The sequence below is a fragment of the Camellia sinensis genome, chromosome 12, assembly GCF_055761805.1.
Source record: "Camellia sinensis isolate YWXY chromosome 12, ASM5576180v1, whole genome shotgun sequence".
In the NCBI taxonomy this organism is placed as follows: Eukaryota; Viridiplantae; Streptophyta; class Magnoliopsida; order Ericales; family Theaceae; genus Camellia; species Camellia sinensis.
The window spans coordinates 159,206,545-159,278,633 of NC_138972.1; the positions used below are offsets into that span (position 1 = coordinate 159,206,545).

The window sequence follows — 72,089 nt, forward strand, 5'->3', positions numbered from 1 at the left end:
TGAATGTCATTTTCTCTTTCTAAAATCAAACTTCAAAACGATGCATGGCTTACAAATCATATTCGATCATGCAATGCAACAACATGAATATAGAGAACATCGTGAGAAGATCAAGAATCTAACCTTAGAACACGGATCCAACGGTTCAATTTCTAGGAATCAAGCTTGAAGATCTACTTCCTCACTCTAAAACTCTTTCTTCCTCCTACAGCTTCTCTCTCTACAAGGCAAGTTTATGATACTAAATGATAGTTTTCTATACCCGGTTCTGGGGTTAACCCTCTGCTGAGACACGTGGCGGCGACTGGTTGGGTTCATCCTGAAAAGGTGGCTGACAGGCCAGACAAAGCATGGTGGAAAGGTGTTCAACAAGCAAAGCGGTATGGGCTCTCTGACAGGCTATGACATCGGCTAACAACAAGGCGTATCTAATAAGCAACACGGAGTGGCACTCCGGCAAGGGGTGACATCGGCTAACGAAGGACCTCGGCAACTAAGGTGACAATGACCTCGGCTAGGAAGGACAACATTTGACTAAGCTGTGCCACATCTTGGCCTAGATGCGCCACACCTCGGCCTAGGTCGTACCGCTCCAGGACGAGATCACTTGGGTGCAAGGTAACATCTCGGCTAATGTGGTCAAGGCAAGGACGGAGGTCAACAAGGGGTTCCAAGATACTACTACTAGACTAAGGATGACCTCGGCTCGGAATAACGTCGGCTAGTATAACTCAGGCAAGGCGTGACCTAAGTTTCACATCAAGGGAGGAACAAGACAAGCATACTACACTTAGACAAATCACAAGGCTTCAAATCAAGACATGGATCACATAAGCTCAAACGAAACAAATCACAACATACACATGCAAGCTAAACAAGTCATAATCATACCGATGCTCGTGAACATGATGAGGACATAAAATGTGGGTTCCTACATATTCCATTTTCAAAATTGACTTCTTCCACTACTTATTCCAAAAAACACTTTTCCCATTTCACTGAACCAATATCATTCCTCTCATTTCACAAAACCAATTTCATTCTTTCATAACTTTCCAAATTAATTACGCAAATTAATTCATAACAGTAAATTAGGGCTTTCTACACTCTTTCTCAATATTGACCAAAAAGGTTCAAATACCAACAACAAATGACAATAACCTCATTTGAGACCCAAAATACAAATGTATTGGCCCAAAGTACAAAACCCCTCTTTTAATTTATCAAATCAAATATCAATTAGGGCTTTTTCTTCTTTCAACAATGATATACTAATTTACACCCCAACTAGTCCAAACCACAATCAATGATAACAAACCCATTTTTAAACAACCAACCCTCGGTTCAACCCCATGATTTTCAAACAAACCCAACATGGATATAATTTTCATGCAATACAAAACTACCACATGTCTATCTATAGACGAAGCATTGTAAAAGAACAAGGAAATCCCCACCTCAAATTCGGAGCTCAAATGGAGAAGATGAAGAATTTCAAGATGCTCCAAATCCCAAGATTTTCGGATCAAAATGTAGCCCACAACGAGATCAACACTTTTTACAAAGGCCAAAGGGTAGAAGGTCACTCCTACTAGATCAAACCCTAGAGAGAAGGTAAAGTTTTAGAGTGAGGTGCTCTCCAATGGTGGTTTTCGAAAAGTAAGAGAGAGAAAGGAAATCAAAAGTGATCCAAAAAGGCGAAACTCAGACTGATATAAAGTCGCCCCGCTCGAGCGTGGGAACCCCCGCTCGAGCGTCCGACATAGACTCACACTCGAGCGTCAAAAGCGCCGCTCGAGCGTCGATTACACACTTCCAGGAGTTTTGTAGACCAAGGTCCCCGCTCGAGCGTCAACTCCCTGCTCGAGCAGAGGAACAAAATCAAAGGGTCACGTTCGAGCGTCAAAACTCCCGCTCGAGCGTACGAAGACCTATAGAGAAAATTACTGGGAGATGGAAATTCAAGCTCGAGCGTCAAAACTCCCGCTTGAGCGGAGAAACAACAACAAAGGGCCCGCTCGAGCGTCAAAGTCCCCGCTCGTGCGTGAAGGCCAAAATCTGGGCATCAACTTTTGATTTCTAACACAACCAACCTGTTCCAAACTTGCCCAACACAACCCAAGACTCAAATACAAAGAGTAAAGGATGGAAATGAGAATGAGACAACAACGCATCCACGGAACCAAATTCGGAATACAATAAATAAAGAAAGGGAAAACCGGGATCGCTATAGTTGACGGTTCTTTTGTCTCAACGGAAAAGACTATTGTTAAGTATAGCGAAAAATGAATAGAAAAAAAAGAAGAGAAAGAAATAAAGAAAAATGATTGAGTAAACAATCAAAATAATCTGTGGTGGGCCCCCGCGGGGCCCAACAATACACTTCAATCTGATCCCGGACTGGAGAGAAGCCTAACCATTAAAAAAAATAAAAAGCATAGCAAACTCTTCACACTTTTATAATAGTAGTAGATAGATAAATTAGGTGAGAAATTATGAGAAATAAATTACTTTTATTTTGAAACTTTGATTTCTCATTTAAAAGTGATGAGATTTAATGAAAATAACCTCATTTTATATATATATATATATATATATTATTTTTAGAACATGAGAAACAATATATTAATAAAACAACAAGAGTATATAAATAAGACCCCAAAGGGTCATTCCAACCAAACAACAAAAGTAAAATTTGTTATCCACGTAAATTATGTGTCCATCTTTTGTGGTTGCCTTATTAAATATGAAAGTTGGTGAATCTACTAATAATTAATGTATAGACCCTGAATATTAGAAGAAAATCTGTTATCCTAGGTAAATTATTTGTCCATCTTAGAAAATTAAACTCTTTGTAGGAACATTATTAAATATGTTCACATTATTAGTCAATTGAATGGGCCATATATCAAATTTAAAAAATAAAAATAAAAAAAATGAAAAACTATTCGACCACCCGCACCATTGTGAGCAGGAGTCATAAATATGGGCATTTTCAACACTGCCCTATGTTGATATGGAACTTGGAATTTGAATTAGTTTATGATTTTATTATCAGTTGATAAGGTTAAAGTTGTTTTATCTATTTTTAATTTTTATAGATAGTTTTCAAAAATAAAACAACTACTATGGTGTTTGGCTTTTTTTTTCTGCCAAAAAAAAAAAGGGTTAATTACCAATAAGTCATGTCTACATATTTGGTGGTAGCATAGGTCCTGTCAAAAAGTTTTTGAACCAATAAGTCTCATTTATAGGTAAAAAGACGTTTTACCCTTTAATCCAAAAACTGAGAATGTTCTCAATTTCAAAACTGAGAATGTTCTCAATTTTCAAAATAGAGAATGATTTCAGTATATAATTATCAAAACTAAGAAATTTCTTAATTTTTTTCCTAGTATGAACTGGGAATATTATCAGTTTTGAGAAATCTCTCAAATTTTTTGGTGCTTTTGGTGCAGTGCTTCTAGTATTAATTGGGAATATTATCAGTTTTGAGAAATTTCTCAATTTCTTTCATGATTAATTGGAAGCTGAAAAATTGGAATTAAAATGAAGAAGTTTACATATATTTATAATATTATCAAGTATCAATGGACCAGATCATCCTCCAAATTTTAAAAAATAAATGAAAGTTCATGAGTGTGTTTCATTCGGTAAACAATAATGAAACGTAGTGAAATGGATGAAGATTTGTATAGTCCGATTCGTCGGAGGAAGCAACAGAGAGACTCTGACGGCTCCGAGAAAAGAGATCCAAGTTCTCGTCACCGGTGAGGCTGAGACCACATCGATGCTGCGTTCTCGTCAGAATATTCCTTTTGGCGGCCTGAGATTCCTTCAAGGTCTGATTCATTTCTAGGAATGAAGGACCAAAACCATCTCCAAAGAAAAATATGTGGAGAAGAGTATGAGAAAGAATCAATAATTAGAGCAAGAGAGAGATGCAGTAGATGCAAAGGCACACACGGAGCTTGTTGGTGTGGGCGTTCGGGTATGGGCATTGAATGGCATCAGGTCAGTTAGTGTGACACACACTTTCCAGATCTGGATATCTCCTAATCTAGTTCTAGATCTGGTTCGAGATGTTCTCGGCTAAGAGAGAGAGAGAGAGAGAGAGAGAGAGAGAGAGAGAGAGAGAGAGGGAACAAACTACAGCAATGGATGTTTGGCAGCTATGGAGGAGGTCTTGGAAGGGTAAATTAGTTTATTAAAAACTAATGAGACTTGACGGAGCAAATAATTTTATCTTGGACTTAATGGATTATAAGTTCACAAAATGGGACTTGTATGTAAATGCCCAAAAAAAAAAAAAACCAGAAAATATTATTGTACAAGTAAGGATTGAAAAATTGTTACAAATTAAATTTCAAACAAATAGTCATGCGAATGTGTTGACGCTTCTTTTGTCTCAACAGAAAAAGACTATTATTAAGTATAGCGAAAAATGAATAGAAAAAGAAGAAGAGAAAGAAATAAAGAAAAATGATTGAGTAAACAATCAAAATGATCCGTGGTGGGCCCCCACGGGGCCAACAACACGCTTCAATCTGATCTCGAACTGGAGAGAAGCCTAGCCATTAAAAAAAAAAAAAACATAGAAAACTCTTCACTGGGAGAGATTTCAGATTAATCTGGTTATGAGAAATGTTTTAATTTAAGTAATTTGGGGGCGTTACAACCCAAGTCTTAGGATCGGTCAAAATGGGGTGTCTACAAAAAGGAGCACAACTTTGCTATGAATAAAATTGAAGAAGTGTCCAAACTAGCATACAAGTGGTTGAAGGACTTCACATCTCAACTTTGGGCTAGGTATGCCTTTGACGCCATAGCGAAAAGTGACCATGTCACTAGTAACATGGTTGAATCTTTTAACAGTTGGATTGAGAATGTAAGGGGAAAGCCTGTTTTGACAATACTAGAAGACATTAGGACCAAGTTAATGGGAATGTTTCAAAAAAAAATAAAAAAATTAGAAAGGTTCTACATGGGAAAATTTGTAGTGTCCTTTCATTATAAAGAAGTTGGATGAGGCTATCTACACACTACAACAAAAGTATATTTAATAGCATTAATTTATAGAATTTTCTAAAAAATGTTATAAATAAGAGACATTAATAGCATTTTCCAATGAAATTCTATAAAAAACGTTTCAGACCATAACATTTTATTTTTCATAGCCATTTTTTCAATGTTTAATAGCAATTTTAAAATGTGTTAATAAGTCATTATTCAGAAGAATAGTCATAGTTATTATTTCATTAGAGGAATGCTATATACGCCTAAAAAAATTTCCCTCCCAATATCTCACTCAATTTTTTTGGAGTCAGTATCTTGTTTTCCCACGATTTGATAACCTCTCCATCCATTTTCTTTCTATCTCCTATTTCTGCTGTAGTTTTCAAGATTACTGAGGGCATAAGCAGATTTGTGTGGGATAGTTCATCTATCAAGGTATTTCTCTTCTCTCAATTTCTTTTGTGCTGGACAGATTTGTAGCAGCTAAGTTCTAACCTTGTTATTGTGAATTTCGATCTTACTAGGAAATTCTTGTTGGAAACTTGTATAGGGAAATCAGGATTTGTGTTATGTAAACCAAACCAAGCCTTAAGTCCCATCAAATGGGGTCGGCTGCATGAATCCTTCTTCTCCACGCGGCCCTATCAAAGGGCATTTCGTTAGTCAAATTAAGTAGATCCATATCTCTATTTACAATGCTAGCCAACATTAATCTAGGCCTATCTTGTCCCCTAACACTCCCATCTATCGTTATGACATCGCATCTCTTCACTACTGTCTCTATTGGTCTCCGCTGAATGTGATCAAACTATCTCAATCGATTCTCCCTCAATTTATCTTCTATCGGTGCTACTCCTACCCATTCCTGAATACACTCATTCCTAATTTTGTCTTGTCTAGTCTTGCCACACATCCACCTTGGCATCCTTATCTTAGCCACACTCATTTTATATACATGTTGTTTCTTGGTTGCCCAACACTCCGTCCCATATAACATCGCTGGTCCAATAGTCGTTCTATAGAACTTACCTCTTAGTCTAGTGGGTATTCATATATCGCATAGTACCCCAGACGCATTTCTCCACTTACACCATCCCGCCTTAATCCTATAGGCCACATCTGCATCAATCTCCCCTATTGTTGTGATAATCGATCCTAAATAACGAAAATGTTCATTCTTAGGTAGTTCTTGGTTCTCAATCTTCACTTCTCCTTGCTTTCATTGTTACTATTACTAAATTACACTCCATGTACTCTGTCTTAGTTCTACTTATCCATAATCCTTTAGATTCAAGAGCTTTTTTCAAAATCTCTAACTTTGTGTTAACTCCTTCTCTAGTCTCATCCACTAGCACCATATCGTCTATAAAAAGCATTCACCATGGCACGTCATCCTGAATATTTCTCGGCAACTCATCCATAACTAAAGCAAAAAGATAAGGACTTAAGGTAGATCCTTGGTATAACCTTACAGTGATAGGAAATTCATTTGTCTCTCCAGCAAGCGATCTAATAGTGGTCACCACCCCTTCATATATGTCCCTAATCACATCAATGTAACCTTTTGCCACCCTTTTCTCCTCTAACACCCACCATATTATATCCCGAGACACTCTATCATATGCTTTCTAAAGGTCGATAAACACCATATGAATGTCTCTTTTCTTTTCTCTATACTTTTCTATTACTTTCCTCAAAAGATAAATCGCCTCCGTTGTTTACCTGCCAGGCATAAACCCAAATTGATTCTCTGACACCTCTATTATATCTCGCAATCGGCGTTCCATCACCCTCTCATACATTTTCATTATATGACACATTAGCTTGATTCCTCTATAGTTATTGCAATTCTGAACATCTCCTTTATTCTTATAGATTGGCACTAAAATACTCTTCCTCTACTCATGTTGCATGTTCCTAGTCAACAAAATTTTGCTAAACAACTTAGTCAACCAAGCAACCCCCTGTTTACCCAAACACTTCCAAGCTTCAATAGGGATATTATCAGGTCCTAAAGCCTTATTTGATTTTATCTTCTTAAGTGCAATCTCCACTTCAAAGTTCCTAATCCTATGATAGAACCTATAGTCTTGGTTTATCGTATTACTGACTATTTCTTCCCCTATTGTCGTAGTTCCATGTTCCTCATTTAATAGTTTCTCAAAATAGTTCTTCCATCCTTCCTTAATCTCTTCATCCTTCACCAATACCTTAGAATCCTCACTCTTGATGCATTTAACTTGATTAAAATCTCTTGTTTTCCTCTCCCGTATCTTAGCAAGTTTGTATACCCTCTTCTCTCCCTCCTTACTATCTAGTCTAGTGTATAGGTCATCATAAGCTTTCAACTTAGCCTCTTTCACTACTTTTTTCACCTCCTTATTAGCCAATCTATAGCTCTTAAGGTTTTCCTCAGTTCTATCTTTCTGCCACTTTTTAAAGCACTCTTTTTTTTTCCTTAAAAATTAGAAACATTAGAGAATATATTTGTCATGACCCGAACCCGCCTCTATAGGTTTAGCGTCGTAATCGGCCAACAATCCTCGGATTACCAAAGGCCTCTAACTTGAATATCATAAAGTGTAAGGGGCTACAAAAGCAAATATAGAAAATATATAGTCCATTGAGCTGTGTAGACATACATGAGACAGTAATTCCAAAAAAAAACTTAATATACGTAGCCATGATGCCATATATACAATATATATGCTACATTCATTACAGATATACACATAAACATAAAACTTGTTCAGCTTCCAAAAGGAAACAAAGTCTCAAACAAGTGTGAGCTACAAAAAGGAACCTCCTTGGGAGGCACAACAATTGGTTAACACGACAGAGACTCTAGATCCTCAACTCTGAGCCTGATCACGCGCCTGGTCACCTATATACATATATAAAATAGTGAACTGGAGCCCAGTGAATAATAACAAAGTAAAGGGATTTAATGAATGATGTCCATCACAGATATAACTTTCAAATTTCTTATTAAACAGAAGCACAAGCACATTCGTGTCAAAACAGAGTCATAAGCATATTCATATCATACGTGGTGTATCCGTTAGCATTAAACATGTCTCTTTGGTTAAGCATATTAAGTTTCATATTGGAACCTCTGGTACCGGGTAACATATCTCATACATGGGCCACGGTATTGTTTCCCCCGGGCGAGGGCCTGGGCCATTGTATTGTTTCTTTCTGGCGAGGGCCTTATGACCATAAGCCACAATATTATTTCCCCTAGGCAAGGGCCTCTGCTATGGATACCACATAAACATTTCAAAGAAGTGGTTCATCATTCATGTAATCATAACACATTCTTTTCAATTATTCAAAAACAATTCATATGATATCATAATGTTCCAAAAGTACTTCATATCGAACATAACTTTACTAAGTTATTACTCACAAATAGCTTCACAGATAGCTTGATAGCAAACCAATGGATCAACAACTCACGGTGTGTGACCTATACAAACATAACAGATACATATATTGAAACACATGCTTGGATCATACATAACATATTTCATTCATTCTTAGTGTGTTTCTAGCCTTTCTCCTTATTCTTATGTCTTAATCTTGGCCTAGGAATGCCTAGGATGCAATGAGCCATCACCAATGCACGGCCGGGTCTCGATGGCCTCCCCTATTTTTTGGTTCAAACTCAGCTCAGGGTGAGAAATGGCCTAGAAATGAAACCCAAGGGTTCTAACAAGGTAAATGTTGAAGATGTGAGGTTATTTCGGAAGCCTGATTGATTTCGATTCGCTGCGAATTCATAATTCAACTTTCATCATTGAGTGCATTGAATCAGGCATCCGAGTCTCGCGGCCAGTCAAAAGTGGGATGTCTACAACAAGTCTTCTTGTACAGTCTCCTTTAAGAAGTTGATCTATTGTTCTAAATTGAAGCAGTTACTCTGAGAAAATAAAATAAAATAGGTCATAGATTAAAAAGGAGTGGAAAGAAGAAAAAAAAATACATATATTTGTTTTTCATTCACCTTGGGGGGTTTGGTGGTGGTAAGGATACCACATCCAGAAGACCCATAATTGATCCCAGCCATGGCGATGGTAGTTCTTTTTCTGTCACTCTCTGTCAAGTTGTGGTAAGCAGGATGCGGTGGCACATCTATAAGAGAGAAAGCTGCAAAGAAACCATAATAATAAGATCAACAAATGTATGAGGGAGAATAAAGAAAAAACTATAATCAAAGAATATAGTACTAGAACTAATAATAAGTTACCTTTTTTTTCGGTTCAACAAAAGGAAATTTTATTAACTCAAAATGAAAATATAGCCAGATAATGAAGAGGGAGAGAAAGAACCACCCCCCCCCCCCCCCCACCAAAAAAATAAAAATAAAAACCCTCAATAGAAAGACACCAATATTTGGCAAGGTTCCAATAGAAACAAACACTTATGAAAAATCACACCTAAAACACCAATACACAATAACCTTCACAACAAAAACAAAACTCAAGGAAACTTGAAAATAATGTTAGGTAAGTAAGTAAGGTACCATGAAATCAGCGGCAGTTAATCCATTTATAAAGTGGCCGATGGATTGATTATTGTAGTAGTAAGTAAGTAAGGTACCCATGAAATCAGAGGCGGTTAATCCATTTGTAAAGCGGCCAGTGGATTGATTGTTGTAGTCGACACCATAAGGGTAAAAGTTTTTCGTGATACCATTTTCAATCTTGTCGTTGTTTCCTGCATCAACAGTTGAATCTCCGAACACAAACAACACAGGAAACGATGCGGATGCTTGAGTCATGAACGGAAGAGAAGAAGAAGAAGAAGAAGAAGAAGAAGAAGAAGAAGAAGAAGAAGAAGAAAGCAAAAGGAAAACAAGAATTAGTGTACCCGTGATGAATACGGGTGGTTTTTTGCCAGAAGAGATGGTCTATATGTATGTATGTATGTATTTATAGATAAATTCTAACATTCTATACCAGCTCGATGACTGACTATTAAAAGAGATTTTAAAAGAAAAAAAATTAATGAGATGACATACGAGAGTAGAGCTGATAGAAGAAGTCTAGTATGTAATATACACCACAACACCGTATGTAACTATACAAAAAATTACGTAAATTTTCATGAACTTATATAAGTGATCTTACAAATCACAAATTTGTGAAATTTCTCTATGACAAACTGAAATTTCTCTAATAATATTTTTGAGGAACCTTAACTATAATAAGAAAAATCATATTGGATCCCTCTTATTACCTGAAATTAGAGAGTGATGTTTCACTAATTTTTCCATATAGTAAATATTGATTTTTACTACTTTAAAATAATTTTTAAAAAAAAACAAATAGTAAAAGGTTCCACTGATTGATCTTATGCCATGTAAAGTGCCTTGGAAAGTGTTGACTAGTTTTGCCTTCCATAATAAATTTAATTCGATATGTAATCTTAGTTTTTAAAAATATTTCCAACTATTTTTATGTTGATTTTAACCCTGTATATCTCATTTACAACTATTGACATATTCCAACAGATTTTACAACTGATTGGGTAATCTTTTTATTTTTTTATAGGAAAAAATGAAATTATTATTGGTAAAACAAAAAGTGAATATTTGTACTATATATTAACCAAAAGTGATCATTTGGGAACTCCAATATTTTTAACTAAAAATCTAAAATTTTGAATTAAAAATTATTTATTTTTTTTTATAAAAAGCTACTAACTAACCCATTAAACCAATAATTATAATAAAAAAAATATTAATTATCTCATTAGTTTTGATTTTTAAAATAAAAAATAAAAAATTCCTTTCTTGATTTTCCTAAATCTATTCTCTGTAAAAAAAATTTAAAAGGAAAATTTGAGATATCTCCAAAATATTAATTTAAAAATTTTAATTTTATGATTTTTGAAAATTGAGAAATATATATAGAAAAAAACATTATAGCTATAGATAATGGTTTCCATATATTCTTACAGATTTTACAATCGATTTGGTCAGCGTAATCTTTTTTTTTTCAATTTTTTTATATGGAAAATGAAATATTTATTGGCATTAAGTCCAATTTAAAAAGAGTATGGCCAGATAATGAAGAGGGAGAGAAAGAACCACCCAAAAAAGAACCACCCAAAAAAAAAAAAGAAAAAAAAAAGACCCCAATATTTGGCAAGGTTGCAACAAAAACAAACACTTATGAAAAATCACACCTAAAACACCAATACACAATAACCTTCACAACAAAAACAAAACTCAAGGGAACTTGAAAATAATGTTAGGTAAGTAAATAAGTAAGTAAGGTACCCATGAAATCAACGGCAGTTAATCCATTTGTAAAGCGGCCAGTGTATTGATTGTTGTAGTCGACACTGTAGGGAAGTGGTTTGGAAATACTCTTTTGATCCACTGGGACGCTCGAGATCCTCAGTTGAAGACCTAGACGACCTGAAAAGAAACAAACACTCCGGTCGGGGGTGCCGAAATTAGCACTCCGACGGTCAAGTCAGTGTATACTCTCTTGGTTACTTGTATTTTAAGTTAAGCGTACTAATTCTCACATGCCTCTTTCTGGCTGATGTTCTTCAATTTATATCTTTTCTTTCTTGGGCCTCAGGGCTGGGCCCACTTTCGATTCGCCGTATAACTGTTTATTCAGCTTCTTTAACTGCAAACCGCTTTCCACTCGGCCCCTTACTCAACCGGCTATTTGGCCAAATAGGGCCGAATGCGATGTATATATTTTGACTCTCCTGGTCCAATTATTTGGCCTATTTAAGTCTCCTAATATTCGGCCCCCACAATTGCCCCCCAAGCACTTCGCTAACGACAGTTAGCTGGAGTGTTTGGTTTCGACCTCGAAAAGTCAGAGCCGAAATTCGGCGGCTAACTTCATTCCAACGCAGATGTCAGAGCACACGCCTCTCGGTTATCATTTCAACTTCCCGCCCCTTCGTACGCTTCCATTTATTATGATTTAAAATCTTGTCATCTTTTCGAACACACATTTTTGGATGCTTAAGAGTTTTTGGATGGCCTTCCGACTCACCTCTACAACTTCCATTCATCCTTCATTGTCCTCTCCGTCTCTCGCAAGTTTTCTTCCTCTCTGCTTCCTCCTCGCTTTGAATCCCTTTTCCTGGTTTGCCTTTAGTTTAGTACGCTCCTATAGGCTGACCGAAATGGCAAAGCATCTGAAAGACCTTCTCTCCGCGGATCGAATCTCAGGCTTTTGACGCCATTTTTTTTTATCCCTAATGATGTTCGTCTATCGCTTGTGACAGACAACACTCTCGACATGGAGAGGGATGATGAAAGCACAATCGTCCTCCCTCTCTTATCAATTGCAGAGGGCGGAATCCGTTTCCCGCTTCATCCATTCCATAGGGCTGTCCTTCGCCATTGGGGTCTAATCCCATCCCAACCCAATGTCAACTTTTTTAGAATCGTAATGGGGACAATAGAGCTAAACCGTCGCCTTAGGATCAATCTCGGCATACCTGCTATTTGGCATTGTTACGCCTTGGCCAAGTCTTCTGGTCAGCATGGACGCTATTTCCTTAGGGCTAAGGACACCAACCATCAACTAGTGACTATGCTTTCCAGCTCTGGCAAGCGAGTCGATGATGTTGTGGTTGTTGTCTAAGGTAACTGGGAATTCGGCGAATGCAAGGATCGCCTTGATCCTATTCCTAGACGGAGGGGCGAACCAGGTGGCCGTATAGTTTTTTGCGTTTATTTTTCTTACATCTATAAAGCTTTATTTCTGAGATCTCATGGTTCGGTTTGTGCAGGAAACGATTTGAAGAAAGTCTTGACCTCGACCAATGACGCCGTTCTTTCAGAGATCAAAGTCACGCTGAAATACTTCAGCCGTCCAAGCCTTCAGAAACAAGGGAGAGCGGCCCACATTTTTCTTCGGTACGAGACGACGTACACGACTTTCTCGGCAGTAGAAAACATGCCGATTTCGAGGGGTGAAGAGTTTCTTACAACTCTTATTTTAACCAACTTCAGAAATTTGTGCCAAATTGGTTTCGAAGGATCCGACTAGGAGCGTGCAGAAGTCGCTGAGGTCGCTGAAGAATTAGGCTAGTCCGAGGCCGAAGTAGATGAGGCTTTAAGGGTAGCCTTTGAGGAAGCAGACCTCAGTTTAGCCAACCCTCCATCCACCTCGGTTTGAGGGGAAGTTTACGACGACGTCTTTATTGGATTAGAAGACCTTCTCGACGCGTACGCTGAAGATATGGCCGGGTTGTCACTCACACAACTCACCAAAGAGAAAAAAGCTGAACGAATGGCCGCGTGGCGGAGAGCAGAGGCCATTCGATCCGAAGTGCCACCCGTCGCCGATGTTGAGCCCTCCCTGCCTGTTATTGAGGAGGAGACGGCTCAAACCCGAGATGTCGAGTCGGAGCTGATTGTGCTGGCAAATCAAGAGGCTGAACGAAGGGAGAAGAAACGTCCTACCGAGGTTGAGGCCGGCTCTAGGAAAGACCCTGCTGACAAACGGCCACGTTTAGAGGAGTCGGATACGGCTGTGCCTTTTGTGGTTCAACCAAAAATAAAAAATATGCCGATCTCCTCTGACGCGTCGGCTATGAAAGATTCAGCCGTGGCGTTGAGCATGGCTTCATCGGTTTCATTGCCGTCAGACAAGACGACTTTCTGCTCGGAGCCAAACCTTTTGGCAATAGCGTTAGCCGCTCAATCGGCTCTTCTGGTAAATATCTTGATCTTGCCTTTCCCTTTTGTGCATATATTTTGGTTTTAATCTCCAGTTTTGCAGACGGTCGGAAAGATAGCCGAGATAGGCCATTGCCAGCACGACACCATTGAACGAATTGGCCGTTTACAATCCGAAGTTGAGGGCCAAAGGAGTCGGGCTGAGTTCGAAATGGCGAGGGCGGAAATGGAAGCTGCAAAGGCCGAGGCCGAGGCCGAGATGGAGAGGGCCAGAAATGCAGACCAGCTCAGATTGGCTACCGAGCAGAGGGCGAATGCGAGCGAAGCTGGGCTCAAGTTAGCCCAAGAGGTGATCGCCAAACTTGAGGCGGACTTGGCAGAATCGAAGGCGGCGAAGGAAGTAACCGATTCTGAGGCTTCGAATGCGTATGAGGCTAGGCAAAGCGTTGCCCTCGCCAATTATGTAGAAGAAGTCCCCAAATTCGAGAATCGGGGATTCAAACACGGTTGGCTCAAAGCCCTTGCTACTGCTAATGTGACATTGGCTATGCCGATTCCATACGAGCAAGTGGATGTTGAGCCGCTGGAGTCTGACTCCGAGGATTTATTAGGGCGACATTAGTTATTTTTGTTTAAAGATTTTGAATGTAATGTTACAGCTTTTTATTTAGTAGTTTTTATGTATGGCTATAGTTTTTAAGTTTTTGCTAGGCATTTGCCTGCAAACTTGTAGCTTTTTATCTAGTAGTTTTCACATGTAAAATGGCTACAGTCTGTGCCCAATTTACTAATGAAAATTTCCCTCGTACTTTTCTATTACTTATGCTTAATTTTTCTATTCATGGATAGTATTGCTTTTTGCTTCTTTGGATAAAACATTCATGTACACTTGACGATTAGATAATTAGGCAATTTAGTAATTTACCATCGTAGAATAGCCGATCAGATTAATAAACCTGCCCTTGCCCCAGCCAGTATGAACTCCAAAGGCTGAATACCATGAGTTCATGGAGTGGCTGCGGCATCGATCGATCAACACTTCGCCCAAGCGACTAATTTACCATCGTACAATAGCAGATCAGATTAATAAATCTGCCCTTGCCCCAGCCAATTTATGAACTCCAAAGGTCGAGTACCATGAGTTCATGGAGTGGCTGCGGCACAGATCGATCGGCATTACGCCCAGGCGACTAATTTACCATCGTCGAATAGCCGATCAGATTAATAAATCTGCCCTTAACCTAGCCAATTTATGAACTCCAAAGGCCGAATACCATGAGTTCATGGAGTTACTGCAGCACCGATCAATCAACACTTCGCCCAGGCGACTAATTTACCATCGTAGAATAGCCGATCAGATTAATAAATCTGCCTTGTCCCAGCAAATTTATGAACTTCAAAGGCCGAATACCATGAGTTCATGGAGTGGCTACGGCACCGATCGATCAATACTTCGCCCAGGCGACTAATTTACCATCCTACAATAGCCGATCAGATTAATAAACTGCCCTTGCCCTAGCCAATTTATGAACTCCAAAGGCCGAGTGCCATGAGTTCGTGGAGTGGCTGTGGCACAGATCGATCGGCACTACGCCCAGGCGACTAATTTACCATCATCGAATAGCCGATCAGATTAATAAATCTGTCCTTGCCCAGCCAATTTATGAACTCCAAAGGCAGAATACCATGAGTTCATGGAGTGGTTGCGGCCAGATCGATTGGCTCTATGTCCAGCCGTCAATAATTAATGAAACTGCCTCGGGGGTGCTGCATGTGTTAAGGAAAAATGGGGTGGGTTCTTCACGCTCATAATTCCACTTATTGTGTTTATACTTGATTGAAACCAGTTTGTTGCAGAAGGTCAGATTAACGTGGATATCAAGTAGACTGTTCTTCAACAACAGAAGATAAGGGCGAACATTGGTTGAGCTAGACATTGAAATGACTCACAGCAGCGAGCCCATACAAACGAGAGGTAGGACGTCCAAGGAACGTGAAAAACGTCAATCCCCAAGTCGTCGAAGCAGATCACCCCAAAAAGAAAAACAGCAACGGGGAAGCTCCCAGCGACCGCGATCGAGAAATGAGCCCGATGCGACGCCGTGATCGTTGAGTTTTGCGGTTTTTGTGGAGAATAAACCAATGATGGAGGCAGACTCCATTGTTAACGACGTAGGTGTAGCAGTCGAGTTCGCTCAATAGATTTTTCCACCGGAAGTCCAGCAGTCGCTGGTTGGTCGACAGGATTTCAAAGTATTTCGAGAGGGCATCCATGGGGCGGTGAAAGGGTTGTATACCGCTTATGAAGTCGGCATGCGCTTGCGCGCCGCCCGATGAGAAATAGAGAAGAAAGATGAACGAATTCAAAGTTTGGAGGCTTGCGCAGAGAAGGCCGAGCGTGAGCTCAGGGAGCTCAAGAAGGCTCAGACCACCGAGCCGTGTGCGGTAGGTCAATCTAACCCGGTCGTGGAGGAGAGAGTGACCCAACGGCTGCTAAGTCACGCGATTTCCGATCGAGATACGGCAAGCATGTTTGCCGTAGGAAATGCAAGGACCATAGGTTATGAAAAAGGCTTCCACGACGGTCGGAAAGTCGGGATAGACAAGACCAAAGAAAAACTCTTAGAGGACGTCTGCCGATACGAGAACCGGGGCTTTAGGCATGGGTGGATCAAGGCTCTTCAAGCCGCAGAGGCTCTCCAAGAAACGGGAGTTGAATTGGCGTTGCCATTATACCAACGTAAACATTTTCCTTATGGCGCTTTCGAAATTGAGAGGAGCGATGATGAGGGTGACGCCGAATAGAACTGAACATATTGTAAACGCTTCAATGTACTAAACTGAATGTATTCATTGGTTATATTTGTTAATTTAATAAAATATTTCGTTTTAAATGTTTGTGTTGCATTTTGAATGTTTTCATGCTTAATTAAGCATCTCATTTTGAATGTTTGCATGTTTTAACTTGTTTATGGGATTACCACCGGCTGAACTTAATTAAGCATTTCATTTTGAATGTTTTCATGTTTCAACTTGTTTATGCGGTTCGCGCCGGCTAAACTTAATTAAGCATTTCATTTTGAATGTTTGCATGTTTCAACTTGTTTATGCAGTTTGCACCGGCTGAACTTAATTAAGCATTTCATTTTGAATTTTCGTATGTTTTAACATGTATACGGTTTTCGCTGGCTCAACTTAACGGAGCATTTCACTTTGAATATTTGTATGCTTTAACTTTCGTGTACGGCGAGCTGAATCGTGACGTGTTATGCACGGCTCTGGCTCTGAATTCGGAGGCTTTTCATCTACGAAGGGCACTCCGAATCCAGAGTCTTATTCGGCCAATAATTGTCGGCGAATGAGGTTTCGAATCCGGAGTCTTATTCGGTCCATAAGTGCCATGCACTGATGGTGGCTCTGAATCCGAAGAGTTGACTATTGGCCAATCGTGATATCCATGAAAGGCGCTCCAAATCCGGAGGCTTTATCGACCCAAAGGTGTCATGCACCAATAGTGCTCCAAATCCAGAGACTTAATCGGCCCAAAGGGGTCATGCACCGATGGGGCTCCAAATCTGGAGACTAAATTTGGCCAATCGTGATATCCAAAACGGGCCCTCTGAATCCAGAGGCTTTATCGGCCCAAAGGTGTCATACACCGATGGGGCTCCGAATCCGAAGACTTAGCATTGGCCAATCGTGATATCCACAAAGGACGCTCCGAATCCGGAGGCTTTATCGGCCCAAAGGTGTCATGCATCGATGAGGCTCCGAATCCGGAGACTTAGTATTGGCCAATCGTGATATCCACGAAGGGCGCTTCGAATCTGGAGGCTTTATCGTCCCAAAGATGTCATGCACCGATGCGACTCCGAATCCGGAGATTTAGTTTGGCCAATCGTGATATCCACGAAGGGCGCTCCGAATTCGGAGGCTTTATCGGCCCAACGGTGTCATGCACCGATGGGGCTCCGAATTCGGAGACTTAGTATTGGCCAATCATGATATCTATGAAGGGCGCTCCGAATCCAGAGGCTTTATCGGCCCAAAGGTGTAATGCACCAATGGGGCTCCGAATTCGGAAACTTAATTAGCCCAAAGGTGTCATGCACCGATGGGGCTCCGAATCCGAAGACTTGGTTTGACCAATCGTGATTTCCACAAAGGGCGCTCCGAATCCGGAGGCTTTTGGACTCAATTACGCGATGAGGAAATGGGAAAATTTTCAATGCAAAAGTGAAATATGTACACGGTGAACCATTCAAAGCTAATATCATTCTCCACAGGTTGGGTTTAATGATAGAATTTACGCAAGTGCGTTGAATTCCAAGGCTGTGGCAAACTCCTTCCAGACATGTCTTTGAGCCAATAGGCCCCTACTCCCGCGATCGAATCGACCTGGTAGGGGCCGTCCCAATTAGGACCCAATTTTCTATCAGCCGGTTTCCTGGCAGCTGGAAGTACTTTCTTCAGGACCAACTCTCCTGGTGTGTAGCGATGCAGCTGAACACGTTGATTATATGACTTAGCAAGCTGCTGCTGATACCGTACCATGGATGCAAGGGCACGGTCTCTTCATTCTTCAATCAAAATCAAATCCAAGGCTAGCATCATGTCGTTTTGGCCCATATCAAAAACTTTCGATTTCAAGGTTGGGAGGCCGATCTCCAGGGGTATGATTGCCTGGGTTCCAAAGCATAAAGCAAACGACGTTTCCCCAGTGGATCGCCTCAGAGTAATTCGATGAGCCCACAACACACTTGGTAATTCTTCGACCCATTTGCCTTTAGCTTTCTCCAGCCCCTTCTTGATGCCGTCCAAGATGGATTTGTTAGAGGCTTCAACTTGACGATTGCTTTGTGGGTAAGCCGGCGCGGAAAAGTAAGGCCGGATACCATACTTGCTGCACAGCTCTCGGTAGACGCGACAATCAAACTGGGTGCCATTGTCTGAGATAAGTGCTCTTGGAATGCCGAATCGTGTTATGATATTTCTCCAGACAAAGCACTTAACATCAGCATCTCGAATGTGCATTAATGCCTCCGCTTCGACCCATTTTGTGAAGTAATCTGTCGCGACAATCAAGTACCGCTTATTCCTCGGGGCCCTCGGCAATGGTCTGACGATATCAAGTCCCCACTGGGTGAACGGCCAGGGACTGGTGATGGAGCTTAACTCTTCAGCAGGCAGATAGGTTAAGGGGGAGAACTTCTGGCATTGTTTACATTTTTTCACATAACATTTGGCGTTTGATCTCATTGTCGGCCAATAATACCCCTGCGTTACAGCTCGATAAGCCAAAGAGCGCCCGCCAGAATGTGCGCCACAACTGTCTTCATGTATTTCAGTCAGAAGCCCTCCGACTTTGTCCGGATGCATGCATTCCAGGTATGGACCAGAAAGGGATTTTTTATAAAGCTTTCCTTACGGATCCAGGTAGTATCGCAGGGCTTTGCTTTGCAGCTTATGCGCTTCTTTCTTGTCTGCTGGGAGCTATTCGGAAGACAGGAATGCAGCAATGGGGCCCATCCAACTCGGTCCTGACTCTATGACGTTGATCTGGACTTCCTCCGAAGGGCCAATGCTTGGCTCCGGGATGAAACCTACTTCGATGGTCTGTTTAATCTCTAAGTTAATGGTGGAGGCTAGGCAAGCCAGGGCATCTGCATGTGTGTTCTGATCTCGTGTTATTTGATTCCATTCATAATCGTCAAATTTTGCCAGCAAGGAGTTAGTCGTTTTCATGTAAGCCGCCATACAGTCATTTTTGGCCGCGTACTCCCCCTTTAGTTGATTGATCACAGGTTTTGAATCGTAAAATACAAGCAAACATCGAGCACCCAGAAGATGTGCATTCCGCAAGCCGGTTAGAAGGGCTTCGTATTCGGCCTCATTATTTAATGCTTCGAAGCCGAGTTTGACAACCTGCTCAATTATTGCGCCGTCGGGAGCCATGATTACTACTCCGGCTCCACAGCCCCGTTGATTGGATGATCCATCGCAGTAAAACTGCCAAATGTCCCCAACATAAATTCTCCAGTTCGGCTTAGGTCGAATTTCATCAGACTTGAAGTCAGCAAGACCCCCAGTGAATTCGGCCACAAAGTCGGCAAGCACCTGTCCCTTGATTGAGGTTCTAGGCAGAAACTGAATATCGTTCGGGCCGAGTTCAAGAGCCCACTTTAAAACGCACCTTGATGCTTCTGCACTACAGAGTACCGACCGGAGGAGGTGGTCCTTTAGTACCCCGATGGTATGCCCCTGAAAGTAATGCATCAACTTTCTCGCTGCAATGACGAGGGCCAGGATGAATTTTTCCAACGGAAGGTAGCGTGTTTCAGCGTCAACCATTGCCTTGCTCACATAATACACTAGCCGCTGCTCCCCCAGCTCTTCTTTTATCAGTACGGCGCTGACGGCCCGGTCAGAAATTGCCAGATACAAAATGAGCGGGTCGCCTGGCGAAGGTATTGTCAAGAGTGGAACTGATCGGAGGTAGGTCTTGAGGCCATTGAAAGTGGCTTCGCACTCGGTGGACCATTCAAAAGCCTTGCCCTACCGTAATGTATGAAAGAATTGTCGGCAGCGATCTGTGGACCGACTGATGAACCTGTTGAGTGCGGCGGTCATCTCCATCAACTTTTGAACCTCTTTCATTGAACGAGGGGAGCCGAGCTCCAAGATTGCTGTGATTTGCCTCAGGTTGGCTACAATTCCTCGGTTGTTGACAATGTAACCCAAAAATATGCCAGAGCTGATCCCAAACGCACATTTGGAAGCGTTCAGCTTCATTTTGTATTTGCGTAAAATACCGAATATCTCTTCCAGATCGGCTAGATGAGTTTGCTCTTCTTTGGACTTGACCACCATATCATCAATGTACATTTCCATAGTGTGGCCGAGTTGCTCCTTGAACATGGTAGTGACCAGTCTTTGGTAAGTTGCCCCTGCATTCTTCAGCCTAAAAGGCATAACCTTATAGCAATAGGTTCCTCTTAGGGTGAGGAATGCAGTTTTGTCTTAGCCCTCCAGATGCATGGCAATTTGATGGTAGCCTCTGTAAGCATCGAGGAAGCTCATGCGTTGATGGTGTGCCGTCTCATCTACAAGTTGGTCTATTCTGGGGAGGGGAAAACAATCCTTGGGGCAGGCTTTGTTTAGGTCCGTGAAATCAACGCACACTTGCCAAGTCCCATTTTTCTTCTTCACAACCACAGTATTAGAGAGCCATGTAGGGTAGGTCACTTCCCTTATTGCCCCAGCGTCAAGCAACCGGTCAACCTCTTCAACAACGGCGACAGTGTGCTCTGCGGCTGACCGCCGGGTTTTCTGAATGATCGGCCTGCATTTCGGGTCAACATTTAAACGGTGCTGCGAAACAGACGGATCTAGACCCGACATCTCATATGGAATCCACGTAAATATATCAAGGTTGCCGAGCAGGAAGGAAATTAGCTGCTGTCTGTCAGCTTGATTAAGGGAAGCGCCAACTATGAAGAACCTGTCTGGGTTTCCTTAGATTTCAACTCGATCTAGGGCTTCCGTGGCATTTTCACTTGGGAACCGCCAAACATCGTCGAGGCTCTCCCGATCCGTCACCTCAATAGAGTTCACTTGCAACTCCTTTGGCGTCTTTCCAGCAAGGAGATAACATGCTTGTGCCGATTTCTAGGAACCACGGATTTGCTCAATGTTGCGTTCTGTCAAGAAGCGTAGCAGCTGATGATAGGTGCTTGGCACGGCCTGCATAGTATGCAACCAAGTTCGCCCCATGATGAGATTATACGGCGATGGCAGCTTGACGACCAATAATTCCACATCCACTGTTCGGGAGCCCGCTCGAATGGGTAGTGTGATTTTCCCCAACTGGTATTTTGGATTGGCGTTGAAGCCGAATAGTGGATAACGAGCTAGAGAAAGATCTGATTCAGAGAAGCCGAGTGTGGTGAATGTCTTGTAATACATAACTTCCGATGTGCTTCCTGGGTCCATGAGTACGTGCTCAACAGTGAATCGGTTTATGCGTAACTTGATTACCAAGGGATCGATGTGGGGAAGTGTCACTTCGGCCATATCTGAATCATCAAAAGCAATGCTCGTAGCTTCATGGGGCCGTTTAGCCGAAGTGAGGTGATTTTGAGGGTCGGGATTCGACTGAATCGTATGCACCGCGGATGACATTGGCATGCTGTATATCATGTGGATGACGCCGAGTAGAGGTGAATCCTGTCTTAAGGCTATTGCTTTCGTTGAGTTGCCTTTTTGGACGTACTGTTGTGGCCGACCATCTTGTACCAATTCCTCCAGGTGATCCTTCAATGCATAACAACTCTCAGTATCATGGCCCCGTCTTCGCGTGTCGGGAGGTCCCATCATTTTTGACGGCCATTTGAAGAGTGGAAGGTGTTGGATTTTGGACATAATTGCGCTGATCGGCTCTAACAACTCTGTATATTTCTTGTCGGCGCGCCTTGTGCGCTTGCTATCGACTTGTAGTTATTCATTTGCTAAGTGGGAGCATTGGTCGCTTGATCGGCGAGAATCCCGTCTCTTGCCTTGTTTAGCCCGATGTCGTGGTTCAGGGCTCTGAGGTGGTACAGAATTTAACGGCTGAGCAATTTTAGAAGGAGCCGTCTTGTTGGCCGTGTTTTCGGTTTTAACCCACAAGGCGTCATCTTCCACTTTACAGTATTCCTCAACTTTCTTCATCAACGACCAGACCGTTATGGGAGGCCATTTGGTCAAAGAGCTGCGGAGCGCATTGTCGGGATGTAACCCCATCTAGAAGATTAAAACACTCCCAATACCGCGCCGAATACGCACGAAGGGTTTCCCCCTGTTGAATCTACATTGCCCAGAGGGAATCGGCTTGCTTTGGCTGGACCTCATTAGTGATAAACCTTGCCCTGAAGGATTTTTGGAGTTGGTGGAAGCTTTTGATCTAAGCCGGCTCTAGTTTATAATACCACCTGGCAACTAGTGGTCCAAAACTGCTCGAAAATATTCTGCACCTGAGAGCCTCATCGTCTGCGTGTAGCGTCATGGCTTGCTTGTAATAGCGGATGTGATCGGTGGGGTCTGATTTACCGTCATACAAGGTGAATGTTGGTGCTTTGAATTTCTTGGGTAGCACTGCCCTTGCAATTCGTCGTACAAAGGGGTTGTGTTGGTCTTCTTCGTCTGAACTGTTTCTTCTTCGCTTATGCCTTATACGTGGACTCTCTTCAGAGGAACTGGTAGTTTCGGGTTGTCCCTTCTTCTTGGGCTCCGGGGATAATGAGTCGGAGTCGCTATCAATGTCTTGTTGTCAGGCTAGAGGTCGTCGACCTCCTACCCTTAGAGGTCTTTCCGGATCTTGGCATACAGCTTGTTTGGACTTCGCCAATTCCAAGGCCAAATCTTGACAGAGACGTTCGTTCTCAGCGATCATGTTCTCCAACCTCTGTTCGTTTTGCTATGCTTGTTCCATGATCGCTTGCATTGTCTCATGCGATGAAGTCGAGGGTGAGGCGAAGTTCAAGGCGTGCCTTGAGGCGATAGTCTTTGGTCCAAGCATGTTTGTTGGAGTGAGGTCGTCTCTTTGTGTGGTTTCGTCAGTGACTATCGGAGGGTCTTCCGTTACGCCCGCCATGGATGTATTTGAGTACTCCCATAGACGGTGCCAATTGTGGGGAAGTGGTTTGGAAATACTCTTTTGATCCACTGGGACGCTCGAGATCCTCAGTTGAAGACCTGGACGACCTGAAAAGAAACAAACACTCCGGTCGGGGGTGCCGGAATTAGCACTTCGACGGTCAAGCCAGTGTATACTCTCTTGGTTACTTATATTTTAAGTTAAGCGTACTAATTCTCACATACCTCTTTCTGGCTGATGTTCTTCTATTTATATCTTTTCTTTCTTGGGCCTCGGGGCTGGGCCTACTTTCGATTCGCCGTATAATTGTTTATTCGGGTTCTTTAACTGCAAACTGCTTTCCAATCGGCCCCTTACTCAACCGGCTATTTGGCCGACTAGGGCCGAATGCGATATATATATTTCGACTCTCCTGGTCCAATTATTCGACCTATTTATGTCTCCCAATATTCGGCTCCCACAGACACCATAAGGGTAAACATTTTCCGTGATACCATTTTCAATCTTGTTGTTGTTTCCTGCGTCAACATTTGAATCTCTGAACACAAACAACGCGGATGCTTGAGTCATGAATGGAAGAGAAGGAGAAGAAGAATAAAGCAAAAGTAAAAAAAGAGTTAGTGTACCCATAATGAGGACGGGTGGTTTTTGCCAGAAAAGATGGTCTGTATGCATGTCTGTATGTATTTATAGATAAATTCTAGCATTCTATACCAGCTCAATGACTGACTGTTAAAAGAGATTTTAAAAGAATTTTTTTTTTAATGAGATGACATACAAGAGTAAAGGTGATAGAAGAAGTCATTGTCAAGAATATATTGTAATTCTAATTTGTGAAAGTGAATGAGAGATCATTTAAAGTGTTGTTCTGCTAATTGATACTTGCATGGGATCAAGATAGGTATATGGGGGTGTTTAATTGCTTGCTTGCTTCTCAGTTTTCTTAGAACACAGAGTAGCTGGACTAGTGATTAGTGAGTAATCAGGTGTTTTAGTACCATTATGTACTGAGAAAAATTATTCAACAAATTATATTTATAGACCACGTTTATTATAGAGTAATTCATATTCCACAAATTTATGAGAGAGAAAGAGAGAGAGAGACTAACCAGACACAGACACAAGGAGGATGGCCAAGAAAAGCGTCTTTAAAAAAACCTTCTCTATAGCCTTTGAAACAAGTTGGGCAGTGCAGTGGAATAACTTGCACTTTACTATTGGGAGAGACTTGGCTCCAAGCAAATATATATAGGGATTAAGTGGGTGTTTGGGGTGATGCTAAAAGAGTAAAAAAGTTCCGATTGCCAATCACCTAAAAAAGTCAAATGTTACATTATTTTTTTCATGAATAAAACTTTTTTTTAGCTACTTTTCAAATATAGCAATAATTTTTCAGCTTCTAAAAAAAATTAAAAAGTTATTAAAAAAGTCAATCTCAAACTGTGGGGACATATTTTGTGAATGACAACATGTGGCCAAAGTGATGCCGAAGTGTCAACCGAGGTGCCACGTGGCCTGGTCTTGATGGCAAGGTGATCTCGGCTAGGCCAAGGTTATCTGCAGAGATATCGGAATCCGAGATAAGCGGATAAGGGACAAGAGTCCTAGAATAGGAGAGGATCTCAATTTGGATAAAGATAAGCTCTTATGGAGTTTATCCCTATCTAGCTGAGAGTCCAGGATGAGCATTGAGCCTGAATCCACTGAAGTGAGGCTTTTACAAGGATCAGGTCAGTGCTGGCTTTAAAAGCAGGGCACCACCGTGGGTCTTAGATATGTGTGACTGTGAGCAGTAAGTTCTTTTCTAGTGAGTTTTGAGTACTCTTTGCTATCTTTGAGAGATATTGATTATTGACTTGATCGTCATAGTGCCCTCAAGTGGATGAACTATCGTTGGATTCTCATTTTCTTGTGTAGGTTGTTGGGCTTAATTTATTCTTTCGGTGCTCTCAAGCTAAGCTCTCCGTTTGGTTGTGTGGTCAAAAATCAACACCCACAATTTGGCGCCGTCTATGGGAAAGTAAGGAGAACAGATGGCCAACGACGGACAAAAAGAGAAGATTGGGGACGACATCCCTAATGGGAGTTGTAAGCATGCCGATCCTAACATGGAGAAGGAAAACCCTAATAAAGGACCACGGGATCAGAATCCCCGGGAGAAGGACGTCGGCCAAGAGGGAGACCCATCGAAGAAAGCAGACCGAGACGAGTACTACAACGAAAACAGCCTCCAGGTATGGAAAGATAGATGCTTGAGGAGGGATGGTGAGATGAAGGGAATGGCAAACAAGTTGGCAGACCTACAATTGATTGTCAACTTCATGATGTAGAACAACGTCATGCAACCATTGTTTCCATTGAAGGACACGCTGATTCCAGTGGCCAAGAACGATGCCCAGAAAGGGGGGAAAAAAGCAATCCCAGAAGTCTCTTTGCATGACAAGGTGAAGGAACGTTCAAATCGGTCTTCACGGGACGCCGGGCGAGCAGAGTCAATGAGAGGGGAGTCTTAGAGGACGCCTCGTACCAAAGGAACTTATGTCAAGGAACATCGGCATGTTCAAGGGAAAGAACTTTATTTTGACATGGTGAATGAAGAGAAGTCCAAGAGCACTCATAACGACACCAGGAGCAGTGTACTAAAAAGGCTAAAATCCGTTGACAACCGAGCTCCTAGTCAGACTAAGGAGGATTTGAGGGACTACCTCTAGAGGAATGCAAAATGCGCATTTGGAGTCGAGTCTGGTAAGTTTTTGGGATACTTGGTCACCAGAAGGGGCATTGAAGCAAGCCTAGATCAAATCAAAGCCATCATTGACTTGAAAAGCCCAACATCCGCAAAACAAGTGCAGATGTTGATTAGAAGGGCCGCAGCCCTGAACAGGTTTATCAGCCAAAGTTCTGATAAGTGCAAACCATTTTTTAGTTTGTTAAAGAAGGCCACAGATTTTTTGCGGATAGAGGAGTGCAAAGTCGCCTTGGCCGAATTAAAAAAGTACCTGACAATAGCTCTAGTTCTGTCAAATCCAATACCTGGAGAAGAGTTGTTCCTATACTTGGCAGTTTCAGAGCACGTAGTGAGTGCAGTGATAATTAGAGAAGAGAAGGGAGAACAAAGGACGGTATAATATGTGAGTAAAACCCTAGCAAGTGCAAAGACCAGGTACTTAACCCTAAAGAAATTGACACTGGCCTTAGTGATGGCTTCCAAAAAGTTAAATCATTATTTCGAAGCCCACAAGATTGTGGTGTTGACTGAACATCCCTTGAAGTCCCTATTACAGCAAGGAGATTTGGTAGGCAGGGTAGCCAGATGGGCAGTAGTATTGGGGCCCAGAACAACAATTAAGGGCCAGGTTCTGGTCGAGTTCATCCCTGGTGCCATCCCATATCGGACCCCGGTGAGTCGTGGCTTAGGATGCCCAGGGGAGCACGAAGAAACCCAACTGGGGCCAAAGAACCCCACTCTAGCAAAACAGAAGAAAGAAGATAAACCAAAGCCCTGCGACATTTACATCGGCGGTTCCTTCCACCTGTTTATTGACAGAAGCTCAAACTGTCAAGGAGCGAGCCAGATGGACGAATGATAGAGCAGTCTATTCGTCTGGGGTTCAAGGCCTTAAACAATGAAGCAAAGTATAAGGCACTGATTACAGGGTTGAAGTTGGCAGCAACAATGGAGGCCGATGAGGTGGTAGTCTTCTGTGACTACTAACTTATTATGAATCAGGCAACATGCGAGTATGCAGACCGAGATGAATGAATGATAGCCTATGTTAAAGAGGTTGTTGGATTGCTTTCATTATTTCGAGATTACAGGCTACAGTAAGTTAGCCGAGATGACAACAGTCACGCTAACTCCTTGGCCAACCTGGCTAGTGCAATAAAATCAGGAGAGACAAGGTAATCATGATTGATTACTTGACAGGACCAAGTGTGGAACCTCCAATAACAAAATATGAGGCAATGTGTGTGGAGATGGGTCCAAGTTGGATGGATGCAATAATGATGTTCCTCAGGGATGGCAAACTGCCAGACAACCAAAAAGAGGCACACAAGACCATATTGAAGTCAGCCGGGTTTAGCCTAACACAGATGGCCATCTCTACAAGAGATCCTTCACTGGACCCCTTTTGAGATGTATACATCCCTGGATGACCCGCCTAAACCGCCCTACCCGATCCGAACCACACACAAGTGGGCAGTTTCGCAAACGCATTAGGGTAGGGTGCGGTTTGGATTTTATATAAATTTCGGGTTGTGGGCGGGTTGCGGGTTTGAACCGCACCTGCCCATCCCGCTCGCATTAAATTAATTAATTTTTTCCCCCTCTTTCAAATCTAACCGTCCATCTCTCACTCACCATCTCGCATCTATGACAAACAAAACAAAAGAAAAACCCTAATCGTCTCCCTCACTCTCTTTCAGTCTCATCTCAACTCATCACTGTCTCTCTCTCTCACTCTCTCGTTTCTGCACAAATCACTCTCTCGTTGTTCATCTCATCGCACCGCCGATCTACTCACAGGTAAACTCTCTCTCTCAATCTCTGTCTCTCTCTCTCTCGCCCCGATCGTTGATTTTTTTTTTGTTTTATATATATATATATATATATATATATATCAGATATCTCTCTAATCTAATCTGTCTCCCTCACTCTCTCATCTCATCAGTCTTACTCTGTGGTTTTGCATCTCTGCACTGATCGACTCACACACAGGTAAGCCTCTCTCTCTCTCTCTCTCTCTCTCTCTCTCTCTCTCTCTTTCTCTCATCTCTGCATCGATCGAATTTGTGTTTCTTTGGAAATAAATCTGATTTTTTTTGTGGACCAATAGATCTGATTTTTTGAATTTGTTTTGGCCTCTGTGTTTGCTTTGTTTGAGGTAGCTTCAATGCAGACTAGCAAAACAGCTCCCATATAAATTTGTTCTTGAATTTGTTTCGGCCTCTATGTTTGTTTTGTTTGATCGTAGTTGTGTTGAATCTATGTTGAATCTGTAATGTGTTGATCTTAGTTGTGTTTGTTTTGGCCCCTATTTGGAATGTAAATATGAATCTGTTAATAAAATTAAATCTGAAATTGAATCTGTTATTAATTGTGTATGTTAATTTTATTAAATCTGAAATCTGAATTTGTATGTTAATTTTATTAATTGTGTCTGTTATTAAATCTGAAATCTGAACCTGTATGTTATTTAATTTTTGGAATTCAGATTGACCAACTAGGTGGAATTCAGAAAAAAAATAGGTAGAATCTGTATGCTATTTAATTCTGAATTGAATCTGTTTACATTGAATCTGTCTGTTTACATTCAAACTAATTGATTATGTCTGTATAATTTTGGTACATCTGAATTTGTCTGTATAATTTTGTAACTCAATCTGTTATTAAAATTGAATATGTGTCTATAAAATTGATTCTGTGACTGTATTTTTGTAATCCAGTTTAAATGGAAGATAGTATTCAATCTCCCGCAATCAATCTTGTACCTCCGGAATCCTCTAATTCTCAAATGAATCCTCTCTTAGTCGAACCCGAACTTGAACTTGAACCTAAGCCTCCTAGACCCCCAAAGAGAAAGAGTGGGGTTGAAGGGAGGAGAGCACCATCCACAGTTTGGGATCATTTTGACAAGGTTGTAGGGACCGATGGGAAGCATAGAGCCGTATGTAAATATTGTAAGAAAGAGTATATGGCTGACTCTAGAACTCATGGGACAAGTAATTTGAGGAGTCATACACCCAATTGTAAAGAATATCCAAATAGGGATACAGATGGTCAACAAACACTAAATCTTAAACCGAAACAAAATGAAGAGGGTGTTGAGGTTGTAGCAACAATTTTTAATTTTGATACTTGTAAAAGGGCTCTTGCGGTCTCATCTCATCTCATCACTCTCTTTCAGTCTCATCTCAACTCATCACTGTCTCTCTCTCTCACTCTCTCGTTTCTGCACAAATCACTCTCTCGTTGTTCATCTCATCGCACCGCCGATCTACTCACAGGTAAACTCTCTCTCTCAATCTCTGTCTCTCTCTCTCTCGCCCCGATCGTTGATTTTTTTTTTGTTTTATATATATATATATATATATATCAGATATCTCTCTAATCTAATCTGTCTCCCTCACTCTCTCATCTCATCAGTCTTACTCTGTGGTTTTGCATCTCTGCACTGATCGACTCACACACAGGTAAGCCTCTCTCTCTCTCTCTCTCTCTCTCTCTCTCTCTCTTTCTCTCATCTCTGCATCGATCGAATTTGTGTTTCTTTGGAAATAAATCTGATTTTTTTTGTGGACCAATAGATCTGATTTTTTGAATTTGTTTTGGCCTCTGTGTTTGCTTTGTTTGAGGTAGCTTCAATGCAGACTAGCAAAACAGCTCCCATATAAATTTGTTCTTGAATTTGTTTCGGCCTCTATGTTTGTTTTGTTTGATCGTAGTTGTGTTGAATCTATGTTGAATCTGTAATGTGTTGATCTTAGTTGTGTTTGTTTTGGCCCCTATTTGGAATGTAAATATGAATCTGTTAATAAAATTAAATCTGAAATTGAATCTGTTATTAATTGTGTATGTTAATTTTATTAAATCTGAAATCTGAATTTGTATGTTAATTTTATTAATTGTGTCTGTTATTAAATCTGAAATCTGAACCTGTATGTTATTTAATTTTTGGAATTCAGATTGACCAACTAGGTGGAATTCAGAAAAAAAATAGGTAGAATCTGTATGCTATTTAATTCTGAATTGAATCTGTTTACATTGAATCTGTCTGTTTACATTCAAACTAATTGATTATGTCTGTATAATTTTGGTACATCTGAATTTGTCTGTATAATTTTGTAACTCAATCTGTTATTAAAATTGAATATGTGTCTATAAAATTGATTCTGTGACTGTATTTTTGTAATCCAGTTTAAATGGAAGATAGTATTCAATCTCCCGCAATCAATCTTGTACCTCCGGAATCCTCTAATTCTCAAATGAATCCTCTCTTAGTCGAACCCGAACTTGAACTTGAACCTAAGCCTCCTAGACCCCCAAAGAGAAAGAGTGGGGTTGAAGGGAGGAGAGCACCATCCACAGTTTGGGATCATTTTGACAAGGTTGTAGGGACCGATGGGAAGCATAGAGCCGTATGTAAATATTGTAAGAAAGAGTATATGGCTGACTCTAGAACTCATGGGACAAGTAATTTGAGGAGTCATACACCCAATTGTAAAGAATATCCAAATAGGGATACAGATGGTCAACAAACACTAAATCTTAAACCGAAACAAAATGAAGAGGGTGTTGAGGTTGTAGCAACAATTTTTAATTTTGATACTTGTAAAAGGGCTCTTGCGGTCTCATCTCATCTCATCACTCTCTTTCAGTCTCATCTCAACTCATCACTGTCTCTCTCTCTCACTCTCTCGTTTCTGCACAAATCACTCTCTCGTTGTTCATCTCATCGCACCGCCGATCTACTCACAGGTAAACTCTCTCTCTCAATCTCTGTCTCTCTCTCTCTCGCCCCGATCGTTGATTTTTTTTTTGTTTTATATATATATATATATATATATATCAGATATCTCTCTAATCTAATCTGTCTCCCTCACTCTCTCATCTCATCAGTCTTACTCTGTGGTTTTGCATCTCTGCACTGATCGACTCACACACAGGTAAGCCTCTCTCTCTCTCTCTCTCTCTCTCTCTCTCTCTCTCTCTCTTTCTCTCATCTCTGCATCGATCGAATTTGTGTTTCTTTGGAAATAAATCTGATTTTTTTTGTGGACCAATAGATCTGATTTTTTGAATTTGTTTTGGCCTCTGTGTTTGCTTTGTTTGAGGTAGCTTCAATGCAGACTAGCAAAACAGCTCCCATATAAATTTGTTCTTGAATTTGTTTCGGCCTCTATGTTTGTTTTGTTTGATCGTAGTTGTGTTGAATCTATGTTGAATCTGTAATGTGTTGATCTTAGTTGTGTTTGTTTTGGCCCCTATTTGGAATGTAAATATGAATCTGTTAATAAAATTAAATCTGAAATTGAATCTGTTATTAATTGTGTATGTTAATTTTATTAAATCTGAAATCTGAATTTGTATGTTAATTTTATTAATTGTGTCTGTTATTAAATCTGAAATCTGAACCTGTATGTTATTTAATTTTTGGAATTCAGATTGACCAACTAGGTGGAATTCAGAAAAAAAATAGGTAGAATCTGTATGCTATTTAATTCTGAATTGAATCTGTTTACATTGAATCTGTCTGTTTACATTCAAACTAATTGATTATGTCTGTATAATTTTGGTACATCTGAATTTGTCTGTATAATTTTGTAACTCAATCTGTTATTAAAATTGAATATGTGTCTATAAAATTGATTCTGTGACTGTATTTTTGTAATCCAGTTTAAATGGAAGATAGTATTCAATCTCCCGCAATCAATCTTGTACCTCCGGAATCCTCTAATTCTCAAATGAATCCTCTCTTAGTCGAACCCGAACTTGAACTTGAACCTAAGCCTCCTAGACCCCCAAAGAGAAAGAGTGGGGTTGAAGGGAGGAGAGCACCATCCACAGTTTGGGATCATTTTGACAAGGTTGTAGGGACCGATGGGAAGCATAGAGCCGTATGTAAATATTGTAAGAAAGAGTATATGGCTGACTCTAGAACTCATGGGACAAGTAATTTGAGGAGTCATACACCCAATTGTAAAGAATATCCAAATAGGGATACAGATGGTCAACAAACACTAAATCTTAAACCGAAACAAAATGAAGAGGGTGTTGAGGTTGTAGCAACAATTTTTAATTTTGATACTTGTAAAAGGGCTCTTGCGGAGATGGTGGTCATTGATGAGTTGCCATTTAGATTTGTGGAGGGTGTTGGGTTTAGAAGATTTTGTAATGTAATGCAACCCAAATTCACACCAATTCCCTCTCGTCAAACCATATCTAGAGAAGTGCTCAATATATTCAAGAATGGAAGGGATAAGTTAAAGAAGGCCGTGAAGGGTCGTAGAATTTGCTTTACTACGGACACTTGGACATCTATTCAGAATTTGTGTTACATGTGTTTGACTGCTCATTTCATTGATGATAACTGGAAACTTCAAAAAGAATCATAAATTTTCAACAAGTTGAGGATCACAAAGGAGAAACATTGGGTCGAAAAATTGAGTCGTGTTTGATTGAGTAGAACATTGATATCATATTCACCTTAACAGTTGATAATGCTAGTTCTAATAATCTTACCATTCAATATTTGAAAACGATAACCAAAGATTGGAAGGAGACTATTTTGCAACATGAGTTTATTCATATGCGTTGTTGTGCACATATTCTTAATCTCGTTGTGAGTGATGGGTTGAAAGAAATGGATGATTCTATTGCCAACATTAGACTTGCGGTGAGATATGTGAGGTCTTCTCCTCATAGGCATGATGGTTTTAAGAAGTGTGCGGCCACACTCAAACTTGATTCAAAAGCTCTTGTATGCCTAGATGTACCAACTAGGTGGAACTCCACCTATTTGATGTTAGAGGCCGCTGAAAAGTATGAGAAGGCTTTTAACCGATTGAAGTTTGTGGATTCCAACTTTGAACCTTATTTCAAGGATGTTGATGGTGGCATAAAAAGAAGTCCGAACGAGTTGGATTGGAAAAAGTGTAGAATTTTTTTGAGGTTTCTAAAATTATTTTATGTTGCAACTAAGAAATTTTTGGGGTCTCTCTTTGTTACTTCCAATGCTTTTTACAAAGAGATGTTTGTTATTGAAAGCAAAATTAACCAATTAATTTTGGAGGAGGATGATACTTTGAGCACAATGGCAAAGACTGTGAAGCTAAAGTTTAGCAAGTATTAGGGGGATGGAAGTAAAATCAATTTGTTGTTGTATGTTGCGGTGGTTCTTGATCCTACAAAAAAATGACATACTTGGAGTTTTGTTTTTCCAATTTATTTCTTGGAGATAATAGGAAGGTGGAAGAGATGCTAGACAAGGTTAAGAGTTGCTTGAGTCGTTTGTATAGCCATTATGTCACACTTTATCCTTCAAATGAGAAACTTCCAAGTGCGAGTGAAGTTGTGAATATGGTGGAAGATGATGATGATGATGATCCCTAATCTTTAGTTAACTCCCAATTTAATTCCTATTTGGAGGGGCGATGCACTAGTGGATCTAAGTCGGAATTGGAACAATATTTATCCGAGGTTGAACATTTTGCAAAGAATCAAACATTTGAGATTTTGGATTATTGGAAGGTGAATGCAACCAAATATAGGGTGTTATCACAACTTGCTAGGGATGTGTTGGACATGCCTATTCTACCGTTGCATCGGAGTCGGCTTTCAGTACGGGAGGGCGTATTCTTGACTCATTTCATAGTTCACTCTCACCTTCTATGGTTGAAGCTCTTGTATGTACTCAAAATTGGCTTCGAAGCAACCTTCCAATTTATCTTCGAAAGGCAATGGATGATGTGGAAGAATTTGAGCAATATGACTCGGGTAAATGAGAATTTATTTATCTTTATTTTTATTTGTATTATTCATTTTCAAATGTAAGTTTTATTAATCTTCTCTTGTTAACTTCTAATTAGGTACTTTGGAGTCAAGCTCATCTTCAACTTCAACCTATAATGTTGATGCTATAATTGACGTCTAATATCAATTTGCTCATTGGTAATTTTTTCATATACTCAACACATTTTCTTACTACATTGAGATGCAATATATAGACATTTGTTTATCTTTTCATTTCTTACTATAATTGAAGATTAAAGTTTATATTTTTTTCAATTTGTTTTTGGGTGGGGTTCATCAACCAAATGCATGGAATTAGAATTGGAATTTGTGAAAATTGAATTGGATGTGATTCATGAAGATGAAGTTTGATATCTTAGAAATGTTTTAATTTTATTTCATGGGTTTGTATTGAATGAAGTTTGACAACAAATTTTTTTTTTTAATTGCGTTTTGGTTTTGGATGAATGTAAGTTAATGAATTTTTATTTTTTTTTCATTTTGGATGAATGTAAGTTAATGAAGAATTTTTTTTTTTTTTTGGGGGGGGGGGGGTTAGGAATGATGAATGTTAAATTTTCAATGTAGGATTTTCTTATTTGGATTATGAATGATGAATGTAGGATGAATGCAAGTTAATGATAGAATGTAGATTTTGAATGATTTGTTTAGGTTACGAATTGAATTTGTTGTGTTTTTTATTTTATAAGTTTTTTATAAGTTTTAGTTCATTAATTATTAATGTTGGAGCATTTTAGAAAATATGAGAAAAAAGGTCCAAAATAAGATTGACAAAATGGGAGAAAAAAAAGGTTTAAAAATAAATTTTTGAAAAAAAAGTTCAATTTGCAAACCGCCCGCACACCCACGAACCCTATCTGCACAAACCGCAAATCGCATTGCGAAGCGGTTGCGGGTTGACTTTTTCCCAAACCGCATAGATGCGGGCGGGTCCAAACCGAACCGCAAGCCATCCCAAACCGAACCGCGGACACCCCTACTCGCTTATAGGGCCATCACTCAGGGGTACTGGTGGCCCTACATGCAGAAGGATGTTGAAGCATACGTAAGAAAGTGTAAGAAGTGTCAAAGGTTTGCACCTTTGATACATCAACCAGTAGCTGATTTGAACCCAGTATCCAGCCTATAGCCATTTGCCCAGTGGGGCATGGATCTTGTTGGACAACTGCCCCAAGCAACTGCGCAAAGGAAGTTTCTACTTGTAGCAACTGACTACTTCACGAAGTGGGTAGAGGCTGAACCCCTTACGAAGATTCGAGATATTGATGTGAAAAAAATTCATATGGAAGAACATCATCACCAGATATGGGATCCCAAGGGAAATAATAGCAAATAATGGTACACAGTTTGGCAGTAAGCTAATCAAAAGCTTATGTGCAAAGTACAAAATCAAGAACTACTACTCCACTCCAAGTTTTCCTCAGAGCAATGGTCAGGCAGAAGCATCCAATAAGACTATCTTGGATGGGATCAAGAAGAGTCTGGAAGCAGCAAAAGGGAAGCGAGTGGAAGAGTTGCCCAATGTACTTTGGGCACATCAAACTACGCCGAAAAGATCAACTGGGGATTCTCCTTTTGCCATGGCTTATGGCACAGAAGCAGTTATCCCACTGGAAGTCAGCATCCCTGGGATCAGAACCCAGGGAATAGAGAATGGGACTAATGAGGCATTCCTGGCCGGAGATCTAGACTTACTAGAGGAGAGAAGAGAGAGAGAGAGCAGCAATTCAACTGGGAGCATACTAGCAACAACTTACTAGGGCTTACAATAAGAAGGTCAACCCAAGAGAGTTCAAGGTTGGGGACCTCGTCCTGAGAAAAGTTGTTGGCAACAAGAAGGATCCTAGGATGGGCAAGCTTGGCCCAAACTGGGAGGGGCCTTATAGAATCATCTTGGTTGCTGGTAATGGGGCATATCAGCTTGAAGACACTAATGGTAAGGATTTGCCAAGACCCTGGAACACTTGCAATTTGAAGATTTTTAATCATTAGTTTTTTTTTTCAAAGTTTATGTCATAATTTCATTAGCTGAAGTAATAATAAAGTGCTAGTTTGATTTTTATGAATTTGAAAGTTATGCGATAGAAATGACCAGTCCTATGACGATGTTTCTGACTGAAACATGACGAATAACTTAGACTTATTATATGGTAGAGTTGAATTATTCTTGCATATAATAGGGTTGAACTAAGTTGACGATGTTTCTGAATGAAACATGACGAATAACTTAGACTTATTATATGGCATAGTTAAATTAACTTGCATATAATAGAGTTGAACTAAGTTGGCGATGTTTTTGAATGAAACATAACAAGTAACTTAGACTTATTATATGGCAGAGTTGAATTATACTTGCATATAATAGAGTTGAACTAAGTTGAGTTAACCTAGACTTGCCATGTCGGCAGAGTTAAACCCTGAAGGGAACTAAGTCCGTTTTAGTCAGATTAACAGAGAAACCAAGGTCGAATACCTCAGCTAGTTTTTGTTTGAGTCTGACTTCGACAACAAACCATGGACGCATGCTTAATGTGAACTTAAGTGGAACTTAGGTTCAGATTAAAGGGTAGAGAGCAGGAATAATAAATAAGCTTGAGAGCATGGCACTTAAAATTTTTAGAAGAAATTTACAAGTTGGACTGGGTTTGACACTTGTTGAAGATTCAGAACAATTTCCAAGTTCAAGTTAACCGAGGTAATGATGAAAGAAGTATCCGAGGTACATAGTACCCGAGATGACCAATTCAGTTGTCAAGCTTGGTAAGGTTGGAAATGTGAAGTCTTAATGGAAGTCAGCAAGTGGAAGTAAAGAAGTAATACTAGACTAAATAAGTTTTAAGAGACAACACTTGTAAGAATAGTTCGAAATATTTTCAAGTGTTAGCCGAGTTGTTCCAATTGATGGCCGAGAAAAACAGTCAAGGTTTAAATCTGAGGTGGCTAATGAATGATAATTCCGAGGTAATACTTATCCGATATATTCTAAACCGAAGTGATTTCATAGAATAAACTTGGAAGAAGTAGGAAAATATTCTAAGTATGGGAAGCACGCAAGGCGTAAAGAGAAAAGTAGTAAACATGTATGAAAAGAGCATTCAACACTTAGCCTAAAGAAACCATGCATTCATAGAAGAAACTGTTTTAAAGACAAGAAGGCACTTCGGCCTGGCCTAGAAGATTACTTGTTCAGATACAATGTTACAACTGCTTAAAAGTAAAAAAGAAAAAGTACAAAAAGGAGAAAATCCTAAGTACTTGCATCCTTAACATTCTCTTTAGCCTGCTCTACCTCAGCGATAGGCGTTGTTTTAGCCTCGATAGACAGCTGAGTAGTTTTCTTGGCTGCCTGCTCAGCTTGGATCTTGGTGTCAATCTCGAGAAAAGTCTTGTCAAGGCTCCTCTCAGCACTCTCAACCCCAGCTTCAGAAGTGATCTTGGGAACCTCGTCCTCGTGATCCTAAGTCAAGTCTAAGACTTGCTCATTCAGAGTTAGGGACTTGCCCCCAACAGCTTCAATCTTCTGAGCAACATCGGCGACTCTATGCTTGTCGATCTCAACTTCTTCTTTCTCCTTAGCCTCGTCCTCGGATTGGCTTGGAGTGGATGGGAATGAAAGAGCAAGTCAACTAGCATCACAGAAAGGCGAGTCATCGGGGACACCCAATTCCTTCAACACCGACATCCATCCAAGGGTATAACCTTTGTTGCATGCCTCATTGACTTGATTTTTATATGCGTTGCGGACGTCAGCCTCCCCTTTGACGTACGCCTTCTCATTGGCTGCATTTATTTCACCCGCTTTAGTGGTAAGTGCAGTTTGGAGCACAGTCTAGGCTTGAGACTCCTTCTCTTTTGGATCTTTTACCTCGGCCTTGGCGACGTTGGCAACATTTTCAATAGCTTCAGCACGATCCTCGACTTTCCTTTGGGCCAGTTGGGCAGCTTTCGCCTAGTCCTGCAAGCTTCAGATGCGAGCCTCAGCCTTGTTTAGTGAAGACAGGAGCATGGCTGCCTCCTTTGTTTTGTTGGTCAGTTCTTTCTTGAACTCCTCGATTTGACTATGAGGGAGTGACCCTGCTGGATAGCCTGCAAGAATGGAAACAAAATTCGTTAAGTATGGAAACCAGAGTTGAAATTAGACCAAAGGTTACAAGTACTACAAACTTACCAAAACGCAGTGTTGCATCATCATTGCATAGTTTTCGTACTCAGAGAGTTCAGCCATTCGATTGATGTCGGCCGGAAGGAGAATGGTGGTAGAAAGGGCGGCACCAACTTCCAGATTATTGAGCACACTGTCCTCGGCTAGAAGAGGTCAGTCTCCGACCTTGACAGACGGGGTCCAGGGCTCGTTCTCACGAAAAACAGAGGGCTCAGAAGCCCCCCTGGACCTTGGCTTCTTGGAGCACGACTGATCAAACATCTCAGCCTCGACATGCCTCTTCTCAGTAACAATAAAGCTCTTCTCTATTTCAACCAATTTAGAAATTGGCATTGTATCTTCTGATTCCACTTCTGTGGCTGTGGCTTTGGTGTAGACACCCCATTTTTACTGTCCTCAAGACTTAGACGTCATCGCTGGTGCGCTCGATGATTGTGATTGCATTTGTTCGCTTTGAGTGCTCGAAGTCCACGGTGGAATGCGCCCTATCTTTGAGCTTTTAAAGCTTGTCCATTTTGTGCTTTCTTTTGGACCAAAACCTTGTTCTTTCGAGCCTGGAACTTGTGGTGACCTGTCGGCCACCATAATGGGCTGTCGGACATGGCTCATGGTTGTTGGCCATTGGTGTGGCCAGTTGGCCACCAGTGGTGGCCGATGGCCACTAGTGTCTTTTTCTAGATATTTGTTGACAGTTGTGACAATGGTTAACACATTGAGCTACATCACAACGATTAACACATTGAGCTGCATCTTCATACACGTGTATGGTAGGATGTTTCTAAGCTCAAGCCTTATTTTTCTACATATATGGGGGTTCCTCTCCCATTTTTGAGGGTTAGCAATTTTGGAACAAAATTCTCTCTCTCTCCCTCTCTCTCTCTCTCTCTCTCTAGATTTCTCTCTCTCTCTTGCAATTTTATACATATTTGCTCACAAATCCTACACTTTTGCATATACACCCTTAACCAAAGTTGCTTGTCTTTGGGATGAGGTTATTTGAGACCCTCTTTGAGCTTTAGCAAACGGTCTTAGCTTGGTTTGGTGCCTAAAAGTGAACTTTGCTTCAAATGTATAACACTTACCTTTTTACTTTGTTTTAGTATACTTGTTTTGCCATTCTTTTCAACTGTTTTGGGGCTGGTTTTGAACTGTAAAAAACTCTGTTTTTATGGCTTAAAAGTGTTGATTTGAAGCCACTTTTAGTTAAGGGGTGGTTCATCCTTCTTGCTTCTTTGTTCGTAAAGTTTTTGTGCCTTTATTCATCACTTTCAAACCAACTTTTTTGGGCCTTTTAACCACTGAATTTTAGAGGTTTTTCAGTGGTAAAAAAACTCATTTTGAAGTCCAAAATTGGAGGGGTTAGCCTCCCCTCCTTGTGTCTTGTTTGCATGTCTAGTTAGCCCCATGTATTAGCTTAATGTTTTAGCTCTTTGTGGCTCAAGTCCAGCATGTTTTACACTCTGTTTTGAACTATTTTGCCATTGTTTTGGTTGTTTGGTGCCTTTTGAGTCTTATTTTGCATAATTGTAGTGTAAGTCCTTCCCTAGCTTGGTGTTTTAAGGCTTTAACCATCATTGGCTTGAGTTGATTGCGTGTTTTAGTGCTTTTTCTCACCTAATTTCAACACTTATAATCTCTGCAATCTCCGTCATTTCTTCACTTTTTCATTTGCCTTGAGAGTTGTTTCAACCTTAGAGTTGTTTAAGCTTGAGATGGAGGCTCATGCTTGATGGTTTAATCCTCCTTTGAGGGTTCATTACCAACGGCATGAAGCTTCTCTCATGACTTTAACTATCCCTTGGTTGACACTTCTTTCACCTTAGAAGACACTCACCAATGGACTAATTGATTAACGAATGATTTGATAATTAAAATGTGTAAACAAAATCGACAAGTAAAAGAGGCAAGATAAGCATTCTTTGTGTTGCATTGCATGTGTTCATATCGGATGTTAGTTTAAACACAAGGAAAATGGAACATTTCATACTCAAAAGTGATGAAATGTGCCATTTTCCTAGGTCTCCATTGCCCTTGATCATGCGTGATAGGGTAATGGTTAGTTGAGTCTCGTTTTGCATTCATTAAACTCGTACAAACTTGGTTCTTTGGCTATCATGCAATGAAATTGCTTGGTTAATGGTTTGAGAGCCAAGAGTATCATTCCTTTGAACTTGTTTGATGATAAGGAGAGTAATAGTATAAACAAACCTTCAAAAAGTACACTGTTTTGCTCTGTTTGCTCTCTGTTGCAGCAAGAAAGTCCAAGCCAGTGGTGGCTGATGGCCACCATCAGTAGCTGACTAGCCACCATTGTTGGCCGACAGACCATAAGCAGTGGCTGACCGGCCACCCTGTCAGCTACCAATGAAAATTTAGCAGAGTGTCTTTGAGGCAAAACAGAGTTGATCTGGAGAAGGAGAAAGTGTAAGTGTTTCTGTGGAACAGAGGCTTGCAACAGCGAAACAGTGGCCTTTTGGGTGAAAAATCGAGCATGCATGCATCCCTCATTTCTTGTGCCCTTTTAGTTAATTTTCTTAGTTAACTAGTTGTAGTTAATGCTTGCAAATGATGTACTTATTCAAGTAGATTAGTTAATTAGTTCATGATGTAATTAATCAGCTTAGTTGCTTTGTAATATTTAATTAACTTAGATAGTTAAGTATTTATTTGTTTTACTTAATTAGCTTAGAATTAGCTTAGAATAGTTAATTAATAATTAGTTAGCTTAATTAGCGTAGCTAGTTAGTTATCTTTTATTCATTCGGACCCTCCTTCGCGAGGGCATAATGTTGTAATTCGTGTGCGTGTGTGTGTGCATGTCTTCCAACCCCACGTCTTTCTTCCTTTTATTTAATTGCTTTCGATAGTTAGATTAGGGACATATTTCAATTAGCATACCATATGCTTACATCCATTCATTTGTATTCCATGCACTGAGGCTCGACGCATCATTCAAACTGCATTGTCATTTCAATACTTATGTGAATACGTATTTAATCGCATGTTGTTCAAATCAAATCATATGCCATAATAGTAGCCGAGCCTATTAATTGCATTCTTTGCATGTGTTGCATTAGGCATCTTGTATAGTTAGGAATAATGCATTATTTTCTAATTCATGTGTTTCCTAGCTTGGAGTACTAGGTGAGTTTTTACAGTTTAGCATACTTGCATGAATGTGAATGTTGCCATGTCTAGCATGCTTGCCATGAGGCTATGTGCTTACTTACTAAACTGCTTGAATGCCAGTGGATGAAACCTTGTTGTTTCAATTGGAACAATTCAACTCCCACTTTGTTGAGTGGCAAATCATGTTTTAAGCCCACTATGTTTGGTGGCAAATCCGCAATCTTTAAGCCCACTTGAGGTTGCAAATTCAAACCATTTTTCACAAACAAACATGAGTTGAATTGTTCCAAATTGAACTACCTAGTTTATACTTGCTTGTGCGCATCACATAGTAAAGCTAGTTTAATAACCGGAACAAGGGCACATAATGTTTATAAAATATCATATCACGATTAGTAGAGGCTGATCTTTGATCGAGTGAGCGGGGGTGCTCAATTCATGACCTTCCCCTTTCGAACCTAAGTTCCCAAACCGAGGCAACTTTGGTGATGAAGGACATGTGGCCATCGGCACAAGTCAGGGTTTCATAAATTTTCCCAATATAAAACATTTAGGTGGCGACTGTATATCTGGAAAAGCAATCCAATTTTGGCACTTTTTGATTCAAAATCAATTTTCCAAAACGGTTTGCTGGATTTGGACTCTTTGGTGATTATCAATTTCACATTGCACTTATGTGATTAGATTCAGAACCGTGGGAGTCTGAATTGTAGGGCTTTCTTTTCAAACCTTCCGGAAGGAGGCGCGAAAAAGCCAGGCTACACTTTAGCCTTAGCCTTTTTTACCCTCTTTACCTTGGGTTTTTGTTGGGATTAGGATGGAGAAAAGAAATTAGCAGACACCACGCCTGGGATATCGGCTAGTAGGTCGTCGAGAACAATTTTTTCCTGACCTATTTCATCGGCAGTAGTAGCAATAGTAACTCTGGGACCAAAATGATGGCTGGCAAGGCAATAGGAGGATTAGAAGGGTCAATCTACAAGAAGTCAAGACCTCGGCATCTTCTACTTCTAGTTCTGCCAACAGGTACATTTGGTGGAGCTCGGTGCTGGTGCTGAGCTGAAGGAATCAATTGGGGGGCAGAAATGGATGGCTAGTCCGTTGGGTCAGAGGTAGAGGCTTGATCTGGCCTTGGAGATGAGGCTGTTGGAGGAGTTGTGGTAGAAGGTGGAGTATGGCTTCTTTTGGGGATGTCGGGCAAGGGACTGCGGTAGGTAGGGATGTAGTTGAGAAGAAGAGGAGCTTTGCGTGCCTCGATTGGTAAGCCGAGAAGGCAAACCAAGTCTTTGCTTGGCACATAGTACTGGTAAAAGTTCTTTTTGGGTTGAGGAAGGACTGCAAAAATAAAGAGAGAACATTATAACAAAATGGTAGGAAAAATGCTCAAATAATTTAAAGAAGGGACTTTGGGGGGACTAAGCCCTTACCCTTGTCATCCCTAAATACTTCTCCGCGCAAAGGGAAAGGGTGGAGCTCGTTGTCTGGCGTAAACTTCCAATTGCCCAAGACAAACAGGTCTTAATCCCCGGTGCCCTTATTTGAGTCTGGGATATCGACTATCACCTTGTATTGTGTAGATCTCGGTTGGAGGTGGTATGTGTTGCCGTTGTTTGTTTTGAGGCTACACATAGTGTAGCAATACTGGATATCAGAAAGGGTAATTCTGACATTTTGTCGACGTGCCAGCATGACGATGCCATTGATAATCCGTAGCTCGCCTTTTTCGTGCCCCCCTTTTTGGATGCTCGAAAATAGCCCTACAGTTCGGACTCCCGCAGTTCTGAATTTAATCTCACAAGTGCAATGTGAAATTGATAAATACAAAGAGTCCAAATCCGTAAAATCTTTTGGAGAATCGATTTTAGGATCAAAATGCCAAAATTGGACTGCTTTGCCAGATATAGAGTCGCCACCTAAACATTTATTTTTTGGAAAATTTAGGAAACCCATGATTTGTGCCAAAGGCCACGTGTTAGTCATCACCAAAGTTGCCTTGGCTTGGGAACTTAGGTACGAGGGGAAGGTCATCAATTGAGCACCCCCGCTCGCCCGATCAAAGATCGGCCTCTACTAATCATGATATGATTTTTATAAATATTATGTGCTCTTGTTCCGGTTATTAAGCTAGCTTTACTATATGATGTGCACAAGCAAGTATAGACTAGTTTGCTCAAGTTGGAACAATTCAATTTCATGTGTGTTTTGTGAAAAGGGTTTGAATTTGCCACCTCAAGTGGACTTAAAGTTTGCAAATTTACCATCAAACATAGTGGACTTAAAACTGATTTTCCACTCAACAAAGTGGACTTAAAAAAACGTACATTCGTTGAATCATTCCAATTCAACCAACAAGCTTTCATCCACAGGCATTCAAGTAGGTTATCAAGTGAGCATTTAGCTTCATGGTAAGCATGCTAGTCATGGCAATCACTTACACTCATGCAAGTATGCTAAAGCATTAAAAACTCACCTAGTACTCCAAGCTAAGAAAACATAAGTTAGAAAAATATGCATGACTCCTAACTATACAAGATGTCTAATGCAACACATGCAATATGCAATTAATAGGCTCGGCTACTAATATGACATATGAATCGATTTAACATGTGGTTAAACACATATTCAAAGAAGTATTGAAATGACAATGCAGTTTGAATGATGTGCCGAGCCTCGGTGCATGCAAGGCATGATGAATGTATGCAAGCATAAGGTATGCTAATTGAAACATGTTCCTAATTTAACCATAAAAAAAGGGATAAATAAAAGGGAGTGTAGACACCCCAATTTTGACCGCCCTTAAGACTTGGGCGCCACTGATTGCTTACTTGGTGATGAAAGGCGTGCAGTGCAAAGGTTCGATTTCTTCGGCAAGGGGAGCTTCAAATCCTAACCTTACACCCCATTTTGGACCAAAACTACTTTGAATGATTTTTTGACCTTAAAAATCCTCTCTTTCAAAATATTTTTGAAACAAAATTCCTACGATGTTCCGACCCTCGCATTTCGTTAAATGTTACACTTTTCGGTAAACCGAGCAAGGACAAAGTGGAAATGAATGAAAGAGATGTGAACTCTTTGAAAAATGTTTCAAAACACATTATTTAGGGGTTTGGGGTTGAAGAAAATTGGAGAGGAGGGAAGAAACCAAGTTGGGGAAGAAGATGGGCCTGAACCGTTAAGAGAGAGTCGAGCAGCCCTCACTAAATTAGGCCTATCCTTTTGTATACATTGATTTCAGCTATAAGGCTACCACCGTTGGAAAGAAGACTTTTGGGGCTTCATTTTACACTCAAGAATCTCCTAAAACCGAGTCCGGATGAGGGAGATATGGTTCTTGGAAGTTAGGCATCAATTCAATTGAGCTGGAAATGAGCAACCTTCACTAAAATAAGTATATCTTTTTGTACACTTGGTATTTCTATGTGAGGCTGCCACCATTGGAAAGCTTACTTCCGGGGCTTCAATTTAGACACAAGAATGAGCTGAAAAGAAGTCCATACGAAGGAAATATGCCCATTTAAAGTTGGAACTAGAGAGTAAATTTTTGCTGTCGACCGGTCGGCCACCAGTAGTGGCTGGTCGGCCAAAAGAGTGGCCAATCGGCCACTAATGTCCCAAATTCAAATATTTTGTAGATATTTACCTCCAGTTGTCTTCCACAAGCTCCAGCAGTCTCTAAATCAGATATTTCGACCTAAGGCTTGTATTTTGCTATATATAGAGGCCATATCTCTCATTTTGCAAGGTTAGAAAGTTTGGGAGTCTCTCTCTCTCTCTCCCTTCCTATTTTGTGCTTGAAAGTGAGATTTCTCTACACTTTTGTACTAAGATCCTTAACCAAACATTCTCATCTTGGAGCTGAGGTTCTTTGAGGCTATTTGGGAGCTCCTAAGGTTGATTTGAGCTCAAAACTGCACCTGTTTTAGTGTTGTGCTTCAAGGGTAAGGACTTACCTCTTTTAAGCTTTGTTTTACTTAAGTGTTTAGCCATCTCTTTATGCTATTTTTACCTGGTTTTTCAACCATAAAAAACTCTGATTTCAAGGTTTTAAAATGGTGGTTTAAGCTTTGTTGAGTTAGGGGGGGCTGTCTCCTCTTTTACTCTTTGGATGGTGAAGCCTTTTGTGCTACTTTTAAAGGCTTTTAAAGTCAACCTTTTTTAGCCTTTAAACCACTGAATTCCAGAGGAATTTCAGTGGCAAAAAGTTTGTTTTGAGGTCCAAGATAGGAGGGGGTGGCCTCCCCTCCTTGTCTCTCTATTCCATGCCTAGTTAGCATTACAAAGTAGCATGATTTTATGGCTTAACTTAGCTTAATCTCTGCATGTTTTAGGCTTTGTTTTGTCATGCTTTAACTCTGCTTTGGGTGGTCTTGGTCATATGGCTCATGTTTTGTATAGCTATAGTGCAAATGCCTTTATCAGCTTTGTGTTTTAAGGCCTCTAACATGCTTTGCATGAGATGATCGCATGATATAGCATCATTTTACATGTGATTTCAGTGCATATACCTCTGTCACACTCTCACTTAGGTCACTCTTTCATTGCTTTTGAGAGTTGTGCTTTGTGCCTTGTTTGCGGGTCAACATGTGAACATGTTTTTCTTGCATGATTTTATGGCTTAACTTAGCTTAATCTCTGCATGTTTTAGGCTTTGTTTTGTCATGCTTTAACTCTGCTTTGGGTGGTCTTGGTCATATGGCTCATGTTTTGTATAGCTATAGTGCAAATGCCTTTATTAGCTTTGTGTTTTAAGGCCTCTAACATGCTTTGCATGAGATGATCGCATGATATAGCATCATTTTACATGTGATTTCAGTGCATATACCTCTGTCACACTCTCACTTAGGTCACTCTTTCATTGCTTTTGAGAGTTGTGCTTTGTGCCTTGTTTGCGGGTCAACATGTGGACATGTTTTTCTTGCATTTTATGCTTTAATCTCAGCATGTTTTGGCCACTGTTTTGGCATGTTTAAGCTCTGTCCAGAGCTGGTTTGGTCATTTAAGCTTGATATTGCATGCCTCTGGTGTAATGCTCTTCACTAGTTTAATGCTTTTAGCTTTTGAACATATTGTGCATGTGTTGCTTGCATGATTTAGAACTATTTTTCATGCCATTTCAGCACTTTAAATCTCTGCAATCTTCCTCCATGCTTCACTCTTTTATTTGTTTTGAAAGTGGTGTTGAGCCCCTTGTTGGCTTGGGTGTGGAATTGAGGCTCTCATGCCTAGTGGTTTTAATCTTCTCCTGAGGGTTTCTACTAACCAACAACATCAGGCCTCTTTCATGCTCAAGGTACTTGTGGCTTAGACCCTCTTTCCAATTAGAGGACTCTCACTTTTGGACTTAATCGGTTAAAGGACTAATCGGTAATCTAAAATGTGTAAACAAGAATTGGACAAGTAAAACATGAACAAGATAAGCATTCGTGTTGCATTGCATGTGTTTGGATCGGACGTTAATCCAAACACAAGAAATGTGGAACGTTTCATACTCAAAGTGATGAAACGTGTCAGGTTTTTTGGTCATCGTCACCCTTGATCATGCATGATAGGGTGATGGCCCTTTGAGTCTTACTTGTGCATTCACTAAGCTTGTACAAGCTTGGTTCTTTGGCCATCATGCACGAAAATGATTGATTGGTGGCTTGAGAGTCGAGTGCTATACTCCTTTGAGCTTGAGAAATGATAAGGAGGGTGGAAGTACATGCATTGCTTGGAAATACCCTGTCCTGCCTCTGTTTGTGCTCTGTTGTAGAAAAAGGAGGAAGTTCAGGAGATCAGTGGCCGACCGACCACATGTACTAGCCGACTGGCCACCCAAGGCAGCCGACCAGCCACCAGTAATGGCCGATAACCATAAATTGTAGCCGATCAGTAATCAGTGTGTTCTTGAGATGGAGCATGGGTATTCCGGAAGTTGGTACAATTTTCAAAGATCAAACGAATGCAAACAGAGGCTGCAAATGGCAAGGCGGTGGTATTTTCGGGCGGAGCAATCGAGCATGCATGCATCCCTCGCCTTCGACGCCATTTAATTGTTTTAATTAGCTAGTGTAGCTAATTTGTTAATCAAGTGTTGTGCTTAATTAGTTTGCGAAACTAGTTATTTAATTCGTTTTGTTATAATTAATTAGCTTAGATGGTTAATTAGTTTAATTGTCTTAATTAGCTTAGCGTAGCTAGTTATTCAATTGTGTTGTAATAATTAATTAGCTAGAGTAGTTAATTAGTTCATTTTATAATAATTAGCTTAATTAGCATAGCTAGTTAGCTTATTCATTTGGACCCTCCTTCGTGAGGGCGTATTGTTATAATAAGTGTGTGTGTGTGTGCATGTCTTCTAACCCCGTGTCTTTCTCCCTTTTACTTAACCGCTTTCAATGGTTAGTTTAGGGTCATTTTCAATTAACATACCTTATGCTTGCATGTTTGCATCATTCATTTGTCTTGCATGCACCGGGCTCGGCACATTATTCAAACTGCATTGTATTTCAATACTTATTTGAATACGTGTTCTAAAGCATGCTATCAAAGTGTTGCAAATGCCATATTAGTAGCCGAGCCTATTAATTACATTATTGCATGCGTTGCATTAGTCATTTAACATAGTTAGGAATCATGCATTCTTCTAACCTTCTTTTCTTTCCTGGCTTGGACTACACTGTAAGTTTCTACGCATTAGCATACTTGCATGAGTGTGAGTGTTGCCATGTTTCGCATGCTTGCCATGAGGCTATTTGCTTACTTGATAAACTGCATGAATGCATGTGGATGAAGGCTTTATTGCTTGAATTGGAACATTTCGACAAAATGTGAGTTTTAAGCCCACTTTGCGAAGTGGAAAATCATGTTTCAAGCCCATCATGTTTGATGGCAAATCCATGCTTTAGCCCACTTGAGAGTGGCAAATTCAAACCATTTTTGAAAACAAACATTGAATTGAGTTGTTCCAACTTAAGTGATTTAGTCTATACTTGGATGTGCGCATCACATAGTAATGTTAGATTAATAACCGGACAAGAACACATAAGGTTTATGAAAACAATATATCATGGTTAGTAGAGGCCGATCTTTGATCGGGCGAGCGGGGTGCACATTTCAAGACCTTTCCCTCTCATACCCAAGTTCTCGAGCCGAGGCAACTTTGGTGATGACGGACACGTGGCCTTCGGCACAAGTCAGAGTTTCCTAAATTTTCCCAAAAATAAAATATTTAGGTGGTGACTCTGTAATCTGGTAAAGCAGTCCAATTTTGGCATTATTTGAGTCAAAATCTGATTTTCCAAAATGATTTGCCGGATTGGACTCTTTGGTGATCTATCAGTCTTACATTACACTTTGCGAGATTAGATTCAGAACTGTGACAAGAGTTTGAACTATAAGACCAATTCACGCCTCTCCGAAATGGGGCACGCGAAGAAATTCGAGCTACAAGGAGAAAGACGTGGGGTTGGAAAACATACACATTATTACATTACGCTTTCACGAAGGAGAGTCCGAATAAATAAAGAAAAACTAACTAGAAACTAATTAGGGCTAAACTAATTAAGATAGCTATTTGTAGAAACCCCATTTTTTACGGCACCTTTAAGACTTGGATGATCTTGCTGGTATATCCGATGGGGAGTCTGATTGCTCACCGAACGCTCGAAATCCACGGTAGAACACCACAGGCTTGAGTTTTCCAAACCTTGCAGCCTTTTTTGCCTCATCTTTGGACCATGCTTAGGTCTTTACAGCTTGAAATTATTGATGGCCTGCCGGCCATCCTTGAAGGCTGCCGACCATGGCTTTTGGCCTACCGGCCATTGATGTCCTTGCCAGCCATCACTGATGGCCGACCGGTCATCAGTGTTTCCAACAGATATTTGTGATTTTCAGTGCTAGCTGTATGCACAGGTTCATGCATCTTCCAACACGTGTGTGGCTGGATCTTTGTGAAAGGAATTTGCATCTTCTATATATATGACCCCTCTCTTGCATGTGAGGGGGATAGAAAAATTTGAAGACAAAAATTCTCTCTCTCTAGAATTCTCTCTCTCTCTCTCTCTTGTTTTTTTGTGCCTTAAAGTCTAGTTTCTCTAGACCTTTGCCTATCAACCCTTAACCAAAGTTGATCATCCTTGTGTTGAGGTTTCTTGAGACCCTCTTTAAGCTCTAGGAGAGGATTTTGTCTTGATTTAGCTTGTTTTGTTACTCAAATTGCACCTAGTCTTCAAGAGGTAGAACACTTGTATTTTACTCTTGTTTTAAATACTTGTTTTGCCATCTTTACAGACTATTTTTGAGCTGGTTTTGACCTCTAAAAAGCTCTATTTTTATTGTTTAAAAATGTTGGTTTAAGGCCCCTTTTGAGTTAGGGGTGGTTCACCCTTTTGCTATTTTGTTTGTTAAGCTTTTGTGCCATTTTTCAAAGCTTTTAAATAAACTCTTTTGGCCTTTTAACCACTGAATTTTAGAGAATTTTTAGTGGTAAAAACTATGTTTTGAAGTCCAAAATTAGAGTAGTTAGCCTCCCCTCCTTGTGCCTTGTTTGCATGCCTATTTAGCCTCATGTATTAGCTTCATGTTTTAGCCTTTTGTGGCTCAAGTCCAGCATGTTTTACACGTTTTGAACTGTTTTGCACTGTTTTGGCTGTTTGGTGCCATTTGAGCTTTATTTGGCATGGTTGTAGTGCAAATTCCTTCACTAGCTTATTGTTTTAGGCCTCTAAACATGAGTTGCTTGAGTTGGTTGCATGTTGTAGTGTCATTTTGCATGTAATTTCAGCATATATGGCTCTGTCACATTCTCATTTGTTTCACTCTTTCAATTTCTTTTGAGAGTTGTTTCAAGTTTGGGATTGTTTAAGCTTGAGATAGAGTTTATGCTTAATGGTTTAATCCTCTTTCAGGGTTCATTATCAACGGCATGAACTCTCTCTTACCTTACATCATCCCTTGGTTGACACTTCTTTCTCTTTAGAGGACTCTCACCAATGGGCCAAATCAATTAAAGAATGAGTTGGTAACTTAAAATGAGTAAATAAAAGTGATAAATAAAACTTGAGCAAGATGAGCATATTGTGTTGCATTGCATGTGTTCAATTGGACGTTATATTGAACACAAGGAAGATTGGAGCATTTTATACTCAAAGCGATGAAATGAGCCAATCTCCTTGGTCTCCATTGCCCTTGATCACACATGATAGGGTGATGGTCTTGAGTCTTGTTTTCGCATACAATGAAATTGTACTCCTTGGTTCTTTGGCCATCACGCATTGAAAATTCTTGGTTGGTGGTTTGGAGCTAAGAGTGCCACTCCTTGGAGATGTTTTGATGATAAATAGTGGTACATAGTACATACAACCTGTGAAACTACTTCTTTCCTACTCTGTGTTGTGCTCTGTTGCAGTAGAATGAAGTTGTTCATCAGTGGCCAGCAGGCCATACACTGATGGCCGGTAGCCTTTCACTAATGTCCGGCAGTGCCCTTTTACAGTAGGCACATGGCCGGCAGCCTCCATTAGTGGTCGGCCAGCCACTGATGTACTCTCAGAACAATGCCCTTTCAGCATACCAGAATTCAACTATGCAAACAAAAGCAGTTAGCAGCAAAGCAGTGGCATTCTGGGTGGAAACCAAGTGCGCGCATGTGCATTTGATGCGTCTCAAGTTTAACTAGTTAGAACAACATGCCTATTGTTATTTTTGAGCTGGTTTTGTACTTAATTAATTTAGTTTAATTAATTAGTGCAATGTGTATTTGATTAATTAGTGCAATGTGTATTAATAAGTGTGCGTGTGTGTGCATGTCTTCCAACCCCACGTCTTTCTTCCTTTTATTTAATCGCTATTGATGGTTAGAGTAGGTAAATTTTCAATTAGCATACCTTATACTCGCATGTTTGCATCCATTCATTTGTCTTGCATGCACCGAGGCTCAGCGCATCATTCAAACTGCATTGCAATTTCAATATCTTCTTTGAATACGTGTTTAATCTCATGTTGATCGAATTGAATCATATGCCATATTAGTAGCCGAGCCTATTAATTTCATATTGCATGTGTTGCCGTAGGCACTTAACATAGTTAGGATCATGCATCTTTCTAATTAGCTTTTGTTTTGGCTCGGTGTACTCGGTGAGTTTTATGCTTTAGCATACTTGCATGAGTGTGATTTCATGATGCCATGATTAGCATGCTTGCCATGAGGCTATGTGCTTATTCTCTAAATTGCATGAATGCCTGTGGATGAAGGCTTGTTGTTTGAACTGGAACGATTCAACGAAATGTAAGTTTTAAGCCCACTTTGTCGTGGCAAAATCATGTTTTAAGCCCACTATGTTTGGTGGCAAATCTGCATGTTTTAATCCCACTTAAGGGTGGAAAATTCAAATCATTTTCAGAACAAAACATGAGTTGAATTGTTCCAAGTCTTGCGACTGGTCTATACTTGCTTGTGTGCGTCACATAGTAATGTTAGCTAATAATCGGAATAAGAACACATAATGTTTATAAAATCTCATATTATGATTAGTAGAGGCCGATCTTTGACCGGGCGAGCGGAGGTGGTCAATTCATGGCCTTCCCCCCACGTACCCAACTTCCCGAGCTAAGGCAACTTTGGTGATGACGGACACGTCGCCTTCGGTACGAGTCAGGGTTTCCTAAATCTCCCCAAAAATAAAATATTTAGGTGGCGACTCTGTAATCTGGCAAAGCAGTCCAATTTTGACATTATTTGATTTAAAATTGATTTTTCAAAAGATTTGCCAAATTGGACTCTTTGGTGTTTATCAGTTTCACATTGCACTTGAGAGACTAGATTCAGAACCGCGGGAGTCCGAACTGTGAGGCCTTCATTTCAAACCCTTTCCGAAAGGCGGGGGCGCAGAAAAATTGAATTGACCAAAACTCAAAGAACAAAATTTGTACATAATCAAATTTGCTAAAAAGTAATGCGAATGAATTTAGTATAAACTATACTGGTTAAGAGAAAAACTTAATAGAAGAACCTAGACAAAATTCAACCGAAAAAGCTGAAGATGAAAACGAAAAGAAACTACCCTAAGATGATCTTTTTCAGAAAAGTTCAAGACACGAAAAGTGTTCAAAATAATGTTTTGCTTCAGTTCACTTGAAACCTATAAAAATGAGCTTTTGTTTCATGGGTTAAAACAGCATCTAAAATCTACATTGCTAAAATGAACAAAAATTGTTGTAACCAAGATCATCCAATTACAAGTTCTAAGCGATATTTTTAGTAAAAAGTTAAAACACAAAAGTTGCCGAGAATTACATATACATGCCTCTGCCCAAATTTCATAAATTATCAAGGTCGTTTACTATTTTTCAAGATGTATATATCAAAGCAATTGAAACTATACCAATAAGTTCATATTAATTCTTTGTACCTTAACTCCACCACTTCGGCCCTTCACTTCCGGCCTACACATATATCTCATGTGCCTCCCATATATCTAACACCACTCCGATACCAAACTGTCACGCCCCAAAATTTGAATAATTAAATATTCAATCAATATTCCATCATCCAAATCCTAGGGGTGAAACAAAATCTAAATACTCTCATCTCCAAATTAGTTTGGAGTAGTTCTGGGATGGATGACCCACAAGGAAGAACAAATCTGTGCGGGCGTGGCCTAAAGTGAACAATATTGATGCCTGTGAAGGGTTGGGGCATTACAAATGGTATCAAAGCCGACTCTCTGAATTACCGAGTGTGGACCCCTAGCGTCTCTTGGTGCATGTGGGCAAGCTTGTGAGCTGGCAGGCTACTGTACAAGGACGTGTAGCCTTAAAGGGGATGGATTGTAAGGTGCCGGTGTCCTACATCGGGACTAAAGGGGGGGTTCTTGAGCTATAAAAAGTAAAAGCAAGGACCCTTACATAGCATCGAGGCCTTTTCTTGGGAGGTGAAATCCCTAGCAGAACTCCCCAGTTAAGCATACTTAAGCCGGAGTAGTTCTGGGATGGGTGACCCTCTGGGAAGAACAAATTCATGTGGGTGTGGTCCAAAGCTGACTATATCAATGATATGTGAAGGGTTGGGACGTTACAATGGTGCCCTCGATGCATCCACTGGTTGGGTCCACACCTGGTTCTTCCCCGATCATTGAGACAGTAAAATTATCTCCCAAGTTCTCTAGGTGAGTCGCGGGATTTGTCAGGAGATTAGCCAGTGTTGCCCTTACAGCCTCGCTATTGTCTGAATCATCGTCTTTGCTCCAGCTAGCGTTGATGCTTGGTTCAGCCCTTTCTTAATCACTGTCTTGCAGCTGATGGTCAACGAATATCTCAAATCTGAGGACGCATTTTTTTTAGGAATTTGGCCAAGGCTCAGGAAAGCCACAAAAAGGGAAATCCTCTCCCTCTCTAACAAAATGCCAATTCAGCGTCCCCCGGATTGGCCTATAGACGAGTTCATAATGCTCCCTAGCTCTCTTAGCTTTGGCTCTGCCCCTCATTTCTTCCCCCTTTCTTATCCAGTCCTCTTTGGTGGGCACATAGCCCAATCCAAAGGCACGTGGGTTGTGTGGCACCTCCACTAACGCTGCAAAACCTTTCCGCCCGCTCTTTCTGAGCCCCATTCCCGGAATATGCCGCAGCTTGTTCATGAAGTAGATGGACTGGGCACTGATGTACATGCCTTCGTCCATGGCTAATATTGTCTACGCTACTTGGGCTTTCGCCAGAGTGAATCCTGAGAAGAATACATCCTCATCGCCATGATTGATCCCTAGCACTGGCGTAGTCACCTCTGGAGGTGGATGGATGGATTAGTTCCAAAAAATGGTTACTACTTCTCCTTCATGAGGATACTTCAACATCTGATGGAGAGTAGAAGAGACAGCCTTTTTGTGATATAACCAAGGCCTCCCTAACAACAGGTTAAAGGTTGCCAACACATCCAGTACGTGGAACTCGATCTCTTTCTTAGATGGTCTCACTTGGACTCACACTTTCACTATACCCATGACCTCTCTGCTTGTGTTATCATATGCCCGTATCACCTGGGTTGTAAGAATGAAGTGCGCCGGTTTGAGGCCAATTGCATAGGCAGTACGAGAAGGACAGACATTAATGGCAGAACTGGTATATACCAACACCACTGGCACCCACTTCTCTCTATACTCCACGAATATGTATAATGGCTTGTTGTGAGCTGACCCTTTTGATCGCAGCTCTTTGTTAGAGAAAGTGAGCATTGGCTTGGCACCACTGGGAAAGACCAAGCCCACAAGTTACTCGGGCGTAGTATTAATGGACAATTTAGCCTTGTCCATTCCCAACAATACTGCCTATCAATGCACCCGTGAGGCCATAAGCAGTCCCCAGATAGAGATATCAGCTTGGATTTTCTTGAGCTACTTCAAAACTACCTCCTCGTCCAACCGTTTCTCCTTTCTTTCTTCACTTCCATGTCCTTTCCTAATGGCTCTGCTTAATCTAAGTGTGGAGGCTTAAAATACCTTCCATTTCTAGTGAGATGATCTATCTCCTCAGCATACCATGTATTATCCAAGATGCAGTCTCCCCAATCTTCATCGATATTAGCCAAATGCAAATCGCTGTCATCCCACCACTCGCCATCAGCTATGGACAAACAGTTGTCCGGCTCCACTTCAATCATTTTTACAGTACAAGTGTCCCCCTCAAGGTGACACGCTATTGCGGTTTTCTGGCTATCTTCAATTCTTTCTATCTCAAACTGCCTCAATGCAACTTCTTGTTCAGTATCTGTGGCTTTCACAACACCCACTTCTTGAATTGGTTTTCTCGCACATGTGCCCTCCTACCGTTTTTCTTTCTCATCAGCCTTCTTGGCCACAACAGCTACCTCCGCTTCCTTTCTCTTTGGCTTAATCCCAATTTCTTCTTCCTTGTCTGGCTCATCACTCAGCCATCCGATATTATCAATCGATCTGTTTAGGTCAAACCAGTCGATCTGTACATCTCCTTGATCATGCTCATCGAAGAACTGCAAGTTGTCTAGATCTTTTCCAAGATCTATAAGATCGTCCAACTCTTGGCTCGAGCCATCCTCCCTAACCACATTAATACCTACAGAGTGTGGTAGAACCACTTTAGGCCTAGTTTGAATAGTTGGCACGATATAGCAACTCGGGTCATATGCCCTTTCAAATAAGTCCCCGGGATACTCCGACGACAAACTAGTACCTTCCTTCGTGGTCAACATCCCTTCCACTGCAAGTGTTATCACCACTGACTTATGAGGCTCAGTTTGTAGGTTAGATGTATCCATCACGCACAAGTCTGTGCCCTTAAGAAGGAACAACATCAGTTTTAGGGTCATAGGAGGTAAACAGTATATGGATAAGGTGAAGGTTTCGAGGTGGAGGGACTTGATTATAGGCTGGAAGCTGGTTGGTAGTTAGATTTGGTTTCTAGGGTGGAACAATGACCTTGTTGTCAATGAAATCCTGAATCTCATGACGCTAACGGAAGCACTGGTCGATGTCATGACCGTGCTGCTAATGAAAAGCACAGTGTTTTGAGGGGTTATGCTTGGGTGGTAGAGGGTCAGAAAATGAGCGAGGTTCTAAGGGTTTTAAGTGCCCTTCCTTGATCAGCACCTGCATAGCTTTCGATAAGGTCATGTATAGTTGGTTAAAAGTCCTACCCTGAGGTCAGGTAGGGTTGGATGATGTTTCTAGGCCTACGTTGGCAAAGGGGTTGACAGTTTTTGTTGTGGTGACAATACTTACATCCGATGGCCTCGCAATTGTGCTACCACTAGCAGCATTGGAACTGTGAACAAATGACCTCTTAGCTGGCTCCTTGTCATCAATAATAATCCCATGTTTCATGGCATCCTCAATTTGAACCCCCATCTCATGAAGTTCTTTAAATGTAAATAAGAGGAGAACAATCATTTTCTGCAACAGCTTGCCATGCAGGTTCCAGACGACCATTCTGATCTGATCTTTCTCCAAAGGTCAAATGGTCATTATGGACGCTTTTTCCCTCTATCTTGTCACAAACTCGGAGAATCCTTCCTTGGGCTCCTGACGCATCACCTTGAGATCACAAGTTGTGACCTCAATTTGTGTGTTGTAAGAGTACTAAGCAATGAAGGACTTGGCTAATTCCTCCCAGTTTTACTTTACGGAATCTTCTAACTTGGCATACCAAATGGCCACTATACCCGACATATTGCGACCAAAGAGAGATAGCTTTTGCAATATAGTCAAACCCAATGGCCACAAGATATCCGAAAGCAGCCGTAAGTGAACAATCGGGTCCCCGGAACCATCAAAGCGATCAATTTGTGGCATCTTAAACCGCACTGGTAATGTCACTGCAGATTCGGTGTATCCATCCTCTATGTCTGGAATGGAGTTAACCCCTTACACTTTTTTGAACAATTTCTCGAGTTTGTTGACTTTGAGCGTGGTTGGATCAACCTCAAATTCGAGCAACGCCTCAGTTTGATAAACCAGGACTCTAGAAGCTTGTGCTAGGATGGGTTATGCTTGGACTGGGAAAACCAGAATACCCTCGGTTTGTGGATCTTGAGCAGTGGGAATATTAGAAATAGCACCGGGCACAAGAATAGCCACGGCGAGTCCATGTGATGCAAAGGCCGTAACTGGCTGATGTTGTTGCTACAATCTGGTTATAACCTTGGCCTAGCGGGCCACATCATGCTATAATGTTTTAACTGTTTGCTGTAGATGGAGTACTAATTCCTTCATGTTTGCCAGGGGATATTGTGCCATTGGAATCAGTTACTGTTCTTGAGCTGGCCTAGAGTAGATGACTGATCTGGAGCTAGACTGAAAGTAGATGACTATTCTTGAACTGAACTAAATGCAAGTGAGTTAAGAGGTGATTGTTATAAGAACACTATTGGTGAATTTTGTTTGATCCTGCTTCATCTTGTAATCAATGATAGTGAGGTAAACACGAGTTGTCCCCGAACAAGATCCCTGACCTTGCAAAGTCTTCCGACGCGGGTCCAAAGTACTTGGGGGATATCCAAACCTTCTGAACCTATGGTTTAAACTACCTAGCAAAAGAAATAAAGAGAGAGAACAGTAATCAGAAACCACATAACACCTCAACTAAGATGTTATCAACACAAACATAATCAAAGCTGTACGATTGTACCCCACACTGAATCCTTCCCCAACAGATGTCAACCTTGCAACTGATATGCACATTCCTGTACAATTTCACTGTAAAGCACGTACCAGTTAAAAGAGATCCAAAACACCCCTATGAGGGGGTAGGGTTGCCCTATCCTAGTTTTGTTATGAACTAGAGTTTCACTATTTCAATCAAGCGGTTTCACGCAATCCTAAATTGTACATTTTTTATTCTACACATTTTCATATAAGATATATAATTTTTTTTAAAGATATATTTTAAGAGCATACATTAACAAAATTTATAATAATATTGATCAAGTTTGCAACTGTTTCTAATTTGTTTAATTGATAACTAAAATTCCACAAGATCTAAGCAATAGTTCAAGAAATCTTGGAAAGTTGAATTCATTTAATTAATAATGTTGGTGGATAGTAATGTTAGTGCGTGAAACAAGGACTTAAAAGGTTTTATTTGATTGTCCCAAATGAATATGAGAAGGTGAGAAAGATATGTAATATTTAAATATATATAATGGAATATAATATCTTTAGGGTAAATAATAGTTTGACTCTCTGTGTTTTATCAAAAAAATAAGGAGCTTTCTTATAATTTCATTTATAACATTTAAATTCCCTGGACTTCATACCATATTCTAATTTTTGAAGGAATGTTTGTTTCAATAGAGCATGTGTTGCACGACCATCTAATCAAAATTTCCCTCCACTCAACCACACTGGATAATTCCTTATTATCTTCTTTTTTCTATTTTTTTTTTGAAAACTAGAGACTTTGATTCTCTCTCTAAAATGCTTTCCTCTCTCTCAAACTTATCTCCCTCATTTCTCCATTTTTCCCTTTCATTTTTGTTTCATTATTCATCTAAAATCTATTTCTACCATTCTCTTAACTCAAATAAAGTTAACCCATAAACCATGAGTTCCCATGGTAGTCTCTCACACTCTCTATCTACTGTGGCAGCCACCATCATCCTTTATAGTCTCTTTATCACTATAGACACACATATATTATTTACATAGGCATACCCAATTAACTAAGCCAAGACCAAAATTGTTGTGGCGGCTACCACCATGGGTGTCGTGAGCACGGTAATTCTATTTCCACACACTAATTTCCATTAGCACACACACTTAATGAATATTTTCTCAATTCAACATCTCAACCACAACATCTCAGCGAAAGCAGAGCTCCTGATATCAGCCCAGCATTTTAGATGAGTATTTCAATATCAACATAACACTTCCCTTGAAGACAATTTAGCAAGAAGTCCCTCTGTTAGAGCAACCAAATCCCCTTAATACAGAACATATCAGATCAGCCTTTCCCAAACAAAATATCAGATTAGCATATCCCTCAGCAGTCCACCAAACTTTTAAAGGCTTCTTCTCACTTGTTGCATGTTGGGAACAATATCATTAATAAAGTAAAGGCCTCCAGAATCATATGCCTTCAACCAAAAAGCTAACATTATTTTAATTACATCACATAATTCCCCAAGGCATGGTTGTAAACTAGAAAAAATGCAATCATTCCTACATCTACAAATGGACCATATTACAGCTGAGGAAATAGCTCTCCAGATTTGTCCTTTCTTTTTTTTTGAACTTCTAGCTCAGCCACCATTGTAGCAAATCCTCAATTGACCCTGGTACTACCTAGTGCAGCCCCCACCACCGAATGATACATGACCACATTTGCCACACAAATGGACAGAACAGTAAAATGTGATTCAAAGCATCCACTTCCTCTTTACAAAATACACAATATAAATCAACATTATCCTTTAACAGACCAATTCTACTAAAAAACTCAGTTGTCTTTAATCTTCCTTTCCATGCTAGCCATGTGATGAATTTGGTTTTAGAATGAGAGAAATTATGCCAAATCAGGTCAATTGAATTGGATGCTGGGCATTCAACAACTCACACCATTTATATGCAATATTTACCTTGTATACACCTGCATTCCCTGCCTTCCATCTCATGGAATCCCCTTGCTCCAACTGTAATCTTGGCAACTTGTGAACTAAATGAAAATTTATGGGGATAATATTTCGCATCAAAGAGTTGTTGAGAAAATTTTGATAAATTTGCCAAAGAAATACAATCCTATTGTTGTTGTCATTGAAGAAACTAAAGATCTTGATGATTTGAGTATTGAAGAATTGATGGGTTCAATTAAAACATTTGAGCAAAGATTGAGTAGGCAATCTGAAAAGTTAATTAAAAGTGCCTTTCAATCCAAGCTCGACTCTGGTTGAATAACAAGTCCCTTAATAATGACTTGTCAATGACTTGTCAAGATTAATTGCAGTTGGAGGGTTAGTGTTGCCATTTGCATATATAAATATATGAGCCTGTCACATCAAATTATTTGAATCTGTCTGCAATGATTACAAAATGTAACTCATCACAAATGAAATAAAATAAAAATGCCAACTTATTTAGCATAACATTCCAAGTATCCATCAACTTGAATAAATTTAAAAACCTTATTTTTATTGTCAACTAACAATAAAGTAAATCAAATTTGCCACCTTAAGAAGCTTACACCTTCAAGCTCATGGAACATGTCTCATGATTAAAGCCTCAAAGGTTTCATATTTCATTGAGGTTCACACTTTCTATTTTACTGACATGAGGCATAAATTATGACACATGCCTTATGGCTACCAAGAACCTCATAACTGAATTTCAAACTCTCTTTCAAAGCTTTTAAGGCTTACACATTGAGGCTAAGGAAATATGCCACGAGGTATAGCCTCAAAGATCCAAATCAACTTAGTTTGACATCTTTGGTAGAAGATACATAATGTAGGCCGAAAGGTACCATATTAAGGCCACTTAAGTTACATTTGTAGTCTTTCAATATTGTTTATTTGGTAGAGATAAGGTCTTTTGTGCACTTGTGTAGATTTGGCAGACAACACGAAAATTCAAGCAAAAGGGGCGCAAAAATAGATTCTCCGTGCGAGGAGCAAAAAATCCCAGCCTAGCACCTCACCACATGTACGGCCAAGCTCCACCACACGTGCGGCCCACCACTGCTTGAGCGGCCCACTTAGGGTTGCATGCGTGAAAATTTAAGGCTCTTCTGCTGGGAATAAAATGAAGAAAAAGAGGTGTAGCTTGACTTTTCGTGCTTCTTTCGGATATGATCAGCCCTACAGTTCGGACTCTCATGGTTCTGAATCTGATTCCACAAGTGCAATGTGAAATAGATAAACACAAATGAGTCCAATTCCGACAATTCTTTTGAAAATTTGATTTTCAATCGAAATGCCAAAAATGGACTACTTTGCCAGATTACAAAGTCGTCACCTAAATATTTTTGAAAAATTTAGGAAACCCGAGACTCATGCCAAAGGCCACTTATCTGTCATCACCAAAGTATCTTGGCTCGGGAACTTAGGTACGAGAGGGAAAGGTCACGAATTGAGCACCCCCGCTCGCCCGATCAAAGATCGACCTCTACTAATCATGATGCGATTCTTATTTACATTGCATGCTCTTGTTCCGATTTATTAGGCTAACTTACAATGTGTTGCACACAAGTATAGACTACTTTGCAAAAATTGGAACATTTTGATTTCATGTTTGTTTGAAATTTCGTTTTGAATATGAACGACTTGAAAAAGTGATCTCATATATACATTCATCAAATTATCCCAATTTAAGCAATTAACCTTCATCCACAGGCATTCAAATAGATATATCATTTAAGCACTTAGCCTCATGGTAATATGATTGATATGGCAACACTAACACGCATGCGATATGCTAAAGCAATAAGTGCTCACCTAGTACTCTAAGGCAAGCCAAAAAGAATAAATTAGTTAGAAAAATGCATGATCCTAACTAATGCAACATGACTTATGCAACACATACAATATATAATTAATAGGTTCGGTTGTCTAATATAGCATGTAAATCACTTTGATAACATGCGGTGGCCCACGTATTCATGAAAGTAATAAATGACAATGTTGTTAGAATGATGAACCAAACCTTATGCATGTAAGACAAATGGATGCAAATCATGAAAAATGCTAAGAGAAACATGAAGCTTTACATTATCCATCATAAGCAGGTAAATAAAAGGGAGAAAGACGTGGGGTTGGAAGACATACACATTATTACAATTTTCCCTCGCACAGGAGGGTCCAAATAAACTAACTAACTAATTACTACGAATTAACTAATCTATTACAAACCAAATGAAATAAATTAATTACTCTAGCTAATTAGTACAGCACTGAATTTAACTAACTATCCTAGTTATTAAATCATTACAACACAAAATTAATTAATTAATCTAACTAATTAATTGCAACACCAAGTTAACTAGTTATTCTAACTGATTAATACAAATCAACTTATTAAACTAATTGACTAAGTGATTAATTACAAGTTCACTAACAACATACTACTATTAACAAAACAAATCTAACGGGGTACCAAGGAGCAAGGAAGTGGCTTATGCATGCACATGAATTCCACCCAAAAATGCTCTCTGTTCTGCTACTAGAATGCTTCTATTTTGCAGCCAGGAAATGGAGCTATTTTGCCTCGGCCTCTACTCTACTCTGTAAAGGAAGTGAACTACCTGGCTAGAAAAAAAAAGCTGGCTGGCAGGTGTAGACACCCCATTTTTGACCGACCTCAAGACTCAGACGTCATCGATTGAGCGCTCGGTGATTGTGCATGTTGTGCTCGTTTCGAGTTTCCGGAGTTTCGGCTGGGTGCCTTGCCTCCGAGGCTCTAAACTCTTTGTGTTATCGCTCGATTTGTGGACCAAGCCTTGTTTCTCTTCCCTGGAGGGAGGGAGAGGTCTTGTAAACCCCCTCTTGTGGTCATAGACCACTTTTCGTGCTTGGAGACTAGTTTCCGATTTTTGGAGCCTTCGGTTGCGCGCCTTGTCTCGGGACTGCTTAACGTTCTCCGTTTGGTGTGGTTTTTGAACCACACCTTGTTGCCTCTGCCTAGAGGAACACTGTGGTCCGGGAGACCACTTTTGTGGTCGCAGACCACTTTTGATGCCCGTAGACTAGTTCTCGAGGCTCCCGGCTGCGCGCTTTGCCTCCCGAACTTTCGTCTTGCATCCTTTTTGGTTTGCTTTTGGTACAAACCTTGTTTTCCTTGTTTGGAAGGTGGTACAAGGGTGGGAGACCAGTTCTTCCCCTTGAAGACCACTTTCCTCCCCACCAACCAGTTTTCTGGTCGGCCAACTGGTTTTCTTGGTCTTTGGGCCACCTTTTTCTGGTTGGCCACCACACCACTAGCTTTCTTTCATGCTGTAGACCTTCTCCCCCCATGGCCGACCACTTTTTGTCTTGGGACACAACTTGTGGTGGTTAGCCGGCCACTTCAAGTGGTCGGCTGCTTTTCATCACCTTTTTGGAGATATTTTTAGTACAGCTGTGCAGCTAGAAGGCACAGAAGCCATCCTCCATACACGTGTATGGAGGGATGGCTTTAGGCCAAAAGCTAGTTCAACAAGCTGTTCTTTGTTCTCTATAAGAGAGAACCTCCCCCTCCCTCCTCCAGGTTCAGATTTTAGGGCTTGAGAGTTGTACATACACATTTGTCTCTATCTTGCTCTTGTTCTTCATTTTGGGCTTCAAAAGTGTAGTTTTCTCAGACTTTAACTCACAAACACACACTCAAACACCATCCTTTTGTTGTTGAGGCTTCTTGAGGTTTGTTTTGGAGTTTTGGACTGGTTTGAGCTCAAAGAAGTTGTTGGAGTTGTAGCTTTGAAGGTGTTCTTCAAGGGTGAGAAACTAGCGCTTTAAACCCTTGTTTTGCTTAAGCTTTTGGACCTATGTGCCTGCTATTTTAAGCTTGACTTCCTACTGCAAAAATTTCTATTTTTCAGTCCTTAAAATGTCTGTTTAAGGTCACTTTTGTGTTGGGGGTGGTCTACCCCCTCTTAGGCCTTGTTAGGCCTTGTTTTGAGCCATCCCTTTAGGCTTTTGTTTTAGCCTTTTCATGGCCTTCTCACCACTGAATTCTAGAGGATTTCCAGTGGTGGAGAGGTGGTTTTGAGGTCCCAAATAGGAGAGGGTCATCCCCTCCCCTTGTATCTTATTTGCTTGCTTTGAATGCCTCATGTTTGAGCTTGTTTGTTAAGCTTATGGTGGCCATATCTTAGCATGTATTTGGAGTTATTTCATCATCGCATACCATTATTTTGGTTTGGTTTTGTCACCTCATGCATGCTGAATACACTTGTAGTGTAATCCTCACAAACTAGCTTTGTATGCCTCATGTTTGAGCATGTCTTTCTAGCATGTTTTGAGTCCATTTCAGTAGGTTTTTGGTGTTGTTTTTCCATGCCTTAGATCTCTTTTGAGTTGGTTTGATAGCCCCTTGCATGCTCCATGCACTTGTAGTGCAATTCCATGAATTAGCCTAATGTGTGTCATGCTTTAGACCATCATTCTAACATGATTTTGGCTTAACTCTAAGAAGATTTTGTCCATGTTTTAGCATGCTCTAGCTCTTATTTGTGTTGTCTTGATCATGCATGCATTGTTTTGTATAGCCATAGTGCATTCTAGCTTGTTAGCTTTGTGTATCAAGCCCACTAGCATGCATTACTTGGACTATTTTCATGATGTGGCATCATTTGAAATGTGATTTCAGTTCATGTAGTGTGGTCATACACTTGCATTTGTCACTTATTCAATGCATTGGAGGGTTGGTCCTTTATGCCTTAAACATGAGTCATTGCGTATGCCTTCATGCCTAAGCTTGCGAGCTATCATTTCAATGTGTTTTGGGGGTTATTTTGCCATGATATAACTCTGATCTTTGTTGGTGAAGCCATCTCATGCTTGGTCTTGGTAGGTGTAGTGTAATCCACCTTATTTGCCTTGCATATTCCATACCTTATGCCCTTTATACTAGCTTGTTTTGGCTTCCATCCATACATATTTTAGTATCATTTTGACATGTTCTAGGACTTTTTTGGGTTGCCTTGACCATATGCTTCATGTTTTGCATAGTTGGAGTACAAATGTCTATGCTAGCTTCAAGCTTTGGGTACCATAGCATGCTTCATTTGCATCATGTACATGATTTGGCATCATTTCACATGATATTTCAGAGCATATAGTATTGTCATGTTCCCATTTCTTTCACCCTTTGAGTGCCTCTAAGGGTTGTCCATTGTTGCCTTGTTTGTGGCCTAGCATGTATGCCATCTTGCCTAGGTCCTTGAGCCCGCATCTTAGCATGTTTTGGTCATTGTCTTGACCTATTTGAGCTCTATTTATGGCTAGCTCGTACACTTGTGCCATGTATTGCATGCCTCCTTTGTAATCCTCTTTACTAGCTTCATGCTTTAAGGACCTTTGCATGCTATACTTACATTGTTTGAATGATTTGGCATCATTTCTTGCTTAATTTCAGTGCATATAGTGTTGTATCGCATTGTGTATGCCATGTAGTTACATTACATTGAGTATGCCATGTTGTTACATCGCATTGTGTATGCCATATTGTTCATTGCATTGCGTATGCCATGTTCTTTGCATTACGTATGCTAGGTTGTTACATTGCATTGTGTATGTCATGTTGCATTGCATATTTGCATGCTTGGGTTGCATTGCATGTTTGCATGCTTGTTGTTGCATTGCATGTTTGCATGCTTGAGTTGCTTTGCATTTGCTCGGAATAGGTGTTAGTCCAAACACGAGAAACGAGGGATGTTTCATACTTAAAGTGATGAAATGTGCCTCAATTCTCGGTTGCCAACGCTCTTGATCATACATGATAGAGTTTTAGGCTTTATGTAGTTATGTGTGCATTCATTTCATATTGAATTGTGCAATTTGGCTTCTCGACCATCATGCATCGAGATGCGTGATTGGTGGCTCGAGGGTCGAGAACCACACTCCCTTGAGCTTATGAAATGATAGGGAGGGTGGTTGTGCACACATATCTTGCAAATACATTGCCATGCCCTTTCTTGCTCTCTGTTGCTGCAAATTGGAGAAGTACAGCAAAAACTGGCCGGCCAGCCAGAAAAACTAGCTGGCCGACCACTTTTTCTGGTCTGCAGCAACAAAAAGTGGTCGGCTAGTGGCTGGAAGCATCAACAACTGGTCGGTAGCCATCCCACAGGTCCCCAAGGTGAGTTAGAAGTTTTTTGGAGCTTGGTGCAAGGTTTCAAGAACAGTTGCAAACAGAGGCAAATCGGGGCATCGCGATGGATTTCCGAATGAGGCGACTAGGCATGCATACTCTTCTCCCTCTGAGGACATTGCTTTACTGCTTTACTTAGCTTCCTTTCCTTAGCTAGTTTATGGTTTTGTTCTGTACCTAATTAGTTAATGCATTTAACTATTCGATTTGTGTTGTAATAATTAGTTGTAGCTAGTTATTCAATTTTGTGATGTAATAATTAGTTTAATTAGCTTAGATTAGCTAGTTAGCTTTTTATTCGGACCCTCCGTCGAGAGGGCCAACTGTTGTAATAAGCGTGCGTGTGTGTGATGCATGTCTTCCAACCCCCATTTCTTTCTCCCTTTTACTTAACCGCTTACGATGGTTAGTTTTAGGGCATATTTTGATTAGCATACCTTATGCTTGCATGCGTGCATCCATTCATCTATATTGCATGCACCAAGCTCAGGGCATCATACTAATTGCATTGTATTTCAATTCCAATTTGAACACATGTACCAAGTTGCATTTCACATGCCATTCTAGATAGCGGAGCCTATCTTAGCTGCATTTTGCCTATGTTGCATTAGCCATCTTAACATGAACTAGGATCAGGCATGATTTCTAACTAGTTCTCTGTTTTAGCTCGGAGTACACTATGAGTGTTTATGCTTTAGCATACTGCATGTGTGTTATTGATTGCCATGTTTAGCATGCTTGCCATGAGGCTACTTGCATAGTTGATTAACTGCATGAATGCCTATGGATGAAGGTTGGGTTGCTTGAATTGGAACAATTCATCAAAATCCTCGTCTTAGCCTACTTGCGAGTAGCAAACTTTAAATAGTTTTCAAACAAACAAACATGCAATGTTTTGTTCCAACTTAGGCGATCTAGTCTATACCTGTATGATATGCGCATCACGTAGTAAGGTTAGATTAATAACCGGAATAAGAACACATGTGTTTTCAAAAACAACATATTATGCTTAGTAAAGGCCGATCTTTGATCGGGCGAGCGGGGGTGCTCATTGCATGACCTTCCCCTCTCGTATCCAAGTTCCCGAGCCGAGGCAACTTTGGTGATGAGGGACACGTGGCCTTAGGCACGAGTCAGGGTTTCCTAAATTTCCCAAAAACATAACATTTAGGTGGCGACTCTGTATCTGGCAAAGCAGTCCATGTTTGGCACTTCTTTATAAAAATCAGTTTTCCAAAACGATTTGCCAGATTTGGACTCTTTGGTGATTTATCGGTCTCACATTGCACTTTGTGAGATTAAATTCAGAACTGTGACACGAGTCCGAACTGTAGTAGCCTAAAGAACAAAACGGATTTTACGCCCTTGCAGCGCGGAGCCGGGGAGCTCTCGGGGCGGTCTACAGTTTCTGGCGACTCTACTGGGGACATAGAGAATTTGACTCGAACTCATGGTATCTTGATTTGACTACACTTATGTGTCTCTTTGCATTACATTTGCATTGGTGCACCTAGGACACCGTGTTTGCCGTATGCTATTCCTAAACTGTTTGCCGGAAGCTTGCTTTAAGAAGTGTGCCATAAGGCTGACCAGTTGCAGGCTCTGCCACGACAAGAATACAAACTCCGATTTTTACCGGGGGCACCCTTTTAACCATTCGACCTAGTGCATATCAGAATCCATAGTGACTATTCCAAACTAGGACAGGTTGTTTACCGGTTGTAGGTTGTTTGAAACCGCTGCGTGGGTAGTGAAACCCTAGCTCCTGACAAAATAGGACAGGGAAACCCTACCCCTCCATAGAGGTGTTTTGGCTCTCACTTGTTTGCTATGTGCTTTTAGAGTGTGCCTCTACAGGAACGCGTGTATCAATTTGCAAGTCTGGGTATCAGGCCTGAGGGCATTAGGGTATCAGATTCAGATCTAGGGCAGTGATTTGGGAACAGTGATTAGTGGTTGAGAACAGTTATTTCAGCTTGTGTTTGCCAACTGTGTGTTGTCTTTAATTTATTCAGCTTATAACATAGCACACTACAGTTTCTGGTTGTTTGTTCCTTTGTTATGCTTTCTTTATCTTTTTGCAAGGTAGTTTAGCACTATTGCATCCAACCAGGCAGATATTCCCCAAGCACTCTGGGTTAGAGGTCGCAGACTTCATCGATCCGCGAATCTAATAGACGGACAACCAGTGTTTTGTTCATTACCCCCGGTTACTAGACGGAGGGCAGTTAGGCAGAGGATATTAGTTCAGCAGTCAGTTCAGAGGACTTTGTCTACCCCACTTGAATACAGTACGGATCAGAGTTTTGTTTCTCCTGCAGAGAGGGAACATACACCTGTTCAGTCAGATCCACACTTTATAGTCGAAATGGAAGAGATGATGCGTCAACTCCAGGAGACTATGCAAGCTATGCAGCAAAATGCTGCCCATCAGGCAGAAATCGCTGCACGTCAAGCAGAAGTAGTGGCCTAATAGGCAGAGTTAATTGCCAGGCTACAGCAGTAAACCGGAGCATCTGTTTCGCACCCACCTCTTCCTCCACCTAGAGTTCCAATACTCGAGGAGACTGCAAACGTCCAGGAAAATATGGACGTTCCAATAGGGCCAGCTCCGCCCTCAATCCTACCCCAGCTGTCTAATGCGCCCACTAACCTAGTGGATTCACTGTTTGAATTTGAAGTGGATCTACCAGCACTAAAAGTGAGCAAGCTAGAAAAGCTTTTTAAGAAGGCTCAAGGAGTGAAATCCATTCCAGATATAGAGGATGGATACACCGACTCGGCCGTGACTCTGCTGAACCGGTTTAAGATGCTGCACATCGACCGTTTTGACAGGTCTAGAGATCCTATGGTGCACCTGCGACTGTTTTCGGATATCCTAAGGCCGATGGGCCTCTCCAGATTGTAGAAGCTTTCCCTGTTTGGCCAGACCCCGTCAGGTATAGCGGCTATTTGGTATGCAAAACTGGAGGACTCTGTTAAGAGGAACTAGGAGGAGATGGTTGAGGCCTTCATAGCTCAATACTCCTACAACACTCAGATCGAGGTCACAACTCATGATCTCGAGACAACCAGACAAGAGCTGAAGGAGAGTTTCTTTGATTTTGTGACCCGCTGGAGGGCTAAAGCCTCAATGATGACCATCAGGCCCGTTGACAAAGATCAAATACGGATGGTTGTGTGCAACCTCCAGCCTAAGCTCATGCAAAAGATGATCGTCCTCCCCCTGCCCACCTTTGCGGATCTACATGAGATTGAGGTACAGATCGAGGACGCAATGAAACAGGGTCTGGTTGACCATGAGAGAGAGCAGCCTAAGAGGGCATTCAACCGCAGTACGAATGCAAGCACAAGCAGTGCTGCAGCTACCAAATCTTCAGATGTAAGAATGGTCACCACCACCACTCCAAAAACCCTTGCAGCTACACCCTTTACCGGTGCATTCGGAAGCAGCTCGCAAACAGCCAGATATGCCCCCCGAGGCCAAAGAACCTTCACCCCACTATACATGTCTCTGTCCAAGGCTTTGGGGGTTTTGATCAAGAAAGGGCACCTGAAGCCCCTAGAGCCACGACCCTTACCAGAAAAGCTTCCTCCCTCCCATAACCCGGCGAAGTATTGTTCCTATCACCAACAGCATGGTCACGAAACCGACCAGTGCTTTCGATTACGTCATGAGATTCAGGATCTCATCGACAATAGGGTGATTATGCCTCCGGAGAAGCCGAATGTCACAACCAACCCTCTCCCACCACATAACCAAGCTCCACCTCTCAAACGCATTAACCTGATCCAAACTGGGGTCGTGTCATATGACCCTAGCATATATATCACACACTCCCATCTACCCAAGCCAGAGGTGTTCATTCCTGACAGCACTGACTTATGCATGTTGGACATCTCCCAAACCCAACCAGAACTGGTGGTGGTGAGTACCGAAGATAGAGCAGGGATCACTTTGGGAGCAAAGAAAAATGACGATTCAGAGCCTGAGGGGTCTGCGAGTTTTGAGTACAACCCGAGCGGTTATATCACACCAACGGATCAACCTAAGCCAAGGGTGGAATTGCCAGGGGGGGCAGAGATATGTGTAGTTCGAGAGGATGGACCTAATCAGGGGCTAGATAACCTAGCGGAACTAGAGGAGGATATCGCGAATCTGTAATTATTCAATGAACAGGATCCGAGAGACGTGACTGTCAACTGGTTTGATCTAGAAGGGTCAGCTGAAGCTACTGGGTGGCTCAGTGACAAGCCGGATGTTGTTGAGGTACCTCAGCCAGAATAGGGTCCGTCAGACACGGGGACATCAACAGTGGCTGGAATGGCCGAGAATCAGAATAGACCGCCGGAGAGCACTGGTGTTAAGAATTTTTCTCGGGATCAGAGCATTTTGAGTACAGAAGATACTGAGCAGTAGGCTGCACTGAAGCAATTTGAGCAGGAAAAGGTTGAAGATCTGGAAAGGGCTAGAAAGGCCAAAGCCTCTATCGGGACCTAATGTGCTGTGAGCACAGGAACAGTTGTAATAGAACCAGATAGCTGCCTGTCAATGGCCGACGGTATGTAGTGGGAAGATGACGACCTATGTCTTGCCCACACCGATGAAGATTGGAGACTAAGCCAACCGGATGATACCTGGTATGTGGGAGAGGTGGACCACATGACCAGGAGTGGGTGGTATTTCAAGCCCCCACACCTAGATCAACCAGAGGCGTCCGGGAAGGACAAGGAGACGGAAAGGCAGAAAGAAAAACTGCTCGAGGAGGAGGCTGTGCTGAAACAGCTTAAGAAGATACAAGTAGACATCTCTATCTGGGGACTGCTTATGGCCTCAAGAGTTCATAGACAGGTTGTCCTTTCTACCATGGACAGGGCTAAACTTTCAATTGACACCATGCCTGAACAGCTAGTAGGGCAGGTATTTCCGGGAGGAGCTTCCCCGACGTTGACCTTAACTGACAAGGAACTACCGCCTGAGGACATGAGCCATAACCAACCTCTCTACATCTCTGTCGAGTGTAGAGAAAAATGGATACCAGTAGTTCTTGTTGACCCAGGATCTACTATCAACGTGTGTCAATCGAGGACGACATATGCAACCGGGTTGAAGCCCGCGGACTTTTTGCCTACTGCCCAAGTGATAAGGGCATATGACAATACTAGCAGAGAAGTGATGGGGACTGTACAGATTTAGACACAGGTCGGTCCAGGACATCAGGATATTGACTTTCATGTCTTGGATGTTCTCGCGACCTTCAATCTACTCCTAGGGCGGCCGTGGCTGCACTAGGTGAAGGCAGTCTCTTCCACCCTGCATCAAATGTTGAAGTACCCCCACGGGAAAAGGGTGGCCATAGTTTTAGGGAATTCGTCAATACATCCACCGTCAGAGGTGTCTACACCTGTTTTGGAGATCGAGCATGGCGCGGAGGATGTATTCCTATCAGGATTTACCCTAACCGAGGCTTGGGTTATACAGAACATACTGGCCATTGATGAGGGTATATATGTCAGTGCACAGTCTATGTACCTTATGAACAAGCCCCAGCACGTTCCCGAGATGGGATTAGGGCGCAGTGGCCGGAAAGGCGTTCCAGCATCGGCCGAAGTGCCGCATAACCCACATACCTTTGGTTTAGGTTATCTGCCTACCAAGGAGGACTGGGTGAGGAAAGGCAAAGAGATGGCTGGAAGAGCCAGAGCCAAGCAAGCCAGGAACCATTATGAGTTGATCACCAACCTATCCAGGGTACCCTAAATGGACGCTTTGTCCGAGAGGGGGAAGACTTCCCATTCTGTGGCTTCCCAGAGCCATGGCTAAATGCAGAGAGGCGGCGGTTGCTGGAGTTTGAGATTTTCTTTGACTTGCAATTGTCTGGGGATGATGTTGCCGAGGAGCAGACAGACCCACCAGCTGAGGATGAGCAGCACAGGGAGGAGGATTCCGAGAGCGCAGAGTTTGAAATGGGGGTAGCACTGGCTTGTCTACTTTTATATCCTCTGATCGTACATGAGTGCTTGGGGGATAACTTCTCGGTTTCTATGATTGGGAATGAAACGGCTGTGAGCCCATCTTTAAACATTCTTGATGCATCCATCGCACCCTCCCTCATCTGGAAATACGAGGAAGGATTCTTATCGAGCAGCACCGGGTCAGGTAGTGAGCCGGAATCTGATTCCACTGAGTCTATGGAGTCTGAATCAGGTTCCAGCTCGTTTGAGTTTGAGTCCGGTATTCTCGGGGGTGACAATCTAGATGCCACAGTCCTGTCTAGGTCGCCTTTTTTCTTTCTCCTTTGAGTCTGTTGTAACAAAGGAATCAGACGATTTGGAAGTGATTAATGAGAATTGTGCGGCTGTGGCCTTCGAGTATTTTTCTGTGCCCTTAATTTATTTCATTAATCAAGACTTTCAAAATTTCGACGAAAACGACGTGGAAGAAATTCCTCCGATTTTGAAATTTTTTCTTGATCAAGAGCAGGAGAGGTTTGTAAAACCCTTGGTTGATGAAATCACCACAATTAATGATGGTACTAAGAAGGACCCACGGCTGGTCCAGATCGGGTCCACATTGTCTTCAGAAGAGCGCGAGCGCTTAGTCACTTTGTTAAAAGATTTCAAAGATGTTTTCGCGTGGTCCTATGAAGACATGCTTGGAA

General features: G+C 41.0%; 2 protein-coding genes across 2 annotated transcripts; one reads left to right on the plus strand and one right to left on the minus strand.

The window, feature by feature from the left end:
• Positions 1-8,911: 8,911 nt before the first annotated feature.
• LOC145804014 (GDSL esterase/lipase At1g71250-like) lies at positions 8,912-9,799 on the minus strand. Its single transcript, XM_082897424.1, has 3 exons — positions 9,619-9,799; positions 9,023-9,165; positions 8,912-8,938 (listed from the first exon to the last, which is right to left on the minus strand). Exons 1-3 carry the CDS (start codon positions 9,797-9,799, stop codon positions 8,912-8,914), a joined length of 351 nt encoding a protein of 116 aa, XP_082753550.1.
• Positions 9,800-32,626: 22,827 nt separating this feature from the next.
• On the plus strand, positions 32,627-33,429 carry LOC145804015 (zinc finger BED domain-containing protein RICESLEEPER 2-like). The gene is made up of 2 exons (XM_082897425.1): positions 32,627-33,162; positions 33,282-33,429. Exons 1-2 carry the CDS (start codon positions 32,627-32,629, stop codon positions 33,427-33,429), a joined length of 684 nt encoding a protein of 227 aa, XP_082753551.1.
• The last annotated feature ends 38,660 nt before the right edge of the window (positions 33,430-72,089 follow it).

Bases quoted from the DNA above. Each gene is read 5' to 3' on its own strand.
- LOC145804014 (XM_082897424.1), bottom strand. From the start codon at position 9,799: ATGACTCAAGCATCCGCATCGTTTCCTGTGTTGTTTGTGTTCGGAGAT. The intron at 9,166-9,618 runs GTACCTTACTTA...GTTTCTTTGCAG, and splicing joins AACCGCCTCTGATTTCATGG to CTTTCTCTCTTATAGATGTG. The intron at 8,939-9,022 runs GTGAATGAAAAA...TTATTTTCTCAG, and splicing joins CCACCACCAAACCCCCCAAG to AGTAACTGCTTCAATTTAGA.
- LOC145804015 (XM_082897425.1), top strand. From the start codon at position 32,627: ATGCGTTGTTGTGCACATATTCTTAATCTCGTTGTGAGTGATGGGTTG. The intron at 33,163-33,281 runs GTATTAGGGGGA...TGGAGATAATAG, and splicing joins GTGAAGCTAAAGTTTAGCAA to GAAGGTGGAAGAGATGCTAG.